The sequence below is a fragment of the Choloepus didactylus genome, chromosome 4, assembly GCF_015220235.1.
Source record: "Choloepus didactylus isolate mChoDid1 chromosome 4, mChoDid1.pri, whole genome shotgun sequence".
Taxonomy (NCBI): domain Eukaryota; kingdom Metazoa; phylum Chordata; class Mammalia; order Pilosa; family Megalonychidae; genus Choloepus; species Choloepus didactylus.
Genome location: NC_051310.1, coordinates 87,803,424 through 87,875,512, shown reverse-complemented (window position 1 = coordinate 87,875,512; position 72,089 = coordinate 87,803,424). Strand labels below are relative to the sequence as shown.

General features: G+C 39.3%; 1 protein-coding gene and 1 pseudogene across 1 annotated transcript; both read left to right on the top strand.

Moving 5' to 3' along the window:
* The first annotated feature begins 38,358 nt into the window (after positions 1-38,358).
* Positions 38,359-38,583, top strand: LOC119530895 (annotated as a pseudogene).
* Positions 38,584-43,037: 4,454 nt separating this feature from the next.
* On the top strand, positions 43,038-46,381 carry LOC119532727 (retinol dehydrogenase 14-like). The gene is made up of 2 exons (XM_037835066.1): positions 43,038-43,047; positions 45,183-46,381. The coding sequence occupies exons 1-2, from the start codon at positions 43,038-43,040 to the stop codon at positions 45,980-45,982; spliced, it is 810 nt and encodes a 269-aa protein (XP_037690994.1). The 3' UTR covers positions 45,983-46,381.
* Positions 46,382-72,089: the final 25,708 nt, after the last annotated feature.

Sequence of the window (72,089 nt, the reverse complement as noted above, 5' to 3'; positions counted from 1 at the left end):
CTGGTGTACCAGGTTGCAAAGCAATTCTGCTATACTCAATATCTGAAACAGCAGTCTCAAATCAAAAGCAGTCTTTTCATGGGAAGGGTCAAAAGGTATGGATGATAATCAATATCATTTTTAAGAGCATGAAGCAGAATTAACAAACATCACTTATGTTGCTATACCATTGACCAAATCCTAATCATATAGCCACACCTAGTCACACCCAGGCTCAAGAGAAGCTGGGAAATGTTGTTCCTAGAAGAGTAGTTATAGGTGCATACAAAATATATTGCTGGAGTATCGTAGTGTAGTATTATTAAAAGGAAGAAGGGAAATGGATGCAGGGAGATAATAATCCATCATTTGTTTTACAATAACTTGCTGAAAGCAACAAGGAGCAGCCAATACATGCTAACATTTTGACTTTTACCAAGTACTCCTTTGGATCCGAAAACTTCAAAGGCACGTGGCCTGTCTTCCAGGTTAATGCAGCAAAAGTTTTACCAAATATTTTGCCAAAATAGACAAGAGTCTTCAGGCTTCTTGTCTTCAACATGTTTCCTATTGCACGGCTGTTAAATCAATGTCAGATATTTTAATTTGTGCTATGACAGCACCTCGATTCTATTATTTTTCAATTCTGTATCAAAGAGACTCAATTATAGTGACTTAAATGAGATAAGAGTTTTCTCTCTTGTGGAAGTCCAGGTGAAGGCAGGGTCTGCTCTATAAGATCATCCAGTGATAAAGATGTCATCACCGGGTCTAAGACAGCTGCTCTAGTTTTCCTGATTCACAGAGTTGAATTCACCTATGCCATGTCTGCATTTCAGCCAGTGAGAACAGGGAAAACATGAAGATCAAGCAACTTCATGTTTAAGGATGCAAAAGTTAAGTTGCAAATATCAGTTCTTTGCATATCTTATTGGCCAAAACCTAGACACACAGCCATAATTAGCTGGGACAGAAACAGAGAAATGTTACCTATAAAGGCATGCCATAGGACTACCAGAAATATGTAGGAGATCAAATAAAAAGAATAAAGAGATCATGGATCCTGGAAGATAGAAGTAGTCTTTAACATAGTACGTGTGAAATTTCTTGGAAAACAATGAAAAAAATAGAAATAAAGTTTATAGTTTCCAACTAGGAGAATGAAAACATGGAGTGAGAAAATTTTTCCTTCAGTTTAGTAGAAATCAAGAAAGGAAAGAAGAAGAAACATGAAAGCTGGGACTAATGAAAAGCATAAAAGGAGATGTAAAAATAAATCCAAATGTGTCAATAATTACAATTGGCATAACTGTAACAAAGCAGAGTTAAAGGCAAAGATTGACAAACTGAGTAAGAAAAAAATTGATCCAGTTAAAAGCTGTTTAAAAGACACTTGGGACACAAAGATAAAGAAATGTTGAAGTTAAAGGATGAAAACCAACAGAGCAGGTAAGTACTAAACAATAGAGAGCTTCCTATATTAATAATCAGCCCAATGAGACTCAAAGACAAGTGGAATTGATTGAAATAAAACTATAAAGGCTACAAAATATCAAAGGTTTAATTCAGAAAGGAACATAGTTAAATTTTAAACTCTTATGAAGAATCTAGTAATATAGCTTCAAAATATATATAAAAGCAGACATTGTCAAAACTTACAAGAAGAATTGCTGAAGCTATCATCATGTTGGGGTATTTGGCTACCCTCTCAGTTACTGACAGATCAAGGATGCAAAAAACAGTGAAGACTCAAAAGTTTTGAACAACACAATTAACACACTTAATCTAACGGATTTAAGGAAAATGTCATTATTCAGTGAAAAAGCCAAGTCACTGAAGAATAAACAGAGTATCATTTGCACACATCTAATTATGAGAAGTTTGAAAACTCACACATCCCAAAATAATTTGACTTAGGAATTCAAGCTTACGTAGTTAACCATAAAGAAATGCAAAGAAATAAAAAACACAAATTTTACACTTTAGGTTATATCTTCACATTCCCTGTAATGAACGATGGGGTGATTGTAACTTATTCCCATATCTTTTTTTTTTTAATTTTCAAGGTTCCAAACATTAATGCTCTATTCTGTTAGTATGTGTGTGTAGTGCCTTCTACGCTCTGTGCAATGAAGCAGAAGAGAAAAGTCTTTTCTCTAAAAGATGAATAATGTAAAATGAGAAATTTGGATAAGATCAGCTATTATAGCATGCATATGATGCAAATTTACTAATTTGAATAATGGTGCTAATGTATGCAGAGCATCACTTACATCATAGTGGGCCCCAACCCCAAATGGGAGCCATAAACCCCATGGCACTTGAGGTCTATGATGACTGCTTTCCCAAGACAGGGTTCCACTCACAAGTTTCCCACCTGACAGAAAAAGATTTCTTTCTGTGTCCTTTTAAAAAAAACACTGAAACTGCTTTTATATTCTTTGCCAATAGACTCTGCATTAAGATCTAATATGAAAATCTCTCTTTCATGTAGGATCTCATTTTAACAAAATCCATGTCATTTTTAAAAGTCTGATAAATTTTACTACATAAAATACATGTTTTCATAAAAAAACCATAAACCAAGTCAAAAGATAAATGGCAAACTGGAGGAAATTCTTGCAATTCATGTCAAAGACAAAAGGCTGTTCTTTCTAACATATATAAATTTCCTGGAAATGGAGAGGACAAAGACCCACTGTCTACTAGAAAAAAATGGCAAAGAATATGAACAGATAATTTACAAAGAAGTAAATACAAGTGATCCTTAAACACTCAAAAAGATGTGCAACATGACTGATAATAAGAAAAATGCAAATTTAAAAAATGTGGAGTTACCATTTTTATCTATCAGACTGACAAAATCTGAAAGTTTGATAACACACTCTGCTGGCAAGGCTGTTGGAAATCAGAGCCCATTGTGCATTGCTGGACGGAGCACAAAATGTTATTACCTCTATGGAGAATTTGACATTTTCTATGAAAATTATCAAATACATGTAACTTTTTACCCAGAAATTGCACTTTTGGGAATTTGTCCTACTGATATATCTGTACAAACATAAAATGTGATTTATTCCATACTCATATTTTAGCATACCAAAGGATTTGAAAGAGCCCAAATTACATTAAACAAAGTCAGTGCTGCCCAACAAATATAAAGTGTGAGTTACATGGCAATTTTTAGTTTTCTAGTAGCTGCATTTTTAAAAAAGCAAATAAAAATGAGCAAATATAAATTATTTTCATACATTTCATTTAACCTAACATAAGCAAAGAATTTTTATCTCAATGTGTAATCAGGATGTATTTTTTTCCTACTTGGTTCTCAAAATCCAGGGGGTAGTTTACACTTAAAGCACAGCACAGTTCAGAATGATCACATTTCGAGCATTCAACAGCCACATGTGACCAGTGGCAGCATGGTTTTAGTTAATATACTATTTGTCTTTGGCTGGGTTACCCAAAGAGCAAAACCTGAGGCAAAAACGTAAGTTGCTACTATCATACAGGAGTGCAATCCCAGGTAAGCAAGAGTGAGTGGAAAAGGAAATGAGGTAAGGAAGAAGGAAAAGCCAAAATGAGAGTGCTTGATGAAGTCAGCACAATTTCTTTTGAGGATGTCTATCTGCTGGATACTGAATCTTGTGGGACTGTTTAGATATAATGAATGCATCTCGGGACACAACCAGGGGCAAGTGGTAGGAGGTGAAAGAAGAATCTACCCATAGTCTCCTGCCTCCCAATGGTCAGAGGTTTGCACCACAGGGCTTTAAGTCCAGGCACTTCCAAGTTGTGCTTGCATAGGCACCTACCCCTCCTGTAATACCCCAGACCTCAGCTAACAGGGAGTCTCTGGGATAGGAAGCTCAGGTGAGGGGTTAGGCAAGGTGCCTCTGGGTTGTGCCCTCATGAATCTGGGGAGAGCACAGCTGTCAAGCAACAGTGGGACTGGAATGGAAAAAAAATCAGAGAAGTGAGACCAAGAGGATCTCAAGTGATCTCAAGAGGATCTCAAGGATCTCATTAGGTGGCTGATCTCCATTCAGTTACCTAATGGAATGATTGGCAGCTGTAAAGTAGGAATATGGACATTCCATATACACTGAAATGGAAACACCTCTAACATAATACTGTTATGTGAAAAAACCGAGACACAAAATGTGTGGACTTTTTGTGTGTGTGTGGATGAAAGAGAGAAAATAAAAATAATCTTTATATTAACTTATAAACTAACAAAAGTGGTTCCCTAAATGAGAATGGAGAAAGTGTCAGAGCAAAACTTGTTAACAGATACCTTTTTAAAATAATTTCAATTTTTAACACTTGTCACTATATTCCCTATTTAAATAAAATAAAATTATAAGTAAAAATATAATAAGCTAATCTAAGCAGATAAGATTAGTCATTCTCAAAGCAGCCTCTTTTGTTTTTTTTAGTTTTCTATATTAACATACTCAAGATTTCAATTAGTTCTTATACCCTTTCCTCTACTTTTCTGAGATTTTATTTTCCATCCATGCTTTGATTAATCTCAGAGTTGCCTAGATTCAGCAGGATCTAGGCTCAGAGATCCAGTAAACAGTGAGTTCTTACTCACTTGAGAATGTCTGTTTTTGTTATTGTTAATTTTGTTTTAACTGAAGGATAATTGGGTGTGTTAAACATTCCTCCACTGTCATCTGCCAACTGGCAGTTTTGGTGAAGAAATATGAGGTCAAGCCGAATGTTTTTCTCCTTGATGTGACAGGATTTTTCTACCTGGTTGGCTGTGAGATTTATTTTTCTATCCTTGAAGTTCAGTAATTTCAAGAGGCTAAGTCTTGGTATTTATCTTTCTGTATCAATTGTTTTTGGGAAACTGTATGTTTCATACTTTGCCATTTGTGAGTGTACTTATTTCCTTGTTTTATCGATGTCAAAATTATTTCCCTTCTTTTTTTATCATTGTTCTTTATTGTTTTGGGTGGGTTTTTCCCCCCCAATATTTAAAATTTTCACACATGAAGAAAAGCTGAAATAATTTTATAGTGAAGAATTATATATCTACCACTTGGATTCAACAACTAACATTTTATAATATTTGCTTTATTGTATATCTGTCCATTTAGCCATCCTTCTACCCATCTTCAATATACCTTATTTTATTGATGCATTTCAAAGTAATTTGCATACATCAGTACACTTCCTAGTATATAAATCAGCATGCATTTCACTAACTAGAATCCAATAGTTGTTTATAGTTATTCTTTTTTGAGATAAGAATAACACAACAAAGTACGCAACTCTTAAGTTGACCATTCCATGAATTGTAACAACTGCATAAACCTGTGTAACAAAATCCCTATCAAGATGCAAAATATTACAATTACTCCCAGAAACATACAGTTTCCCAAGAACATCTCAGTCACTGCTCATTCCCATTCCTCCTGCCACCCCTAAAGGCAACCACTGATCTGATTTTTTCCACTGCAGATTACTTTTGCCTGTTCTAGGCAAATGGAATAAATAGAACCACATGGTATCTGTTTTTTGTATGTATAAAGTTTCTTTCCTTCAGTATGTTTTAAAGGCTCGTTCATGATATTGCATGTATCAATAGTTCGTTCCTTTTTTATTGCTAAGTAGTAGTTATCCATTCTCCTGTTGATGGGCATCTGGGCTCATTCCGGTTTTGGGCTGTTATGAAGAAAACTGCAACAACAATCTTGCACATGCCTTTTTGTAGATACATGTTTCCAATTCTTTTGGGTAAATACCATGTAGAATGCTTGGGTTGAATGAAGATAGATGTTTAGTTGTATAAGGTACTGTCAAAACTTTTTCCAAAGTGATTGATTGCATCATTTTATATCACCAACAACACTGTTTGAAAGTTCCAGTTCCTCCACATACTTGTTGCTGTCAGTTGTTTTAATTTTAGCCACTCTGGTGGTGTGGAGTGGAAGCTCATTGTTGTTTTAATTTGCATTTTCCTGATGAGTAAAAATGATGAAAATTGTTTCAGGTGCTGATTGGTTATTCATATATATCTTCCCTTGTGAAGTGTTTGTTAACATCTTGTGCCCATTTTCAGTGAATTGTTTGTCTTTTTATTATTATGGGTTACAATCTTTTTCAACTATATGTTTTGCTAATGTTTTCTCCCAGTTGACGGCTTTCCCATTAATTTTCTTAATGAATTATTTTGATGAGCAGAAATTTTTAATTTTGATGAAGTTTAATTCATCAGTTTTTTCTTTTAGCTTTATTGCTTTCCATCTCCTAAGAAGGCTTTGCCTACTCATTAGTAGTAAAGGTATTTCACTATATTTTCTTCTACAAGCTTTACAATTTTAGCTTTACATTTAGGTCTCTGATGTATTTTAAATTAATTTTGGTATGAATTAGGGGCTGAGATTCTTTTTTTTTTTTTTAACATATGGGTATCAGTTGTTCCACCATCGTTTGTTGAAAACACTTTCATTTCCCCATTGTATTGCTTTGGCATGTTTGTCAAAAATCAAATGACCATATCAGTGCCTTTCTATTTCTGGGTTATATATTTTGTTCCATTGATCTATTTGTCAAGTTTCATACAATCTCTGTCTTAATTACTGTACCTGTATAATAAGTCTTAATACCAGGTAGTCTATGTCTTCTAAAACTGTTCTTCAAATAGACCCTTAACCATATTGAGTCTTCCAATTCAGGAGCATAGTACATTCCTCCATGTGTAACTGACTCTGATCCATTTTTCATACCAAATCCCCCACCACCCAATCTCCCCTGCAGCTCCCTCCCTGACTGGGTTGCAAAAGTTTCCATTTCTTTTTCCTCTCACCTCTGAAATCCCCACCTACACACCCCATAGATAAGTTCTTGTTTTTAACAGCTCCAGCTAGACCAGCCTTAATTAGCTTTAACCACCAAGACATGCACAATTAAAAAGAAAGTTAACCTAGGAAAAGACTTGGCCTAATTATAATAGCAAAAATCATACTCACTGACCTGTGACCCAGATGCCTTGTTTTGCTGATGCTATGTTTTGAAACCGCACCCTGTAACTGGACAACAAGACAACTTGTGACTTGTATCTCCTTATCTTGTTTTGCAACCCTGTAGTTGGGTGCCCTTGCTAGTAGACCACTGATGTTTGTTGTCCTTGCACGCAGCCCCTTAATGATTATTAACAAAGTAACATGAGTCAACCCAGAATTGACTACCTTGCTAGTTATCCTAAACCCACCTGCCTTTGTTTGAATGCTATAAAACACCGCAAGTTTCCCCAGTTCAGGAAGACAGATTTAAGACTCCTGACTTTGTGAGGCTAGCCTTTGCTAATGAATTTTTTTTCCTCTCAAAATCCCAGTGTTTACCACTTAACTTTGTGCACCTTGGGCAAGGACTCACTTTTGAGCCACAATACATATTTGCGTGGTTTTTATTTTTTAATTTTTGGTCTTCTTGAATTTCTCTCAGCAATATTATCCAGTGTAGAGTTTAGAGGTCTCATTAATCTTTTGATACATTTTTTCCTAATACTTTGTTTTTGACAGTGTTATAAGTGGATTTTTAAAAATTTCATTTTCCAATTGTTTGCTACTAGTATAGAGATATACTACTGGGTTTGATGTATTAATCTTATATCCTTGTATGCTTATTACTTATAAAGTCTTTTATTCATGTAACCAAATCTGTACATCTTTTTCTTGATGGCTTCTCGGGGTTAGGTATTGATAAAGCCCTTCATCATTCCAAGATTAGGCAAATATATTCCTATTTGGCTACTAACTTTATAATTTTGATTTTGTATTTAGATTTTCATCCTATCTGGTATTTGGTTGAATGCATAGTAAAGTAAGAATCTAACCTTATGCCAACCTAATAATAGTCAATTGTTTTAACACTTTTTGAATAAGTTGCCCATCTTTAAATTGAATTTGAACTGCCATATTTATCTTATACTAAGCTTCAAAGTAGACATGAGTCTGTTTCTGGAATTTGAAGCCTGATATAGTGATTTGTTTGCCTACATTTTTGCCAGTAATTAGTTTTATTAATTATGGTAAGTTCTAAGATTTTTTTTTTCTTGGCTAATTCTGTGCATTGACTTATCCAGGTAAATACAGAATTAATTTCTCAAGTTTTATGAAGGAATTGCACCGAATTTACAGATTAGTTTGAGTTCAATGTTTCTCTTTGATTGTCGAGTATTCCTATCTGGGAATATAATTTGAATCTTCCTTTTGTTTTTTTCAGATGTTGATTCATGACCACAATATGGCTTTGTAATTTTCTTCACATATGTCTGGGTTATTTTGGTCAATATTTTCATATGTATTTTATAGTCTATTATTCTAATGAGATCTTTTACATTGCATTTTCTAACTGGTTATAGGAAAACAATTGATTTTTCACAATTTCTGTCTTTGTTGAGTATACAATGCAAACTGAAGATAATTTAATTCATACAATATAATGCAATAACTTTCTTAGATAGGCTACTCAGATAATTGTCACTTTCTTCGAGAAGGTAAGAGAGGCTGAAAGCTGCCAACAAATTTCCTTATACTTCAAAAACCTTCACCAAGAAAACCTTGTGGATCACACTCCCTTTATCTAGTGTATGGATGGATGAGTAGAAGAATGGGGACAAAGACTGAATGAAAAATAGGGTGGGATTGGGGGGCTGATTTGGGTGTTCTTTTTTGCTTTTATTTTTTATTCTTATTCTGATTCTTTCTGGTGTAAGGAAAGTGGTCAAAAATAGATTGGGGTAATGAAGGCATAACTATGTGATGGTCTGTGAACAGTTGATTTTACACTATAGAAGATTGTATGGTATGTGAATATACCTCATTAAAACTGAATTTAATTAAAAAAAGGTAAATCAACAATGGGGGGAGATGGGGAATGGAATGTTTTGGATGTTCTTTTAAATTTTTATTTTTATTTTATCTTTTGGAATAATGAAAGTGTTCAAAAATTGATTGTGGTGATGAATGCACAACTATATGATGATACTGTGAACAACTAATTGTACACTTTGAAGGATTGTATGTTCTGTGAAAAAAAGAAAAAAAAAAAAAAAACCTTCACAAAGCAGCCTAAGATCCCCTGCATTTTGTATCTGGAGCTCAATAACATTATAATAAATACTAATAGTTGTGAATTTAAAGGATTCCCTTCCCATTAAAAGCCCAAGGAACCCCCAAATGAACAACTGTGTTTTCCCTATTAACTGTATTTTTCCATCAAGGAGAAATGTGCAAAAGTATGAACCACACAATTGGTCCGTATTCTAAACTGCACTCTTATGCTTACATTACTTTTGCAAATCTGGCCTGAAGACAGTAACTTGAGTCCAACAATTCATCGGACCCGAGAGATAACACGCCTTCCCCAAATTGCTCCACCCAATTTCTAGAAGTAGCAACTTCAGATGAGGGACTGAGCAACAAAAGAGTTTAGAAAAATCCACAGAAGTATGCTTTTGAATCCCTTCTTTGGCACAGGGCAATAATGATTTTTAAATGTTTACTTCTCCCAATTTTAGTTAAATATCTCCATATCTTAGTTTTATAACACTTTAGCCAAATACATTTTTCCAGTGTTATCAAAGGGATGAGAAGGCAAGGAGCTGTTCCTACTTCTGCTCCTTAAACAAAAAAATTGAATACAGAAATGTCACCCTAGTTTCTAAATCATCTCACCAGCCTTTCATCTTCATAAAAGTCAGTAGGATGAAAGTAAATGCAATGCGATGACAGGGGAAATGCTCTACCCACTTCCTGTCAGCCATACAAGTATAAACGAGCCCTTTCCCCAAACCTTCCTATGACTTCCAGCATTCTCTCCGTGGGAAGTATTTGAATCTGACAGTCCAAGTGTTTTGTTTTATTTTTAGTATGTCATGAAGATTTTCTGCAGTAGAAAAAGTAGCTCATGTTGTTCACATTACAACCACTCTTCATTTTCCTTATTCTGGGAGTAGAGCTTGTTTTATACCAAATATCATGGTCAAATCGGACAAAGGCTGCAATTTTCTCTTGAAGTGATGTCCCATAAAAATTCTAAGTTCACCATTCAGTCTCTCCCTTCCATGTGCTCATCAAGCTTTACTGATATTATCAACTATTATCTTAGCCTCTTTGTTTCTTTCAAGATTTTTAATTTCATGTTTTAGTACATTTCCTTACATTCCTACTCAGATTCACTTCACCATGTACCTATGGACCTGCAGCCCAAGGGTCATATGTATCGTGCACTGTGGGGGACTTCCTTTCAATATTTAACCAGATGAAGCCTAAGGAAATTCATTCAATATACATGTATTTATCTCCTCTTTTGTAGGAGGCTCCAAGTATGAGGGATACAGAGATGAAAGGCAGTGTCCCTGCCTTCATAGAGCTAAACTGACTGCAGGGTGAATTGTAGTACAGAGTGATAAATGCTAAGGTGGAAGAGGAAGCATCTTGGAAGTGCATTGAGGCTTCCTAGAGGAAGTCATCACCTGGCTGAGATTTGAGGATGAGTATTAGAAATTAAAGGGGTAGGGCTTGCAAACTGAAGGGATAGGGGCTGAGAGAAGCAGAGAGAATGGAGTGTGAACAGACCTGGAGGCAAGAGATAGCCTGGTTCTCATAAGGGTCATCATGAAGGCTCCAGAGTGGAGCCATTGGACATGACACTGGAGAAATGTGTATGAACTAGATCGCCAAGGACCGCCAAGCCATATGTGAAGGACTTTTATATTGAGGACCATGGGAAGGAACTAAAAGGTTTTATGCAGAGGACCAAATTGGGTTTTCAGATCATTCTGGCCACAGCATGGAGAATGGGTAGGCTAAGGGTTGGTTGGAAGCTGTGTTGCAGTACTCCAGGCAAGAAGTGATGGCAATCAAAGCTGCTGCCCATGGGGACAGAGAGCAGGGGCTGATTTGGAAAATTTGAAGAGGTAAAATTGACAGAACTTGAGGAAGATTGGCTGTGGGAAGGAGGAGAGAGAAATCAAGGGTGGTATCTGCTTTTCTAGCTTTGCAAGGTCATGTTTTATTTGAGTCCCAGACAAATTTCTTGGAAGAAAGGCAGTCTTTGTGATTAGACCCAGATATCCTCTCAGCACAGCCTTTTGCTAACACTGTGCATCCTTGTATAACTTCCTTGATCTTTCAGAGCATCATTTTCTTTTCATCTGTAAAATGATGATAACCTTGTAAGGATTAACTGTACATATAACAACGTTGAAAAAACTCAACAGTATCTGTCATATATTTGACCATAAAGAATGACAACAGCTAACATAATTGACATCTTTGTGCTGTTACACCTTCCTATACACAAAGATGGTGTATCTCTTTACTTATTCCAGTCTTCTTTAATGGTTTTCAGAAAAATTTTATTCTCCTCCTTATACCATTCTTGAGTAACTTTGGTTAATTTTATTCCCAGAACTTTATAGTTTTTGTTACTCTTTTCGGTGGTGGTTTTAAATTACATTTTCTAATTATTCCTTGGTGGTGGAATAGAAATTCACCTCTGTGTTGTGTTTTTCTATCAGTCTGACTTGATTAACTCTCCTATTATTTCTAATAATTTGTCTATAGATTGTGGGAGAGATTATGTAGACAAGTCTATGATCAATGAACAAAAAGTTTTATTTCTTCTTTCGATTCTTATGCCTTTAATTTCTTATTGCAGTGCCTAGAGCCTTTATACCAGGGCTGTCCAATAGAAATAAAATGTAAATTCCATGTGTAATTTTTAATACAGCTTTACTGAGATATAATTCATATGTCAACTTGCCTCTTTAAAGTGTAAAGTTCAATGGTTTTCAGTATATTCATACAATTCAGTATATTCAGAAATGTGTAAGCTGTACCTCAATACATTTTAGAACATTTTCATTGCCTCTAAAAGAAGCCCTTGCCCATTAGCGGTCATTTCCCATTTTTTCCCCAACCTTCAGCTCTAGGCAACCACCAATCCATTTTCTGTCTCAATGGATTTCCTATTTTGGACATTTCATGTAAATAAAATCCATACAACATGTGGTCCTTTGTGACTGTCCTCTTTCATTAGCATATCCATATATAATTTAAAATGGTCTCATAGTAGTCTTTAAAAGGTAAAAAGAAACAGGCATATAATTTTAATGTAAATTATTCAATCCATTGTATTCAAAATATTTTCATTTCATCGTGTACTCAATATACATGAGATAGTTTGCATTCTTTTCTTTTCTATTTTTTTGCACTAGTTCTCTTAGATCCAGTGTGCATTTGACACTTTTATTTCATTGTGACTGGCCACCTTTCAAATGCTCAATAGCCACGTGTGTAGAGGCTACTACACTAGATAAGGAAATCCTATACAATGTTGAATGTTAAGGACATTGATTGATATCTTGTTTTTGTTCCTTATTCCAAAGGAAATACATCTAAAGTTCCCTATTTAGGATGGAGTTCCTTGTCAGACTTTTGTAAATATTCTTTATCAGGTTCAGGAAATTATCTTGTCTTCCATTCAATGGTTTTGAATGCTGTCAAATGCTTTTTCTGCGTCTATTGAGATAATTCCACTGTTTCCCTCTCCTTTAAACAGTAAATGCAGTGAATGATATTTATACATTTCCTAACACTAACCCTTCTTGCATTCCTGAGATAAATTCAACCTTTTTTGCACTGTTAGATGTGGCTTGCTATTAATTTTGTTTAGGATTTTTACATCTATGCTCCTGAAATTAGCTTGTCATTTTTTCATTCTAATATCGTCCATTCTGCTTTTACTAAGAAGGTTATATTAGCTTTGTAGAATTCATTTGAAAGTACTTTCACATTTTCCATTCACTGGAAGATTTTGTATTGTCCCGGCCCGCGGGACGTTCAACTGAGGCTCTAAATCCTGTGAGGGAGGAATGACAGCAAGACAAAGATTCTGATCAAGCTGCAAAATTTTATTGAGGAGGCTGGGTATATATACTCTAGGGAAGAGTGGGGGTGGCTAGTAAGGACGGGTGGCGATCTAGGATTGGCTGCTGCTGTTGCTAGGGTGGAAGGCAGATGTAAGGCTAGCACTAGGATTGGCGGCCGCTGTTGCTAGGCAGATGTAAGGTTAGCACTAGGAGCGAACCACTACTTTTGGCGCGAACCACTTCCGTTAAAGAAGGCTGAGGGCAACCCAAGTTGTTGTTTCAGTCCTGGCGGCCATGTTTCCGCATTGCTGACAAGTGCACTTCATGCATGCTACCTTAATCATCCCCAACATTGTATAGATTGGTAAAAGCTGTTAATTGAAAGTATTGTAGAATACACCTCAAAATACGTCTAATCAAGAATGTTCCTTGTGTGTGTGCTTTATCTTCTTTCATTGGTTCTAGGTTGCTCAGGCTTTATATTTCTTTTGGGGTAGTTTTGATAAATTATTTTTTCTAGGAATTTATTTCTTCAAAGTCCTCATGTTTTCCACCCAAAGTTGTTCATAATTTTATCTACCTTTTAAATGTCTGATGTCTCTCAAGACATTTCCTCTTTTACATTCTCAGCATTATTTGTGCCCTTTCTTTTTCTCCTCAACAGTCTTTTCAGAGGTTTATCTGTTTTGTTCCTGTCTTTAAAGAACCAGCTTTCAGCTTGCTGATCCTTTTGTTTGATCCTTTGTTTCCTATTATTGAGCTTGGTTCTTATCTTTATTATTGCTTGCTTTCTACTGTCAGTATATTCTGTTACTTTCTTTCTCTTAACTTCTTAAATTAGACACAGCTAATTAATTTTCAGGGTTTCTTCCTTCTATTATGAGCACTTAAATCTATACATTTCCCTTGAAATATGACTCATGAATTTTTATGTATAATGTTTTTAATATTATCCACCTCTGAATATTACTGAACTTTCATTATGATCCTTCTTTGTCTTATGCATTAGGTAGAAATACATTCTTTAATTTGTAAATATATGAGGATTTAAAAAGTTACTTTTTTTTATTATTGATTTCTAACTTGATTTCATAACACATTTGATATGTAATCTATCTTTTGACACATGTTGAGACTTGCTTTATGGTCTGGTATATAAATGGGTTTTTGTAAATGTTCTTTGTGTGCTTGAGAAAAATGCATTTTCTAAGTTGTTGGGCCAAATTCCACTTATGTCCATTAGGCCAAACTTATTGATTGTGTTGTTTAAGTTTTTGTATTTTTGCTGATTTTTATTGTCTATTTTATCTATCAATTTATGTTGAAATGTCCCACTGTAATGGTACATCTATCAATTTCGTTCTGTAATTCTATTAGTTTTTGCTATGTTTTGAAGCTCTATTATTGGTGCATACATATATATTTTCTTGGGGAACTGACCATATTTTGAAATAAACATCTATAGTGTCCCTAAAGATGCTTTTCAAAATTTGCCATTTTTTTTTTTTCTCATTTTTATATAATTTGGCCAAGGTCACATAGCTAGCATATGACAGAGCAGGATTCATACCCAAGAAGTCTGCTTCTGGAGTCTATGTTCCTGTGTTACTCAACCCCTCCACCTCTAGGCATTGTCAGCTGAGCAGTCCTTTTATCTTGCTTTCTGCCTTCCAGATGCAGCATCTCTGCCAATACCTGTCAGGTGAAATGGGAAAAGGGATGTATGCCTCAGGTTCCAGGAGTGATCTTTGACCTTAGAAGAGGCGCTTCCAAAAATCTATGGGTCCCTCTCTACCAAAGGCCAAGTCTGCAGGTTCCCCGTAAAAGCCGTCAGTGGTTTTTTTCCTTCAGTTCAGAGATTACTTCAAGCTCCGCCTCCATGCTCCATGCACACACTACAAGCTATTTCACTCTAGTCACCTCTTTTGTTTCCTTCCCATTGCCTCAGTCTGCTCCTTTCCCCTTCCTCTACCAACTTCCTTTAGATGGATGGTTGGTTGAATAGTTTGCAAGGATGTCGTTGCTTTATCTCCCCTGGATGAGACATGGCTGATCACTCTATGGGCAAGTCTCCTCCCTGTTTCATCTGAGCTCAGAGAACATAGAACCTAAGTCAGGATCCAGCCCTTTAAGTTCCCTCTTTACTGGATGGAGAGATGGGCAAGATTCTGCCTTTAGAATAGTTCTCTGTGCTTGATTTGAAGGGCCCTTTTCCCATCTCTCCTATACACTAATTGTTGCGGTCAACCTTAACAAAACAGGATGGGCCCCCACCCCAAATTTTGTTTCGATGTCAAGATTGATGACACCACAGCCAACCAAGAGGATATGAAAAGGTTTATCACTTACATAATGAGGTTTTCTGGGGAGAGCTGGGCAGGCATCTCAAGCTGGTCAAAAAATGCCTGGAGAGCAGAGAAAGGAGACTGTCTTGGGGTTCCTATTTTGGGTAGGAGGTGGGATTACAGGGAGGGTTCCCACAGGCAGGAGGGTGCTTGCATGGTTTGAAACTCCCACCAATGACAAAAGAGAGAGAATCCAGGCTTTCTTATCATCTAACCAAGAGATGGAGCAGAAGGGGGAAAAGGAGACTGAAGCTTATAATTTGTCAGCAAACATCAAAAAATGGAATCAGATTTGTTGTTACACAACTTATACTCCTGAGCTGTAACATCTCTCTTAATTGCCTATTGCAGTAGTTTCATTTTAGTGAAAAGGCTCTCAATATGCAAGAAATGGTCTCATTTCCAAAGAACAAAGTTAAAGGGAAGATCAGAGTAGTACAACTCCATGGCGCCTGATTGTTGTGTTCCCAAGTCTACCTGAGACTTCAACAAAGATTACAAAAACAACAACCAGTCCTAGACATGGTGCTGGACTTAAGCACCTATAGGTGAATCTAGTATCCTCTCCTGACTCTTGGTAAGAGAGAGGCAGATCAATCAGGAAATAAATGTCAGCCTCGCAGCTTTTCAAAAAGTGATTCATACAAAGAAATTACTAGAGCCTCCATGTCAGGGACTAAGTTCATACGTCAACTCACCATTAGGTGCCTAATCTCACATCTCCTTCCATAACTACACCTAGAGGGCAAATGCTGGGCCAAGATGGAAGACAGCGCCACAGTGATTGGAAGAAGGAATGCTAAGAGCAAGTGTCTAGTGCCAAAAGATGGAAAGAACCCAAGTGTCCATCAACCGATGAAGGAAAAAGAAATGTGGTATGCATATGTGTGTGTGTGTGTGTGTGTGTGTGTGTGTGTGTGTATGTATATGATGGAATATTATTCAGCAGTAAGAAAGAATGAAGTCCTGAAGCATGCAACAACAGGGATGAAACTTCAGTACGTTACGGTGAGTGAAATAAGTCAGACACAAAAAGACAAATATCATATAATCTCACTTTTATAACAAGCTAATTATAATAAGTAAACTCATAGGGTTAAACTCTAGAATATAGTCTGCCAGGAAATAGAATGTGGGTAGATAATGGGGAGCGGATCTTAAGTGTGTGCAGAGTTTTTAACTGGGTTGAATTTAAATGTTTGGAAACAGAAGTGATGGTAGCACAATATGGTGAGTGTAATTAACAACACTGAATTTTGTGTGTAATTGTGGTAGAAAGGGGAGGTTTAGAGTAGAGTACATCACTAGAAGGAAAGCTAGAGGATAGAACAGGGGACTATAACATAGTGAACCCTGTGGTGGATGATGACTGTGATTAATAGCACAAATATAAAAATGTTCTTTCGTGAACTAGAACAAAATGTATGTCACGATTACAAGGTGTTAATAATACAGTGGTATATGGGAAAAATGTACCTACTGCAAACTATGGACTATAGCTAACAGTAATGTTTTAATATTCTTTCTTCAACAGTAACAAATGTACCATACCAATGCTAAGGGTCAATAATAGGGGGGATAAGGGGTGTGGGATGTGTTCTCTTCATTGCTTTCTTGTTTGTGTTTTAGCAATGAAAATGTTCTAAAATTGATTGTGATGAGGAATGCACCACACTGTGTGATGCTACTGTGAACCACTGATTGCACATTCTAGATGATATGTGATATGTAAGTATGATGATATGTATGATATGTGAATATATCTCAATAAAACTGCTGGAAAAAGAGTGTGTGTATGGGTGGGGGAGGTAAGCAAGAGAGCATCATCCATTAACCAAGCAAGTACAGCATCATGGGCAGACTTGCTCCTGGCTGACACGTACAATATCCCAATTGTAACAAGTATCCTTGGGGCCAGATGTAATCAGTCCGCTCTTGTTTAAGTGGCAGGTGGTTAGGGTTGTTGTTTTTGCTTTTGGCAAATCAATAAGGAGGAAAATTCCCTCTCATGGAGGAGGGAATCTGTCAAATTCTAGGACTGGGACTTGATTCCTTAGCAGCTGGGCAGCAATTAGGAAAGAAGGCAGTTGCTTTTAAAAGAGATTTTGCTGTGCCCCCTCCCTGAACTCAGTTCATGAACTGCAAGGACAGAAGGGGGAGGGAGGGCAAGAGGCAAGGAAGACAGCCCTCTGGATGCGGTTACTCTTCATGGGTTACTGGCAAGGCTCTTGACCTAAGTGGGACTGCAGATAATGGGTAAAGACAGACAGAGCGGAACAAAGGCAGCTGGATGGCTACTTCACAGGTGATTTCTCTCAGGGCAGGAGAAATTCTTTTCAAAAGGAAAAGGTTGGGAAACTGTTACCATAGTAACTCTCCAAGTTGTGAAGTGATAGAATCAGAAAAAGCTCTGGAGAGTAGAGAGAAGATGGTGAGTGTAGCACACATGAACAGTTAATGCTATGAGTTGGGCTTTCTCTTTCTTTTTTAATGCATAGTCTGAATATTAAAAAAGAAATGAGAGAGAAAGCTACACACACACACAGAGAGAGAGAGAGAGAGAGAGAGAGAGAGAGAGAGAGAGAGAGAGAGAGAGGCAAAAAAGGAGGGAGAGAAGAAGGGAAGGAGGATGGAGGGAGGGAATGCAAACATAATTTTTTTTTAAATAATTTTCTTCCTTTGTGGCAAGTAAGAGCTACCTGTGGAGCTGGAGCGGTGGCTGAGAGAGGGAGGTTTGTTCTCTATGATTTTGACCTTTATACTTTATGAAGGTGGATAGAAGGGTTTATGAAGTTACTCTGGATTTTTACTCTCTATTAGCATGTCTGTAATGTTTATTTTTATAAGACATACTTACCTTGGATAATTGGGTTATTATCAGTTTAACAGAAGATTTATACCATTTTGTTTACAATGGTATGCTATTAATGTCATATTGGAATGATGAAATATAATGACTATACATGGGCTTGATGTTAATAATGAAATTAATCATAGGCTCGTTCTACTTTTAAGACAATACAGCTTTATTCTGAATAGTAAAACATTCTCAGAAGCAGAATTTATAAAATTCTTAGGGTAGATGTATTAATTGTTCCACATCATGAGCCTGTCAAGTGGGTTATTAACTCCCTTGCCCCTCTCCCTTTGTCGTACTAGCCTGGTAAACCCCACCTTAGTTCAATCCAACTCCCAACCTACCAAGTACAGGTTGAGTGTGGTATGGGAAAAGCACACAGCCAGGCTGACTGGTCCCACTGTAGTTCATGACCTTACTGAGCTCCCATCACTGCCAAGGGGCGCTACGAGCAATCCTTGTCATGTCAATCTTCCATCCTCCCAGATAACTATCCCTCTTTTCTCCTCAAACCTCCAATATCTTCTCCTCATCCTCAGTTTCAATTGATGACTCAATTTCATTTTGCTAAGAAAATAGAAGCCATGGGAAGAGTATTTTCTCATTCTCCAACACCTCATCTTCCAGCCCACTCTCATCTGTAATGATATCCCCTGCCTCCTGGCCATTGCCTTGAATGGTACCCCTACCCCTGCCCTGCACCAGCCTTCCATCTATGACTGAATTCCATTCCCTGAGAACACTCACAGCCATATCAATTCTGTTCTCTCAGCTACATCAACCTTTCTTTCTCTCCTGTATCATTTTCATCAGCATAAAAATATGCTGTTTTATCGCCTATGTTTAAGACAAAAAGCAAACACAGACTTTTCTTGACTCCCACCCCCACCCTGCTCTGCCCCCTTTATAGCAAAATTCTTCAGAGCTCCCTATGCTTGACCCACTCTTTTCCATAATTCCACTCTCTCTTGGACCAACTCTGTTAATGCTTCTGCCCATACCACTCCAGAGAAATGGCTCTAACTGAGGTCATCCATGAAATGCACAAAGCTAGATCCAACAACCAATTTTCAACCCTCCTCTTACTTGACCAAGTAGCAACATTTCATGAGGTTGATTATGCCCTTCTTCTTGAAACACTTTCTTCACTTGGCCTCTGAGACACCCACCTCCTGCCTTTCCTTCAACCTCATTCGGTCTCTTCTCAATCTACTCTGTTGACTCCTTCTCATATTTTCAACCTCTAAATGCTGACACGATCTTATTTGTTCCCCTGGACTGATACTCTGATGGCTCCCACATTTCTGTCTCTAGCCAACATCTCCCCGCTGAACTCCAGACTTGTGCATTCAAGTGTCTCCATAACGTTTCCACTTGGATGTCTAATAGGCATCTCAAAATAGAACCCTTCATTACTCCTCTGCCCACACCAACCCTTACTTCTCCCAGTATTACCCATCCAGTAAACAGCACTTGGAGTTGTCTTTGACTTCCATCCTTCTCACATATTTCAGAATCAATCTCCTATGAAACTCTGTGTTCTAACTTCAAAATATATCCAAAACCCAACAGCTTCTCAATTCTTGCACTGCTATCACCCTCCTTCTAACCACTATATAATCTGCCTGTATCCTCACAATACTTTTTATCTGGTCTGGTCCCCTGACTTCTGTTCTTACTACATCATGGTCTCTTCACACAGTAGTCGGAAGGTTTCTTTAAAAACAAAGTCAGATTGTGTCACCCCCTGCTCGAAACCCTCTACTGGCATGATTTAACCAAGAATAAAATCCAAATTCCAACCATGTCCTTCCAGGCCTGCATGCTCTGGCTCCTGTCTGCCTCCCAGAGTCCGTCTTCTCCCACTGCTCCTCTTACTCACCGGTGACTGGGCTGTTCTTTGAACACATCAGGCTCACTCACAGATCTAGGCTGTTAAACTGCTGGATGTTCTTCCCTTAGATACTCACAGAGTTTATACCCTCATTTTATCGAGGTCTTTACTGAAATGGCTGTTTCTAAGAGAGACTTCATCTGGCCACCCTATGTAAATTATTCCAAGCTATCTTCTTCTTTGCACTAATTAACATTACATCCACTTATTTCTTTCTTATCTGTCACTCACATATAAGATCCACAAGGTAGGGACTTTGTTTTTCTTGTCAATTATTATATACCTGGAAAAAGGACAATGTTTGTCACACTTACATAGTAAATATTTGCCAAATGAATTAATGAATTAATGAGGAGGCTATTTCCTCATTCTTCCACATATAATCTTCTAGACTCTTCTCATCTGTCAGATATTATGTTGTGATCCTCCACCCACAGGGTCTTCTATCTCAGTTATTTTTGTGATTCCAATCCCATCATGGATTACTGCATTCCCAGCCTCGTGGTGCCAGAAAATGAAGGATTGGGTCCTTGGTGGTTAATATTTGTCTGCACCTTTGGGTACATGATGCTCTTGGTTTTCATTGGTTCCAACCCCCATCGATCTGCCTGCTGAGCAGCTGTCAATAAAATTCCCTCATTGAGGCTGAGGAGCCGAGGTAGCCCTTTCCTCATAGCCTCACTGATACCAAAGTTCGGAAGCGGGGAGAATAGTTCAGGGAAAAAAGAAATAGGAGGATACAGCCAGAGTTTGAGCAAAGGGTTTCCCTCCCTTTTATAAGAAATTAAGATTTTCAGGACTTGATAATGGGGACACACTGAGCTGCTTTTGAAGCCCTTGGGCAAACACTCATAAAGACAAAAGAACTCTGAAGGAGCCAATTCTAATAGAATTGCCCTCTGCTGAAAACAAGAGCACCTGGTTGCTTTGCTCTCATCAGCTTCAAAGCTGGGAATATTTCATATGGTAATAATCTCCCTGACTCCAGATAGCTCAAAAGATGGCACTGAAGAGCAAAGCAGTGATATCCCTCATTTTTGTCATGGCCAGAAACTTGGATCTTCTAGGCTTGGGGGAACTTCGCTATGGAAGTTAACTGAGAAATTACTGATCCACCTCCCTCAGAGAACCCCTATTCAATTGCTCCTTGCTGTGAACTTCTAAAAGCTGAATCAGTCCAGTTCTTGGCAAAAGCTGAAATGCAAACCTTAACAACTCATCTATGAAAACAACTGGGAATGAAATACAGGAGTGGAGTGGCAGTTGTTTGGTTCCATGCCCACAATGCAACCCTTCCTAATAAGTACCAAACATCTTATGGCTTTAATGTTTCCCATTTCAGGTCAAAAATTAGAAGAATGCATAGTTTGGGTATAGCAAAAATGTTGGAATCAGAAAGAATTTGATTCAAATCAGGTTCCAGCTACTTATTACCGTATCTCCTTGGGTGAGCTAAGGAACTTCAACCTCCTCTGAAGCTCCATGTCCTCATCTTGAATATTTGTCATTTATCCCCATGGTGCTGTTGTCAGATGGCAATGAGGTCATTAAAGTGCTGAGCACAGAGTCTGTCACATAGCTCATTCCAAAGGTTAGTTATATGTGCTAGCAACGGTTGCCACAATGATGCTGAGTAACAAACCACACTCAAACTCAGGGACTCACGGTTATTCGCATTTATTCTCTTGCACAATAGTCTGCAGGTTGATTGCATTACTGTGGGCTTGAGGGGACAACTCTGCTTCAGGTTGTGCTTCCGCTGGACTTGGATCCAGGCTGCCACTTGAGTTTGGGTCTGTTCCATGCATGTCCATTCCAGGGCCCAGGCTAAGAGGCAACAGCTACCTGGGCCATGCTTTTGTCATTGTGGTCATCGAGCATCAGAGCCAAGCCAAAAGGCACAAGTGCATTTGAGGCCTCCACTTGCATCACATCTGCTAAGATTCCATTGATCAAAGAAAGTCAGATGGCAACCCCAACATCAATGCAATAGGATAAATTCTACACACAGGAGGGGAAAGGAAGTGAATATTCACTGAACATTAATTGCAACTACCACACTACAATAATAATGTTACATATAATATATTGTCATTATTATTTTTTATTTGGTTGCCGGTTATGTGCTAGAAACTGCCGTAGCCACTCCACCAAACAATGTTAAGTTTTTCCTAGTCATCAATCAACTCTGACTTCAGAGACAATGACCTGAGTTGTGCAAGTCCTTTCCATCAGCCTAGGAGTAGACAGAACAGGCAATAAATAAATGGCCAAAGGCAGCACATGCTTTGCTATACATTGACTGACTCCTTTTATGGTTTCAGTTCCTCTTTGAGCATTTATGGGCCTTGGTTTTCCTAATTTGAAAAAGAAAAAGATATTCTCTTAAATTCCTCTTATCTTAGATGTTTTCTAAAGCATTTTCCATAAAAGAACATTTTCCGTAAATCAATGGACTTTTGTTTCAAGCATTTTAAGTAAAAACTGAGAAGCACTAAATGCAGTCCACTGACATTCTTTTGAGTGGGAGCTGGGATCAAATGTCAAGTTCAGTTCAACTACAAAAAGAGCTCGTGGATAAACAGAAGTGGCCCATTTCCTTGGCCCTTGCTGCGGTGGGATAGACATTGTCAACTTAAAACCAGGCCTCCTGTCTCATGCTTTCCCTCCAAGAATTATAAAAGTGGAGGACACCATGAGTAGGTAGGGGAGCTGGATATGAGAAATGAGGGAAAAAAAGAAAATTGTCAGATGTTATTTGGCAATAGGATCTACTCCCTCTCTCTCATTTGTTTTTAAGGGATAAGTGGAGGAGGAGAAGGCCCTGAAACATCTCAGATGGCAGCTATCAAGTCTATGGAAGCATTAAATGAAAGATTATCTTACCAAGTTTGGTCACTTGCTTTTCTGCAACTTCACTGACAAATAAACGAGAATAAATGAGCTAAAGTTACGACGAGAAGAATTTAAGTTGGACATGCAGAGAATTTTCCCATTTTAGAGGATTGATAAATGTTGAAATATCTTGAGCTTGTCTCCCCATATCTCTTAGTGGGAGAGGTGTGAAGGAGGGAGAGAAACAAGACTTATATTTGTTGTTAACAAGGATCAGGCAGTCCCATAGATGTCATCTCATTAAACATCACAAGAACCAAGCCAGATAAGTAATAATATCCTTATATATTCAGATGAGAATCCAGGATTATTTGGATTAAATACACTATTACCCAAGGAAATGCTACTAGGAAATGTTGGCGTTGACCTCAAACCTAACCTCTGACTTTTCCACTGTACACATTTTCATCTTTAAATTTAATATATGTAACCAGATTTGGAAAGTTTTATTGCTTATTCTATTTTATTGCTAAAAGCAGGGAGACAGACTAAATTAATTCTCACAAAGTCCCTTTCAGTCCCAGACATCTGTGAGTCTACGATATGCAACAAATTTTTTCCTCTGCAACTGCAAACCTTAGGCCACATTGTATATATGTTTTCTTTGTTTTCAACTCCTCAACTGCCCCTCACCGCCACTTTACAAGTCTTGATTGTCAAGCAATTACTTTCTTTTTACCAGTTTGTCTGGAAGATGGAAAGCCTCGGAAAGGGAATGCTGGGTTTTTGATACAAGACACATGAAATATCTGTAATTATGGAATATATTTTTGTATCCAATAAATGGCTGAAAGGAGTCCTGAGATAGAAACTTTTAGAAGATAATTGAATGTGTCAACTGAATCAAAAAATTATGTACTTGCTCCACCTCAGCAAACTGTGATAAATAGTCTATTGTCTGGAGACTTTGCCAAGCATTTTCTTTTGCACTGTAAAATTATGTTAGTCCTTGTCATTGAAGTTTTGGTTAGCAACTCAAAAAAAAAAAAAAAAAAAAAAAGAAAAAAACCTTTTGGACTAGAATTCAGCTTGTAGATGCCAGGAACTGTGCATAGTTACCTGGAAAACAACAAATTGTAATAATTTGACGCTTTGGTTCATTTCTGCCATTATCTCAGGAAAAAGAAATGTTTAATTTTTTACCAAATATATTTGGTTATAAATGTGTCCCATTTCTGAGAAATAATTAGCATTTCTCTGCTGAATAATGAAATGAGAGAAAAAAGCATTTATTCTTCATTATTGATGTTTTCAGTTATATCCTTTGCATAATTGCTTTGGAACAGAAGCACCTTATTAAAATGGACAATCAATAGCAGAAATAGACTTTCTAAGCAGACAAACAAAACAAAATATAAATTAAAGCTTCCTATTAAACCTCAGCCTTAGCTAGTGTGGCTTGACCCAGAAAAATTAAGCTTTTTTAAAAAATGCATCATAAAAAAAAAGAGAGAAAATGGAAACAAATAGTGATCAAGTCCATACCTAGAGCTGGGATGAGAATTTCCTGAGCTCAAAAGCAGTGAAAGAAATAACAGAGGAAAATATTAGTAGATTTTTCCATATAAAAATTAAAATTTCTCCCCAAATTGCTTAAAAAGCAAATAAGCTGGGCCTCAAACAGGGCAAAAGGTGCTATCTTTAATACAAAAAGAGCTCATGTCAACGAGCAATAAAAGCATGAAGTTCCCAATAAATAAAGGGAGAAAGGAACAAAGACAATTTATAATAGAGGCATATCAATGGCTAATAAACATTTGGACATTTTTCAACCTCACTCATTATCAACTAAATGGAAAATAAAATAACAATGAGATGCTATTTTTTAACCTACCAGATTAATGGAACTATAAAAAATGAGAATATTCAAAACTGGAGATTGAGTGCAGTGACAGAGACACACTCACCCAGCTGGAAGGAATAGAAAATGGTTCTAGCCTTCTGGAAAGAAAAGTGGTGTACAAGTCAGAAACCTTGAAAATATTCATAACCCTTACCTCCAAAACTCTTGGATTTAATGGAAATTACCTGAAAGAAAGAAAGAGTTTTAGGCCTAAAGAAGTTCATTGCAATGCTGTTTATAATACTAAATTTTGTAAATAATGTAAGTTTCCAAATAAGGGTACTATTAAGCAAATGAGAATAAAATATAATGTAGCCATTCAAATACCTGTGAAATATTTTGAACAATATTGTAAAATGCCTAAGTTTTAGTGTTAGAGTATAAAATTTTATATGGAGAATGAGATCACAGATGTAAAATATGCGTACAAAATGACTGAGTGGGTTGTAATAAAATGTTAATAATGCTTTTCTCTGGTAGGTATGATTATGGGTAGGGTGAGTCTATAATTTATCTTCCAAGTGGAGACACTTGGAAAATTAAAGGAGGGGCTGGATCAATAGTTATAAACTGGATTGTTCCTAGCAAGCCAGTATATGTGATCACAATAATTATGGGTGATTTTTCCTTCATATCATTCTCTGTTTTCTAAATTTCCTACATGGAACAAGGGTCATTTTAATAATGTGAGAATCCTTTTTGTAAAAGAAAAGAAGACTTGCTGAAAAATACGTATGGACTTTCATGTAAAGGTAATTTTCCGATTTATCTTTGCCCTTGGGAGAATGTTCTCTGGTAAGTCCTTTGCAATAGACATTTGGGTTGTGTTCAGTACACTACGGTTGAAAGGATCCTCAGCAGAAATTTTGGGGAATTATACTGATATAAATTATGATTAAGTGGAAGAGCTCAGCAAAAATTCATTTGAAAGAAGACTGTGAGAAGAAGGGTGGTTGGGAAACTGTTTGGTATGAGAAACAGATGTTGGAGAGGCACATACTAGGCCAGAAGAAGGAACAAGGAAGTATGATAACTTTAGCCATCAGTAATGAATTGGTTAAATAAAAGGCTATACAATGGAACACTAAGCTATGCAGCCGTTAAAAGGAATTAGGGATTTACATATACATGTACATATACATAATATACATTTACATATATGTAGATAGATGGATGGATGGATAGATAGATAGATAGACTGATCTGGAAGGATAGCTATAATATTGTTTAACATGAGTCCAATCTGGCAGCCTGTTGGCTACAGAAGGCCTGAAGAAACATTCCGTTTCTCCTGCATAGTTCTTAAGAAATTTGATTTTGTTGCCAATATTTAAAAACCAGAAGTTATATATAAATCTGTATTTTTGGCTTCTCTTGGAAAATCAGAACACTTGATAACCCTGGGTCTGTATGCCTTTGGGCAACAATCCCCAGGAGTGGGGGAAACTGCTGTACCCCTCAGGCACAGCCAGCCACTCCAGTTTCCCCAGTCCCACAATTCTGTACTGTCTTACTTCCCACTTGGCGTCTTCGATTCACATCACCTTCCTCCCTGCTGTACTCCTTTGGGTTTGCTACCATTGATGGAGTGCCTGATTTCATTTTCCTTAAATAGCAAATAAGGCGTCTGTGTATTTTATAGTTATCTCTGCAAAGGTATAAGGAAAAATCAATTTGCAAAGAGTAAGATTAAACTGTTCATAGTGCTTGCTTCTAGAGGGTAGGACTAGAAGGGAGAGGAGTGGGAAAACAACTTTTGACTCTTACTTTATATACGTGTTATAAAGCATTGGGTTCAAAAATGAAGCTTACTTATTTTGGTTTTTAAACTGAACAAAAAATTTAAATTAAATTAAATATGATCTGTCCAAAATATTAAAAGAGGACCACATGGGAAGATTTGGTAAATGGAAATGGGTATACATTAGAGAGAAATGATTGCATTATTTATTATATATATTTCATCTTAGAAAGGTAATTGCTAAGATTAGTCAACTATTGTTTTATGAATTGTATATCAAAATAATAGAATCAAAGAAAAATGCTTTTTAAATGAAAAAGTATGCATTTGAAGAGAGCAAGGAAAAAGGTATAGGCTCTTCTAACGTGGATCCAGGGCCAAGGGGTGGGAGCTGCAGGAGGGCAGGTTTTGACAGACACAACCACTAGGGCTCTCCAATAATGAAACAGCCAGTTTTGTAAGGTAGTGAGTTCCCTGTCACTGGAGTCATTTGAGCAAGAACTGGGTGACCCCAGCAGGGGTGTTCTTAAAGAGAACTGAAAGCTGCCTAATGGAAACCGACTCTGAGATTAGGTTTCTTTGGAAACGTGATTCATGCACAGACCCCAGCCCCTGGCTTTTACCCAGACCAGCGCTGAGGTCTGATCAACAGAGAGCAAAGGTGCACAGGCAGATTGCTGTTGGCAGAAGCCACAATCGAGCAGTGCATGGGAGGGCAGGGAGTGCGGAGCTGAGAGCATGCTCAAAACACTACATTCTATTTCAGCACGTGATTTTCAAAGTGGTTTCACAGACCCATGTAAATTTAAACCTTTAAAATTGTTTTTGTTGACAACAGAACATTCCCAGAGCCCCAGAAGCCTCTCTATCTTCCATCCCAATCATAACTCCCTCAAGAAACCATTATCCTTATTTTTAATTCATTCTGCCTGTTTTTAAATCCTTCTAAATGGAACCATGAGGTATGTACTGTCTTACATCTGGCTTCTTTCACCCAACATAATGTTTGCGAGATTCATCCATACTATTACTTTATAGCATTTCATTCTCACAGAAACAACAAAAGTTAGGTCAAAAAAGTGATCAGCAATTTGCCACCGAGATAAGGAAATAAACTCAAAGAGATTAAGTGTCTTGCTTAAGGGCATAGACCCAGTAAGTGGCCAAGCAGAGCCTCTAGCTCTCCTAGCTTCAGGTCAGGCTTTCCTTCCACTCCACCACGCTAGCACCCCCAGGGGAGCATGGCTTTCGGGGAACAGTGGGACAACAAGGTTTATTCATATCCTGGCTTCCCTGAAACTTGAGTACCACCCCTTTGTAAAATGATGCATTGTCATTGACACCTTGTCAGTTAGTATTTGTTAAGTGGATGAACGAATGATTCATTCTGGTTGTTGTTAGGGGAAAATGAGATCATGCAAGTAAAGTTTCTAGTATAGTGCATTGTGTTTTGCTGTATTCCATAAGGAGCATCTCTAGCTGATACTGAAAAGCAAGCCTCCTGCAGGAAAGGTTAGGTTTCGGCATGTCATTTAGAATGCATCAAGTTAGGATGCACTGAACTATCTGATACCAGTCCACTGGAAGGGAAGTTTTTAAAAAAATCAATCACCTGGACATTTCCAAAGTATGAATACTTGCTGTTATATAGATGTCCTAGATGGCCCATTGTCCTCCCCAGTGTGACCTGGGAGCTCAGGCCTGGTGATAGCTCCTCTCATTGGCTTTCCTAAGTTCTTCTCAGACCATTTGCTCCAGGCTTTGGTGATATGCATAAAAGTGTCAGCTGACATGCATAGGAGCAGTGGTGAATTTGCAACCATCTCTGGGACAGCAAAGCTTTGCTCAAGCAGAATGTAAAAGTCATCCAGGTGGCAGACAAGGCTGAGAAATCCATGTTCATCTATGCTGGTTTGTGCCTAAATGCTTTCTGGGGTTTTACTTCCGTTTCATCATGTTCTCACTGTGAAAGTTTCATCTTCTAAATGTTAGGTTGCTGAGCCATAAAAAGATGCAATGTGACCACAACCAGCAGACAGGGTCAGTTGTTTTGTTACAGTGTGTATGTGCAGATCTAGATGTTGGGAATTCTGGAATGAATTTCTAAATATTGTAGCATCCTTATCCTTTAACATGTAATAGTTACAACTACTTTATTGAGCACTTAGTATGTGTCAAGCTTTGGGTTAGGTACTCTTGGTATTTCATGTAATCTTTACAAAAAACCCTGTAAGGTAGAAGTTATCACCTTCATTTTGCAGATAAAGAAACTGAGACATGGAAAGTTTAAATATATTCCTCCAAGTCAAATAATATCTAGAGTTGGTATTGGAGACTGGAGCTGCCTGATTTCATAGGCAGTGATTTTTCCTTTATTCTGTGAGTGGTTCTAGAAGTAAAGAGACTTTACTGTTGAAAGTCTAGAGGGGGCCCAGAGGGGAGATGGAGTTTGACCTAACTAGGTGGGCACTATTGTTTCCCAGAAGTCTTGATGAATTTCTTCTTTATCAGTGCCCCTCATAGCTGTTACCACACCTGCCAAGAAAGGGGTCAAGTACCCTCGTGCTGACCCCAACCTTGGTCTTTTCAGATCCGCTCAGGGGCACTTTTCAGACTTTCCTTCCACTACCATATTGAGCAGGTATCTGCCGGTACATCACAGCTCTTTATTTAGCATACTAGTTCTGTTCTGCTAAAACACTCATTCCACATATGAATATTTAAAAAACTAATATAAACAAAAGCACACACACACCTCTGATAGTGAGTCCCAGACATTTGGAAAAGCGTGGGAGGAAACATAAGCATGTTGGTTGCCCTCGCGGGTCAGATCCCTGCTGTACTTCTGAAGGCGCTCGCTCTTCGTCATCTTTGGGACCACTTATGCCTTTGAAGTAACATGTGTCCAAATCAGGCACTTAATACCTGGATTCATTCTCTGCTTTTAATATCTGTTCTTCCCACCATAGTCAAAGTCATCATCATCCCTCCCCAAGCCTGCTTGAGGCACCGTTCCAGGCTCTGTTTTCACCCTTGCTTCCTGCGATGGGTTGGATAGTGTCCTCCAAAACTCGTGCCCACCTGGAATCTTAAACGTGACCTAATTTGGAAATAAACTTTTTGTAGATGAAATTAGTTAGGTTAAGATGAGGTCCTACTGGATTAGGAAGGGCCCTGAATTCAAATGACAGATGTCCTTGTAGGAAGAGAGGAGGACATATAGAGATACACAGAGAAGAAGAGCTTGTGAAGATGGAGGCAGAGACCGGAGTGATGTAGCTACCAGCCAAGGAATGCGAAGGATTGCTGGGAGCCCCAAAAGCTAGGAAGTGGAAAGGAAGAGTCTTCCGTACAGCCTCCAGAGGGAGCATGGCCCTGCCAATACCTTGATGTTGGACAATTAGCCTCCAGAATTTTGAAAGAATACATTTCTGTTGTTCTAAGCCACCAAATTTGTGGTAATTGGTTACAGCAGCTCCAGGAAACTAATATGTTCTCTATCATTTATTCTCCTCAAAGAAACCGAAGTGTCTTTTTAAACATGTAAATCACTTTCTGTCTGTGGCAGATGGTATTTTCCAAAATCGACTGCACCAGTATATCCCATTCCACACGTTTGTCTTACAAGATGATTTTGAGACTCCTGCATTGACAAGCAGGGTCTGTGTCACCTCGCCTTGACAGTGGGCAGGCTTTTGTGATGGCCTCCATGAGCAGAACACAGTAGACTTTCAAGGCTAAGTTAGAAAATGCAAATAAGTGACCACCTGTCTCTCTCTGTCTCTCTCAGGGCATTCACCTTTGTAATCCAGTCACCATGTTGTGAGGAAGCCAAGCAGCCACACGGAAAGGCCATGTGCAGTCAGCTGAGGTCTCAGTCAAAGCCTACATCAACCACCAGACATGTGAGTGGGTGAGCCTTCAGGTTCTTTCTGCCCCAGCTGCCCCAGATGACACCAAGGGGAGCAGAGACAAGGTGACTCCGCCAAGCCCTGCCAACTTAGGAGGTTTGTGAGAAAAACAGATATTGTCATTATATTAAGCCACTTTGTTTAGGGTTGGTTTGTTATACAGCAGTGGGAAACTGGATCTCCATAGCTCTGTTGCTTCCCATTTCCATGTGAAGAAAGTCCAACATCCTTACTTTTGCCTACAAAATTTTCCATTATCTAGCCCCTAGCCAACCCTCTCATCTCACAGTGTTCCCTGAGCCCTTTGCTCACTGCACTGCAGCTGCAGGCTCCTTTCTTCTCTGTGGAATTTGCTTCCTACTTGCTATTCCATCTGCCTGGATGCTTTTTCTTGCCTCTTGGCATAACTGGATTCTTCTCATCATTCAGGGTTCATTTGAAATGTAACCACCTTCACCAGCATCTAAGACTAGCCTCTGTGTCTCTTTCAGATTAGTAGTCACACTTACAGATTTAGATGTGTCAGCATAGCACTTTTTTTTCCAAGCCATGGTAGCTGCAGAGGTGCAGGCATGAAACCGGTACAGAGTTGATTTGAACAGAACTGGAACTTTGTCAGGTGAGTATGGAGAAGAGAAAGAGGGGCAGTGACAGTGCCTCCCTTATACCCATATTCCAGATGTCGTGGGTACCATCTTCTCCAACTGACTTAGTATTTTCTGGTTAAGCTGTGGTAACAAACCACCCAGATGTTTGTTGTCTTACAACATTTCTCACTTCTGCCACACCTGCCACTTGTTGGCCACAATTCTGCTCCAAGTCTTCTTCACTCTGGGACCTGGCTGAAAGATTTGTATGTCTGGGAGATACTTCTTATGGGAGAGGTGAAACTGGCAACGGCAAAACCAAATGTTGGCTCCAGAAACTTCTCATGGATGTTGCATTTGTCACTTCCACTGCCACCCCATTGGTCAGAGCTGGTAGAGGGTCCAGTCATGTGTCAATAGCCTAGAACTGTTCTTCTCCAAAGGGTCTGGAGTCAGGCACAGAATATTTTGAGTAAATAATAAAATGAAGTACACCAGTTTAGTATGCCTTACTCTAATGCTTATTGCTCTTGAGCCTTTTAAGTTAACGCTGCGTCAATAATCACTATTCCTCACAGAGTCTCCAAGAATGATTTTCACCAAGACAATAAGGTAAAGTTGAAATATTCAGTCTCAAAGGGAAAAAAAGTTGCATTTATCAGGTTATGCTTGATTATTCTTTGACTCATCTGCAGTCAATGAGAGAAAGAGGGAGAGCCTTGGATTGCAAATTATATGGTTTGCTTCAATCCTTTCAATTTTTTATTCTTCAGTATGTGTACGTTTAGTGCCCATTGCTTTCATGGAGGTTATATTCTAGCTGGGGAGACAGAACTAAACAAATGACCAGCAAATAAAACAAACACAGAGCATGTCAGAGAGTGTTAATATAGGATGGAGGGAGAGGCCTGAATGAAGTGTGTCAGTTAGTCACGCAGCTATCCTTGGAAGAGTGCTCCAGAAAGAAGGAACAGCCAGTGCAAAGCCCCTGGCTTGCAAGCATGTTTGGCATGTCCAAGAATTGCAAAACAGTCAATATGACCGGGTGACATGAGCAAGGGAAGAAAAGAAGCAGTCAAGGTCTGAGAGACACCGTGGTCGGCTCCTACACGGTCTGAGAGGACACGCCAAGGACTTTAGCTTGTGCCCTGAGTGGGATGGGAAATGCTGTTTGGTTTCAAACAGACAAGTAACATGGTGTGACTTGCACTGAAAAGGTTCACTCTGGCTTCTGCGCTGAGAAGAGGCAGTGGAAGGACAGAGAAGAAGCAAGAAGACCAGTTAGAAGGTTTTCAATGATCCAGAAATAACACAATGGAGTCTTGGATAAAGGTGTTAATGTCTGGGGTAGTGATAAGTATTCAGATTCTAAAGATAAGCCAAGATTTGCAGATGGATTAAACGTCTGGTGTGAGAAAAATGGTGTCAACTATGACTCCAAATTTTTAACCTGAGCATCTGCAAAGATGGCGTTCCCAAATACTGAGATGGATGAGGTGGTGGAGAAAGAGGTTTGAGGAGGATAATCAGGACTGTCAGAAATTCTGTTTCATACATATTATGGTTGAAATATGCCTTGATGTCAATTAGGTAGAGATTTTATGCAGGCTGCTGAATATATGAGTCTAGATTTCAGGAGAGAAGATCTGGGCTAGAGATTTTACTTTGATAGTCATCAAGGCATAAACTTAAAATTCTGAGACTGGAAGATGTCACCAGGAAATTTTCGTAAATAGAGAAGAGAAGTCCAAGTTGACCAGGAAATCCCCAACATTTAGAGATAGGAGAAACGAGGTGGAACAAGCAAGATGGCTAAATGAGGACTGGCCAGTGAATTGGGAGATCAGAGAGTAGTAACTGGAAAACTGAGTATAAGAATGTGTTTGGAGAAGGAAAGGGTGATGAACCACTTAAAACTGCTAATAAATGGAGCAATATGTGCACTGAGAATTGCTTGCTGGATTTGGAGAACAAGAGGTAATTGGTATTCTTGACAAAAGCTGTTGTCAATGGTGAGGAGAGGATGAAACTCAAATGGCAATGGATTCAGGAGAGGAGGAATGAAAATGGAGAAAGTGACTTTATTCCAGGGTTTGTTTGTTTTTTTTTCCAGAAAAGGAGATTTAAAAAATGGATGCAGTGCTGAAGATAGATATGGGGCAGGAGAGGATTTTTTTTTTCAATTTGAGAAACTATTAAATGCACATTGAGAGGCAAGATTGAAGATTCAGAAAAATTTGCTGTTGATTGCCCTGAATTCCAGAAGGCATGGTGGAAGGGGGTTAGGAGTAGGGGACAGGTGGGAAATGGGGGTCAGATTAGAACACAGTATTATGGGCATTAGAGTCTGGGTGATATTTGGGAACAATATGAGAGTCTCAGACTTCTTATGACAATGGTAAGGGGGCATTATGGAATTAGTTGCCAGGTGCTGACTTTTGTGTTTGACTCTGCTCCCAGATCCGTCTCTTCCTTTCTCTGTGTCCTGGGAGAATAGCTTCCCTTCAGGTAGCACCATCTAGGTTAGTTTTCCCTCTGGCATGTAGTTGACTTTGGCCAATGAGAGGCTCTGGCAAGAGGTCAGAAGGCAGGAGGAGAAAAGGGGTAAGTATTTTTCCCTTGCTTCTTCCCTGCCTCATAGTAATTCTGGCAATGGCTGTGAGTCTGTAAGTCCCAGCTTGGTGGCCAGTGCCTCTTCTCTGCTTCAGATTTAACTGGTTGAGGGCTGGCAATCCCTTCTGCCTTTGCTTGTCCCTTAGTAAGCACAGGTGATAGCCCCTTTATTAACTTCCTCCATTTGAGAGACACCCTGATGGTCTAACAGGGTTACTGTATTAAAATCAGTGTTCTTCAGGGAAACAGAATCAACAGGATATATATGATTTATTATTAGATATTGGCTCTTGCAACCATAGAGGCTGGCAAGTCCAAACTCCATAGGGCAGGGCATAAGCTGAAAACTCCAATAAAGATGATGCTGTAGTGGAGTCCAAATTCCACAGGGAAAGCTAGCTGGCTGACTGAAGCTGAGGCAGAAATTCTTCTTCCTGATTTCTGAAATCCTGTTCTGGCTTGTAAGACCTCCAACTGTTTGGTTGAGGAGACGTCCTCGCATTGCTGAGGGCAATCTCCTTTGTTGATTGATGCAATTGGCTGTAAATGCAATCAAATGATCAGAGATGCAGATCCATCTATAAAGTACAGTGAGAGTAACAAACAGGCCATGCTTGCTTGATCAAACAACTGGTGTCCATAACCTGGCCAAGTTGACACATGATATTAACCATTGCAGTTACCACATGTCCTGGTGTGCCCAGAACAGTTCTGGTTTACATGATTTGTTCCAATTTAGTAACCAATAGCATCCCCTTTCACTCTCAAAAATATTCTAGTTTTGATGAATTATATGATCATTGCATCCTGAGTCCCCTGGTGCCATTTGCTGTGGTCCTAAATGCCTATGCACCTGTATCTCCAGGTGCGCTCCCCTCCAGCAGGGGTCTCCTGTATCTCACAGTCTTTCCTGAGAAGCTGGGCATCCTGAGAGGGACTGACTCACTGACCTGGGAAAGGGAGGAGGGAAAGAACCCAGAATTTTTGTTTTTCCAACACCCTAGGTTAAAAGCAAATGAGATAACATAACTCATCATGCTTATGATTTACATTTCCCCATGCTTAATCATGAATAATGAAGCCCCACTTCCCTGGGATCACTGGCTCTTTAGCCTCTTACCTTCCATTATTTAGATACACATGAAGTCAACTCCAATAGCGACACACAGGTGAACAGAGGAATGTCAAGAGGCTTTATGACCTTGGTCAAGTTAAACTAAGCTCTTGTGGCCTTCATTTCCTCATTTATAAATGAGGATCTTAATAATACCTCTCTAAAAGGGTGGTTAGGATTAAGTGAGTTAATATAGAAAAACACCAAATAGTGCTGGGCCCATAGTGAGCACAATGTAATTATAACCCCACCACACACACACACACACACATACCCCACACACAAAAGTGATGAGGAAAAGGTGCATGGGGTCTAACACTTGTAGCAGAGAGGACAAGTGGCTGTAATTTACTAAGAAACACAGAACTGGGACACTGATGCATTATTATGTTTTGGATCATCTAGCTTGCTGAAACAAGCTGCTATGTCTTGCCGGAGAGTGTGTGCATTTCTTAGAAGGGAGAAAAGGAAATGTGTGCTTGCTTTAATTTGATTCTTTTCAGAGCCTTTGATCTCCCGGAGACAAGTCACCCTGGGAAAGCTGGAACAACTCTAGCAGCCTGTGTACAAGTTTAGCTGTTGTCTGTACCAACAAAACAAATGAAATCAGTGTAAATTCTCGGGGAAGGGGGAGAGTGCAGGAAGAAGGGTGCATCAGTCTGGGACCAATCAGAAGGCAGATACCCGATAAGTCAAATGGGAAGTTTATTATGAATAATTATTGAGCTATGATACGGAAGTAACTATGAAGATGAAAAGAGAACTCTGAGGGCACCCAGAGGCTGAGGAAGATTACCCAAGAAAGACAACCTGGGAAGAGGCTCAGACCTCTTTGGAGAAGGTGTGGCGTGGCCCATTGCATGGCAGAGAAGCTTGCAGGCTTGCGGGAGCTGTGCAAGTATTAGAAGACAGGTCTAATATTACTATTAGATAATACTCTCTATCAGATAAGATATCCCAGTTTCTGACAACGGTTCTTTCTGCAGCATTCAACCCTGGTCACATTGACTGAAAACTCTCCTTAGCCGTCATCTGGTGCAATATTTCAAATGCAATCATACCGGTAAAGAACATGCCAAAAAAATGCTTCCTGTGCCTGGCACACCAAGGGAAAGTTTCATGAGATTTTTCAGCTTTTTCAGCAACCACACAAGGGTTCTATTTATGCTAATGCATTGTGCCCCAAAGAATAACCCCATTATATGCAGTATGTGATTGGTCTTACCTATAGTTATTATAGTGGATATTCTTTCAATTTATCAGAAGGTATACTTTGCATTTTTTATAATCACAATATTAAGGACTTGGAAATGTTTTCCAAGGTAGCATTTCTGTGAGCGACATCCATTTTCTGTCTTATTACCAGGAGGGGTCATTAGAAAATCTTCTAATGGCATTGGGTAAATCTATTTCTTGAAACTGTTCTCTTGGGATAAACAGATAAAGTCATCATTTTGTTCTCTGTGGTGTCTCTAACTCTCAAAATGACTGATGGGCCATAATGATATTCCGTGGGGATGGAGTGCTTCTGCAGTGGGGCTGGCTTTTGGTTTCCTTAGCAACTCTCTCCTGGGGACACCATAGCAGCCACATTTATTCAAAGTTAGGATTCTCAAAAAAAAAAAAATAATAATAACAGTATTTCAATTGAGATTTTGCACACCTATATTAACTTTGCTCAAGAGAGATGCATTTTGCATTGCTATCATTTTTTAGTTTGTGTGCTGATTTCTCATTAGAATAGCAAATTCTGCCCTCAGAGGAGAGTTGGTGCGGAAGGGGGAGAGTGCTGGGGTAGAAGAGATTAGAAAGGCTTAATAATCAGAGTTCCAAAGAGGAAGCGGGTTTCTCTTGGCTCCATTTTCCAGTATAGCCCTAACGGGAACTAATTTAGAATCTAAGTAAACACATGGTCTCCTTAGGACCATGTTATTCCATCCAAGTAGAAATAACTTACTCTTTCCCATTGTTTTTACAGAAAAGCTGGTCTCTGTGTGAGATTTATTGCCATCTCCTAGCCAGGGTTTCTCAGCTTCAGCATGTTGGCATTTTGGGCAGGATAATTCCTCATTGTAGAGCCTGCCTTGTGTGTTGTTGGATGTTTAGCAGCATCCTCAACCTCTCCCCAATAATGCCAGTAGCACCTGCTCCCAGTGGGACAATTAAAAATGTCTCTAGGCATGGCCAGATGTGCTCTGGGGGACAAAATCATCCCCAGATGAGCTCCACAGTCCAAAGAAAAGTGTCATGTGACTCCCTAATAATTTCCTGCCATTCTTTCTTTATCAGTCCTCATTACCAGCTTCCTATATAGAGAACTCTTGCCCTGTATGCCCCACTAGAAAGGGCTACATTATAGTTACATGAAAGGTTACCAGTAGTCCTCATTATAACGTCCATGTCCTGTGTAGCAACGAGAAGGGATGATTTGATTCATCTTCTGACCTCAACCATTTCTCATCTCTGTCATAGCCATCCAATGACACACCTCGTATATTAATAGTACACACGTCAAAGAGAGGGGCTAACTCTCCCTTCCTCTCCAAAAAGAAAAAGCCTAAAAGAATAAAAAAATGAAATAAAATGCAATGAGAGGAGGCACCGTGGTAAAGTCTACCATGAATTTCAAAGGTTGAAATTTTGTAGAATATTAATTCTACTTGCCTCTACATTGAGTCACAAAATAGATTCATCTTGGAGGGGGCGGAGAGTGGGAATGTATGTAACTTTTAACATTTTTAAGTGCTAAAAGATAACGTTTGATCCAACAAAATTTACCATAACAAAAATTTGAAATTGGAAAAAAGAAAAATATATATATATACACACACACAGCTCCTTGCACTTCTATGTGGCTGATACTATGCTTCTAGAATGACAGTGGTACTCTATAAATCCCTATATACGGGGACGCTTTTTTGTCTGATCTCAAAAACAATAGGATTAGCGAAGTTTCGTCTAGAACTCCATAATGCAGTTAGATTAGCGAAGTTTTATCCAGAACTCCATAACACAGTTAGAATTGATTAATGCTGGAATCAAGGCCATGTTTTAAAATGTTGATGTGAACTAACATCAGTGACAGCAGTTAACTGTATACTGGTTTTGTTGGAACTGGTTTTGATTTTAGGATGAAGCTGATGTAACAGGGCAGAGGGGAAGACTATGGATTTTTGCAGTACATGGATTTTAGTTTTAAACCCAACACTAACACACAGGTTGTGTGATTTCAGGCATCTAACTCCTCTGAGCATCAATTTCTTCATCTGCAGGGTCAGAATATAGCACAGCCATTGCAGGGTCATTGTGGGCAATTAGAAACAATGCACTTGAAGCATCCGGGAGAGTGTCTGGCCTCAGGATGAGTTGCTTCTCCTGTGGGATAGATCCTCCCTACTGGTGAGCTTTCTGGTGCCCGGCCTCAGGCTAATGCAGCTAACCCAGCCCCTGCTCCACTTAGATGATCAGAACCTTCATGTTTATTTGAACAACAAACAGCTGTTTGCCTCAGGGGTTTCCAAAGGACAACATCAACTTGGCTGCATTGGATACACCTGGGAGCCTTTTAAAACCAAGGAACCCTGCTTATACTTTAGAAATTCCTGTATTGTGGGTGGGGCATCTTGGGGTGAGATGTGCCATCCTCTGCGGTGCCTGAAGCCAGGTTCAGACCAAGTTCTCTGGATGTTGGTGGCCTTTGTACTGGACTGGCTGCGGGGCAAAGCGGAAGTCAATCAAGCGGCTCTCCTGGAGGAGAATGACTAGCTGATTTGCTGTATCGTGGAGTATCAGAACAAGAGCCGAGCAAACGAAAGCGTCCAGTACCAGCACGTGTTACACAGAAGTCTCATTTATTTGGCTACCATTGCAGATGCCACCTCAACCAGCACTTCAGAAACAGCGGATTAATCTTCTAGTCTGCTGCTTTGAGGTATAATTGAATATAATCTATCTCCTACGAAGTGGAGACAGGATCTTTACCAACTCAACTGCTTAAGACGTGAATGAAACCTCTATGATGCTTTTAAAATGTGAAAATGTGAAGAAAGCTATAAATTAACTATATTCTCAATGTAAATATTTCTTTTATTGATTTAGCAGATCTGTCAATACTGTCCTCTCTCCTGAAAATGGAATGTGTTTAAATAACAAAGACATTATAGGTACCATCAGGCCTACCTTTTTACTTTTCACCTGAAAAGGAAACTGAGTAAGTGTTTGAACAATCGTTCCTACTGATTGGTGAGATGCCCAACTGATATCTTGACAATTAGACATGTAACTTGGTGCTCCCTTCTACCAGTTTGTAGCTGTGGTCCATCTGACTGCTCTTTTCAGGTTGCTTTGAAATGAAGCTTGACTTTCCATGAAAAAAAAGAAAAGAAAAGAAAAGAAATTCTGATTCAGTAGGTCCAGGTAAGACTTGGGAATCTGTGCTTTAGAAAGCTCCCCGAAGAGGGCAATGCTGCAGTTCTTGCTCTAACTAGTTATAGGGGTGTGCTTACTCTGTGAAGATTTATCAACTGGCAAACTTTTGTCCATGCATGTTATATTTTATTTCAGTAAAAGTTTAATTAAAATATCAAGTATCTCCCCAGGTGATTCTGATGCATCTTATCTCAACCACATGTGAAAGTAAAGTATTATAATAATTTTTTCAACATCAGTGAAATAATTGTTGGTCACATATACTTGGCCAACTGGACCAGTCACTTCCTAGAGATCTGGAAGAATAGATATTGAATAGACCTAGGGAGCATCTAGAGCAAGTCTTTCATTTTATGGTGGAAGAAAATGAGAGTCAGAAAAGGAAGTGGATTTCTTTAGCTGATCCAGCTAGGAACTGGCAAAGCAGACAGGTCTTCTTGATGACTCTACCTGTCTTACATCTATAAAATCTACGTCACTTGTTAAAATGTATCCATATTTAGAACACAGCCCTAGATGCACAATGATGGAGGCCTCGGCTACCTGGCATCTCACTCCTGATTGGAGGGCAGAGTTTTGGCCAGGGCCAAATGTCTGAAAATGAAGTGATGAATTATGCCTTTCACCACCTCATGCTCCAACCTACACCTTGCACTTCCCTTAAAACCTCAAGGAATGAAAAATCTCGAGAATAAAGCACTTCCAAGCTTCTACTAAGGTGTTTTCCTTTCTGGTTTATTTCCAAATTCAGAGTTGCACATCTCCATTGCTCCGGTTTACCCTGAACCTCAAACCCTCAGAACATGAAAAATGGATCACTAATCCCTCATGCTTCCATTGCTGCTCAACTAGGAGTTAAAACCATTAATGCTGTGGGGCCAAATATTGCAGACTGGGTACAACATGGTGCACTCTATTTTTCTTCTTTTCAAGAGTGGCCAATTTTCTCCTGAGGAACGCTGGCTGCTCACTGTTTTATCCAGCATTGAATAACTGAAAGAAATTGCATATCTTAGGCTGGGTAAGTGGTACTTTATTTGTAATTTCACTTAAGAGATGAACCAGTTAAGACTTATACAATACATCAATAAGTCTAAACACAGGGTGTCCAGAGGCAATTGTTGTGATTTTGACTAGTGGTTTAGTTCCAAATTTACTGCTTTATTTATTTCAGTTCTGGGTAAATAGGGTAAGCAAAATTCACAACACTGCTGAGAATGTTTCCCTATGATGATGAATAAAAAAGCTTTTAGAGACACACTGTTAATGTCTGAATCAGACATTAAACAGATGCAATATTGGTTTTAACCAGATGAAATCCTGGGATTTTTTTTTCAATCCAATGAAATGCTGGGAAAACTAATTACATCACTCAGGAAGAACATATTAAGAAACATGTACATTCTATGGATAGATGAGTTAAAGTGTTAAGGTTGAAATTACTACATATTGGGTTTGAAGTAAGTGACATAGTAAATTGATTCTTTCAGTTTGAGCCTCACAATGACCCATCAGGGTTGGAATAATATGCCCTGTTTTTCAGGTGAGGAAACTAAAGTGCCGAAAGGTTATAGAGCTGGGATTCTGTGCAGGTCTGCTTGAAGGACCATATCCTGTCCCCCTTTATGCTCCACTAGTGATGTTTATGGGACAACATTCATACAATAAAAATAGTGGTAGAGGATCCCAGGTTGTAGTAATCACCAAAAGAAGATGAAAGCCCTGGAATCAGGGAGCTCACAGTCGGACAAGGGAGTCAGGCACCATGAGAAATGACTGGAAACTGAGAGGGATCCCAGGGCAGTGGAGGACCTGAAGGGGTGCTCCTCTTTCTTCACTCAGTTCCCTTAGTTGGCTGGTTCAGGCCGAGTGCCCTGGACACCCCTCACTGGCTTTCCCTCTCTCCTCCTGGGCTCACGTGCTCAGGCACTTTTGCCTCGCCCGTATTCTGCACAGCAAGGCCTACTGTGGAGGATCATAAAATCCCTACTTGTTGATTTGGGCTGAGGAAGAGAGAAGGGGCCCTTTCCCATTGGCTTCAGCCCTCCATTCTGGTCCAGATAACCAGAGAGCTAAACAGTGTTGTCTGGGCCACAACCCCAGCTAACAATTGTGATAAAAGGGTACTTTGGTTCTCTGTTTACTACTGTCCCTGTGCGACTTGCTACCTCAGAGGCCTCACTGGAAGGAGGGCTGGGGCCACTGAAGGAGGGTTTGGTCCATAATACAATGTGGGAACACCACAAATCTCCCTCAAACCACTCACACCAGCCTTTGAACAATCATTTAGTAAATTAAACAAAAGCTGCATATCCTCCACTCATGTGCATGTCTTTATAAAGCTCCAATACCATAGTCTCAGGGCTGAGGCTTAGGGCAGGCCAGGCTTTTACACTGAAGCCAACCCTGAAGCTGCCTAAAGAGAAAGGACAGGGAGTATCACAGGCCTGGGCTTGGAAAAGGGGCTCTGTGCCCAAGAGCCATGAAGGAGGAGGACAGCTGAGCTTGGTCATCTTCCCAATCTTTCATTTCCATAGTGCCACAATGATTTTAATTAAACACTAACTGTACTGACTCAGCAGCGGCCGACAAGGCCACATGCAGAGCCGGGGGCCTGACAAATAGAGTGCAGCTGGTGGTAGTGAAACCTCCAGGCCGCAGCTGGAGCCCGCCAGCCCTGCCTTCTCTCCTGCCAGACCCCCCGCGCCAACAGCCCAGGTCCTCCCTCCCCTTGCCAGGAATCCCTTGGGCTGGGTGGAGGCCAGCAGGCTGCATGCTGGCAATGCCTCTTGGAAGAGACACTTTTCTGGACTCCAATGGTCTGGTTGAAAGTTCATTTACCAATCTCCTATTGTGAGGGTGGCTTAATTCACCTGATAAAGCGTTCCTCCTGGTTTTTGCATAGCTGTGACAGAAAGCAGACTTCTGGGAGCTCTGGGGAGTCCCCAGAGGAGGATGGAGGAGCGAATTCTGCAACAGTGGAGCTCTGGGTTCACGTAGCACAGCGCAGAAGAGTGGAGAGCCATAGGTTTCAAAATCAGATGCATGTGGATTCTGATACCAGCTCTACCTTCTGCCATCAGTGTTCCTGGGCTAATTATGCAACCTCCTTATCTACAAAATGGAAATAATGTCTACTTTATAGGACAATTAGGAGGATTAATTGAGACAATAAATAGCACATAGCAAACATTCAATAAATGGTGACTATTCTGTCCAATGTGTCTTGCCCAAGTAGACACTAGATAAAACCACAGTCTATGGCAGAGCTGCCAGGACAGTGCAATATTTATGAGCAGGTACAATAGCTCAGAGACTGTTTCATGGTTTTCACACCATTCTAGGCAACAGAGGAAAAAAATTTTCTACTCCCTCTATTCAGGGGTAGGATTCAAGTTCTCAAAGAGACTACCTTAGGCCCTTCTGTTTAACACCCTGTGTGGCTGTCTCAGTGTTTACTGTAGTGGTAGTTCAATTATTCAGTGAATTTTCATTGCTTTCCCTGTCCACCTCCATAGGAGGAGTTATCTCCTTGCCCCATTGATGTTAAACTTGGCCTGGTGCTTGTTTTGCCCACACTGCATGGACAGAAGTGACAGGATCTGAGTGTGAGTTAGCCCTGAAGAGGCTTTGCATGTTTCTGCTCACCGTTCTAGGAGTTTCCCACTTCCCCCATGAGTCACTGCTCCTCCAACCTGAGACACATGGAGCAGATGCAAACACTGACCCAGAGCCACCACAGGCAGCCTACAAACGCGTAAGCAAAAACAAATGCTTAGCGCTATATGCCAAAAGGTTCCATGGTTATTTTGTTATGCAGCAACAGCTGATTAGTACAGGCACCCATGGGGCCAGGCAGAAAGTAAGACAGCAGACCTCTCTTTTCTTGGATCTTCTAATCTGTATGGCAATTCTACTGTAGCTCTGTACCTAGTATGCAGCCAGGTAGGAAATAACCACCATCATTTTAGGAACAACTCTCTGACTCTCTCTCTTTCCCTTTGCCTGTGTCTAGGCAAGACAAAAGAAAACACTGTTTTAGAGGCAATTCTTCCCAATCTTCCCATTTTACACCTGAGCTCCTACATTCTTATATTTTATGTTCTTTGACTCTGCTGGGATAACTTCACCTTAGGGCAAGTGTGGCCATCGCTAGCAGCCAGAGGGAGAAGGTCTCGGTACTTCTTAATATTATACAGCAATGGAAAAGTTTAGTGAGAAGAAAATGGTCTTGCACAAGAGTAAACGCTAAGTAAATCTGATTATTCTTTTATTTATTTATTCATTTATGCAAATTGTACTTATTGAGAACTGACTTTCAGGGTTGACAGATAAAATACAGGACACCCAGTTAAATTTGTATCTCAGATAAACAACATTTTTTTAATATAAATATGTTCCAGATTTTGAGTACAGACACATAAAACATGTATTCAAAACCTGTGTCATATTAAATCCTCTAATATGGGAAGCCCAGGGCATTGTGGAGCTGCACAGGAGAACATTGTATCTGCACACTAGTTGCTCCTCCCTCAACCCATGCCTGTGACCGCACAGATTGTTCCTCATGCCAGTTGACTAAGGTGGAAAAAACTCAAGCCTGTTTTTTGGATGGCTTTGCAAGATATTCTGGCAATTGCCAAAATGAATTGCTGAAATGCAACAATTTACTCAGGGATGGCTTTGAAAAGGAGCAGATAACCTGAGTGAACAAAATTCAGCAGCCCATCTCCTAGGCCATTTTATTTGGAAGGAGAGATGATCTGAATTGAATATTTACATTGATTCATGGGCAGTGGCTAATGGTTTGGACAGATGTTCAGGGTCTTGGAAGAAGCAGTTTTGGAGAACTGGTGACAGATGTTTGGAAAATAGATATGTGGATCTTTATGTTTTGGAAGGCCCCAGAATGTAAAAATAATTGTTATCATATGTGAGAATCCACCAAAACACCTCCACCACAGAGTAAGTTCTTGGTAATCAGGAGGCAATGGTGGCCCAGTCTGGGAATAGCATTCCCCTCCTTCCCCAAGCCAACACCCCTGCCCTCCAGTGCCTGCCCAATGGGCAGGGAGTTGGTAGCAAGACAATGCATGTGCCCAAGAGGCTGGGTTTCTCTTTGCCAAGACTTATGTGGCTACCATTGCTGAGTGGCCAACTTTCCTTTGGGCAGTAGCAACTGAAGATGGGACCAACTAAGTTCCTAGAGGCTGGTTGATTTCATAAACTCCCATCATGGAGGGGCAACAATCCTTCTCCGTGAAAGAGATATACTCTGAATTTGAATTTGTTTTCCCTGCCAGTCACATGTCTGCTAGTTACTTGGACGTTTCATAATACATTATATATTATACATTATATATGTACAGATGTTCAGGTATGTATGTATTGAAAACAGAATCCCCTGCTCCAAATGGGGAATACCACCTTCCTTGGAAGGGATGTAGCCTTTCAGGATAAATGATCTGCTCAGAATCAGTCTCTGGTATCTAATTTAGTGACTCTGATAGTCATAATATGAGTCCATTACAAGGGCTAGAATTGGGGGGCATGTCCCATAATTAAATCTAATGACTCACTAGAAAATTTTTTTCTTCCTCTCCTGAAACATGGGCTTTTTATTTTAGAAGTTTTAGTATCCAATTACTGAATGTTTCTAACCATCCATGGAATTGGAAACTAAGAATACCATCTGGCCACTTTGAGCTCCTCATGCCATTCACTCAACTAGCAAAAAAAGGGTGGTAACTTGTTGTCTGGGGCACTTAATCCCATGGGAGTACAGTGTTGTATTAAACAGTGGGGTGGGGAGAATTAGAAATGAAACACAGGTTTCCCCTGGGCATCTTTTAGTTCAGCCTTTCCTGCAATGCTAATGGGCAAGACCATCAAGGGAAGGAAGGTTTGGGTCACTTACTAGACAAACATCCCTGACCACCTGGTGCTGGCTGAAGGCCTAGTGTTCCAGTTTGCTAGGGCTGCCAGAAATGTAATATACCAGAAATGGATTGGCTTATACAATGGGGTTTTATTAGTTCACAGATTTACAGTTCTAAGGCCATGAAAATGTCCAAATTAAGACATCAAGAGAGGGGACCGCGGGCGCGCCCAGGAGGCGGCCGCACAGCTGCGCCGCGAGCTCCGCCAGGACGGGGACCCCGGGCCGAGCCCCGACGCCGGCGCGCTGGGGGAGCTGGTCGTCAAGGAGGTGGACCTCGCCTCCCTGCGCTCCGTGCGCGCCTTCTGCCAGGAGGTGCTCCAGGAAGAACCCAGGCTGGATGTCTTGATCAACAACGCAGGGATCTTCCAGTGTCCTTACATGAAGACTGAAGATGGATTTGAGATGCAATTTGGGGTGAACCATCTGGGCCACTTCCTACTCACCAATCTTCTCCTTGGGCTCCTCAAAAGTTCAGCTCCTAGCAGGATTGTGGTAGTGTCTTCCAAACTTTATAAATATGGAGATATCAACTTTGAAGACTTGAATAGTGAACAAAGCTATAATAAAAGCTTTTGTTATAGTCGCAGCAAACTGGCTAACATTCTTTTCACCAGAGAACTTGCCCACCGCTTAGAAGGCACAAACGTTACTGTAAATGTATTACATCCTGGTATTGTACGAACGAATCTTGGGAGGCACATAAGCATTCCACTGTTGGTCAAACCGCTTTTCAATTTGGTTTCATGGGCTTTTTTCAAAACTCCTCTAGAAGGTGCCCAGACTTCTATTTATTTAGCCTCTTCACCCGAGGTAGAAGGTGTGTCAGGAAAATACTTCGGGGATTGTAAAGAGGAAGAACTATTGCCCAAAGCTATGAATGAGTCTGTTGCAAGAAAACTCTGGGATATCAGTGAAGTGATGGTTGGCATATTAAAATAGGGGCAAGTGGTAAAAGAGAGCTATTTATAAAGCTGAATGTCAGTTGTATCTGCGACCAGGAGTAGTGTGGCTTGATCACTTTGTCTTTGAGAAAGCAAAAAAGCAATTTTGTTTTTACAGTTGTACTGCAAAAAGATTTATGAGGATATCGTGAAATTACTGAAAAGTTATTTTTCCAGTAATATAAAATTTCAGAAAATGTGTTTTAAACATGAACAATACACAATATAATTTAAAAATTAGAAATAAACTAGCATGGATTACAAGTATTTTTCACATGTCTTTGAGTTTCATGGCAAAAATGTTAAATATTGTTACTGTAATGCTGGTTTCTGTGTGGAAATAATATGCCTGGAGTGCAAGCACAATTCTTGCTTGGAATAAATTTACTGATGCAAATTCAAAAAAAAAAAAAAAAAAAAAAAAGACATCAAGAGATAGATACCTTCTCCGAGGAAAAGCCGATGGTGTCCGGAAAACCTCTGTCAGCTGGGAAGGCATGTGCCTGGCATCTGCTGGTCGTTTGATCATGGGTTGCATTGCTTTTAACTTCTGATTCCAGTGACTTTCTCATTAAGCATCTGTGGATTCCAGCTTAGCTTTTCAGGGGCAAACTCTGGGCTTCATCTTCTAGCTTAGCATCTCCAAACATCTGGATCTGTATTGGTTCTGATTCTCCCTCCCTGAGCTCTCTTAAGGACTCCAGTAAATTAATTAAGACCCTGCCCCTCCTTGAATGGGTTGGATCACATCTCCATGGGAATAATCTAATAAAAAAGTCCAACCCAACAATAGGTTTGCAAACACAAAATTGAATTAAAAGAACATGGCTTTTGTGGGGTGCATAATAGATTCAACCAGCACACCTAGGAAACAAAGAAAGTAGAGGGGGATGAGGGAGAGTCCTAGTATCAGCTACAGCCTTGAGAACAGTTGCAGCACTAGGGTCATAGCTTCCCCAAATATTTCATTTATTGTTCTTTCAAATTTATATATATATATATATATTTGTGTTTTTTTGTTTCTGATATATTTTTTTTAATTGAGATTGTTCACATACCATACAATTATTGAAATATCCAAAGTGTACAATCAATTGCCCATGGTATCATGATACAGCTGTGCATCCATCACCACAATTATTTTTTTTTTAATCTTTAGAACATTTTCATTACTCCAGAAAAGAAATAAAGACAAAAAAAGGAAACTCAAATCCTCCCATACCCCTAACCACCCCCTCCGTTATTGATTCATAGTTTTGCTATAGTACCTTTGTTACTGTTGATGAAAAAATGTTAAAATACTACTAACTGTAGTATATAGTTTGCAATAGGTATATATTTTTTCCTATATGCCTCTCTATTATTAACTTCTAGTTATAGTGTCATACATTCGTTCTAGCTCATGAGAGAAATTTCTGATATTTGTACAGTTAATCATGGACATTGTCCACCAGAAGATTCACTGTTTTATCCATTCCCATCTTTTAACCTCCAACTTTCCTTCTGATGACTTACGTGACTCTGAGCTTACCCTTTCCACTGCCTTCACACACCTTTCAGCCCTGTTAGTTATTCTCACAATATGCTACCATCACCTCTGTCCATTTCCAAATGTTTAAGTTCACAGTAGTTGAACATTCTGCTCATAATAAGCAAACGTTCTCCAATCTTTAGCCTCATTCTATATCCTGGTAACTTAGATTTCATGTCTATGAGTTTACATATTATAATTAGTTCATAGCAATGAGACCTTGCAATATTTGTCTTTATGTGTCTGTCTTATTTCACTCAATATAGTGCCCTCAAGGTTTCTTCATCAACCCATATTTTTTAAGACTGTTTTGTTCACCCACCATATATTCCATCCTAAGTAAACAATTGTTGGTTCCCTGTATAGTAACTTATTTATGTATTCAGCACCATAACCACTATCCATATAAGGACATCTCCATTTCTTCCACAAAGAAGGAGGAAGAGTCAAAGAAGGCAGAGAGACAAAAGAAAAAGGAAAGAGAAAGAGACAGAGAGAGAGAAAAAACATGACAGCTAGGAAGCAACAAAAGGAAAGATAGCATTAAACTAAAGTAGAATAAAGAGTCAGACAACATCACCAATGCCAGGAGTCCCATACCCTTCACCTATCTCCCCCCCTCCACCTATATGCATTTAGCTTTGGTGTATTGCCTTTGTTATATTAAAGGAAGCGTAATACCACGTTTCCGTTAATTATAGTCTCTAGTTTGCATTGGTTGTATTTTTCCCCAATCCCACCCTATTTTTAACACCTTGCAATGTTGACATTCATTTGTTCTACCTCATGTAAAAACATGTTTGTACCTTTTATTACAATCATTGAGCACCCTAGGTTTCACTGAGTTGTACAGTCCCAGTCTTTATCTTTCGTCTTTTGTTCTGGTGTCCCACATGTTCCTAACCTTCCTCTTTCAGCCATACTCAAAGTCATCTTTGTTCAATGTACCCACATTGCTATGCTACTATCTCCCAAAGTTGTTTTCCAAACCTCTCACTCCTGTCTTTTCCTTTCTGTCTGCAGTGTTTCCTTTAGTGTTTCCTGTAGAGCAGGTACCTTGTTCACAAACTCTGTCATTGCCTGTTTGTCTGGGAATATTTTAAGCTCTCCCTCATATTTGAAGGACAATTTTGCTGGATATAGGATTCTTGGTTGGTGGCTTTTCTCTTTCAGTACCTTAAATATATCACTCCACTTCCTTCTTGCCTCCATGGTTTCTATTGAGAAATATGCACATAGTCTTATCAAGCTTCCTTTGCATGTGATGGATTGCTTTTCTCTTGCTGCTTTCAGGATTCTCTCTTTATCTCTGATGTTTGATAATCTGCTTATTAAGTGTCTTGGTGGAGGACTATTCAGATCTATTCTGTTTGGTGTATGCTGTGCTTCTTGGATCCATAATTTTATGTCTTTCATAAGAGATGGGAAATTTTCATTGATTATTTCCTCTATTACTGCTTCTGCCCCTTTTCCCTTCTCTTCTCCTTCTGGGACACCAATGACATGTACATTCCTGCTTATCATTTTGTCCTTAAGTTCCCAGAGATGTTGCTCCTGTTTTTCCATTCTTTTCTCTGTCTGTTCTTTTGTGTGTAGGCTTTCAGTTGCCTTGTTCTCCAGCTCCTGAGTGTTTTCTTCTGCCTCTTGAGATCTGCTGTTGTATGTTTCCATTGTGTCTTTCATCTCTTGTGTTGTGCTTTTCATTTCCATAGGTTCTGCCAGTTGGTTTTTTGAACTTTCAATTTCTACTTTACGTACGCCCAGTGTTTTCATTATACACTTCATCTCTTTTGTCGTATCTTCCCTAAACTTTTCGAATCAATTTAGTATTAGTTGTTTAAATTCCTTAATCTCAGTTGAAGTGTAAGTTTGCTCCTTTGACTGGGCCATAACTTCATTTTTCTTAGTGTAGGTTGTAGTTTTATGTTATCTAGGCATGGTTTCCTTGGTTACCCCAATCAGGTTTTTCCAGACCAAAAAAGGCTCTGGTGCCAGAAGGAAGAAATATTCAGTATCCAGTTTCCTTGAGGTTCTGTCTTAGAAAATTGGTATATCCTGTGAGGCCTCAGGTCACTATGCTTTTCTGACCAGCAGGTGATGCCTGTCAGCCTGTAACTCCAGACTGGTGTAAGGAGGTTTGGCCCGTGGCTGTTTTCCCTCAGGCTCTGGTGTCTGGTTCTGGATGGAAGGCAGGTACTAGAGCTGGGCCCCACCTCTTTCCTTTTAGGGAAGATAGAGCCCCTAGGGAGAGGTCATTAACATTTGAATGGTCTCTCTCTGCCTGTACTATCTCCATCCTTGTCTGGGTCAGAGCACTGGGAACTTAAAATGGCTGAGGCTTTCTCCACCGAGCTGAAGCAGGGACAGAAAGCCCCCTTCAGGAACAGTCTGCGGCTACCCTCTGGCTCTCCAAGGTTAGTTGTCACTCAAAGCCTCTGTCTGCTTGTTGGGGATTTGTAGTTTTTATCGAGCAGTCCACGTTTTTTTAGTTAAAACCCCAGCTGGAGCTCAGCTGAGCTGTATTCACTTGCTCAGAGAGAGCTGCTCTTTAGCACCATGAGGCTTTGCAGCTCAGGCCATGGGGGGAGGGGGCTCCTGGCTTGGATATGCAGTTTTTACTTACAGATATTATGCTGTGACCTTGGGCATTCCTCCCAATTCAGGTTGGTGTATGGTGAGTGGACAGTCACGTTTGTCTCCCCACAGTTATTCCAAATTATTTACTAGTTGTTCCTGGTTGTTTATTAGTTGTTCTAGGGGGACTAACTAGCTTCCAGTCCTCTCTATGCCTCCATCTTAGTTGCTTCATTTATATATTTTTAGCAAATTTTCTTTTTAATTCACCCATTTCTCTCCAACTATTGTTTATTATGTCAATTCAAAAGTTGCAGATTATTGAGGCAGGATCCAGAGAGAACTAGGGGAGGAATAGATTTTATCTAGAAAACCCGGACCCAGCGCTGCATGCATTAGCTGAGATATTTGTGACATCTCCTTGGTCGTGGGGGTGGAGGTGGAAGTGGGAGTGTGTCAGTGAGTTTTCAGTCATGCAAAGGTGAGTTGCAGTAGCTAGGTGTGAACATTATTTAGAAAGTTGATTTTGGAAAGAAGCATATATGGGGATGTGAGGTTGCCAAGGAGGTATACTATATAGGAGTTTGTCAATTTTGGCTTCCCAGCATCCAACATCCTTCCTATCTAAGGCAATCCCAGAAGAAGTGAGAAGCATGGCCCCTCTCCCACTGGGAATGAGGACATATTCCTCTTCCCAGCTTCTTGTAGATTAGAAGTACACATGGTTGCACAATCATTTACTCCCACCCAAGTGCCTTCCTTATCTTAAAAGAGTGTGGCCAAGAAGAGTGGACCATTGGTGATCACTCCCAGTCAACTCCACGGTGGAGCCCAGCGGTGTGGTGGTAGGAGTCAAGGGCCAGCAGTGCCAGCCACATTGGCAGTGGTCCAAGATTCAGCCATTTTCAACTGAGAGTCAGCTGTCTAGACTCTCTTGGTTCCTCATTACTTTCTGATGTGCCTATCCAGTTTTCTATGTCGTTTTGTAAACTAGCAGGTATCCTGTCAATGAATCCTTGGTGTACTTGAGTAGGCCATATTTGATTTCTGTTGATTACAACCAATAGCTCTGACTGAAACAGGCAGTTCTGCATGGTGAGAAGGTCTGGGAACACAGCTGTGGAGTGAGTGAGAAAATGCAGTGGAGATGCACTGTCTTTAGAGAAAGATGGTCAAGGAAGCGTCCAGAGCATTGAATGTGCCATGCATAGGAAGTTAATGGTGGAATTTGGCAGCAGAGGAATATAATAAACCAGGAGGCCAACTCTTCAGAAAATGAGGAGAAGGGACACAAGATTGTTTGAAGAGAATGAGGAGTGGGTGTAAAATGATTCAGCCAAATGGATCAAGTCTGAGTAAAGCAGATACTTTCAGATGAGGTTAAGAGTTAGGATGTGGAGCTGCCACTGGAGAGCAAGGAAATTTCAGACCCAAGTCCTAACACTGGGGTCTCTGGGTGTAGGACAGGTACGGGAAGGCTGGGGAAATCAGGTTTCAGTGAGAGCAATGAGCTAGAAAGAATAGGAGTATAGGAGAAGTATAGAAGTATAGGAAAGTTCATTAACCATGGGGAGGAAGTTCCACAGAGAGCGATGAAAACTTTTCAGAGGACAGTCTTAGGATGTTAAGTTAGTGAGGAGGGAATCCATAAAATAGTGGAGATGATTGATACAGGACAGGACAGATGACAAGAGGCACCTAATCCAGGGCAGATGTGAGGCCCAGTGTGTTTAGCTAGTGCAAGATTGTCCAAAAATTAATCCCACTGTCACATGCACCTAAATCAAATCAGACAGTGGCCGCCTAAATAGAATGATGAGAAGGGCACAGACTTTGCACTATCAAGACTTGGATTCTAGTACTGAATTTGTGAAGTGATTTTAAATATTTCATTTTGGTTAATTCATCCATATAATGGGACTAATAAAGCCTATATTAATTGTTGCTGTGAGGATCAGAAAGCTTATGTTTAAAAGTGCTTTTTTAAAAAAAAATTCATTTGAGAATAATTTCAAACTTACAGAAAGTTTCAAGAATAAAATTAATAAAGAGAACATGCATAACCCCTTTACCTATTGCTTCATCACTTATCACTTAGGCTCTTTTCTTTCTCTCTCTTCATATATATGTGTAAAATATTTTTGAATCACTTGAGGGTACATTACATCATGGACCTTAACATCTAAATACCTCAGTCTGTATATCTTAAGAATAGGGAATTCTCTTACATAACCACAGTACAGTCGCCAACTTCATAAATTTAACAGTATACAGTAGTTTTATCTAATGTACTCTTCGTATTCCAATTTTGTCAGTCGACCCAATTATAGCCTTCATAGCATTCTGCCCCCTCCAATATTAGATCCAGCCTAGGGTTAGTTTTCCATTTAGTTGTCATATCTCTAAACTCTTTTGATCCAGAACATTTCTACAGCCTGTGTCTTAAAAAAAATCTTTAATATCTATATACCACAGTAACCCATGCAGAAAAACTAGAAAATAGAGATAAGTAAAAAAGAAAAAGATTAATAAACCCTGTCTTTGGACTAGTTAAATGAACTATGTGTCATCCTTGTTATTCTCTTGAGGACCCAAAATGTAAAACCTACCTCTCTTTTGCCTCTATTCTATTCTGTGCTTCTTTGCTGTTAAAGACCACCTGGCACAGCTCCTTTAGACAATATGTGCCTGAGAACATCTGTGAATGTGCTTTGGAATCTAAAAGTCCTATTCAAGTCTAAAGTGCTCTTAGCTAAGCCCTAGAGCTGGAAAGGGGGATTGTGACCAATACCTTTTTCTGCTGCCTCTTTGCCCATTTTTCTTCCTTCTAACAGAGTCGGGGCTCCCTTTCTCTGGTTCCCAGCTCACTGCAATTGTATCTGATTGAATCACACTCCCATTATATGTTTATAGATCTGAATCTCTCGCCAGGCTGAGGGGCTATGGATTCTAGGACTACATCTTATAGCTCTTTCTCCTCTTAGCACCCAGTAAGTCCCTGGTGCATAGTAGGAAGTTAATAAATAGATACATAAGGAGTAAGCATGTGAAGGAATTTTAATCTATTTGAAGATGTTTCTGGCGGAATGCAATATTATATTGGAAATTACTCAGTCTTGGCATACAGGTGACACACTGAGTCTTAGCATCTGTGTAACTAGGAAGCGCATTGGCTTATTGAATACCTCACACCTGTCCTATTATCTACAGATTATTAGATCCACTTAGGATCACGGTCAACAACAGGCACCTAAGTGAAAACAGAGTAATTAATGAAAAAAATCACACGTAGGAGGAAAAGTCAATCTTGTTTAAATTAAGACAGATGAAAAAAACTGGTGTAAAATTGGAACGCCAGATGGTATCAATACATTACACTAATTGTCTATTCACATATTCAATTATAGTTTAAATAAAAACAAATATGGGTAGTTTATCTCATGGAGTTTGTATGCACCACTAGATTATAAATTCCCACAACATCCAATTTACCCACTAATCTCACACTGCACAATTATTGAGCAGACAGGGCATGATCCACAGGGCATTCTAGAAGGGGGTTCTAGCCCCCAGGGGCAGTAGAAAGGAGGTGTCACAGGGCAGGAAGTTAATACTGACTTCCATTTTCCAAGAGTACAGAAGCCAGATAAAATACGGGATTCCCTGTTAAATTTGAATTTCAGATAAAATATAATATTTGGTACAAGTATGTCCCAAATATTGCATGAGACACAGAACAAAAATTACTCAGAAAGTTTACAAAGTGCTTTCCTGCCTATTCTTTTACTCTTTGCAAGGAATCTGTGCACCAGGATCTTGGGTTCAGTGGACGAACTGATGGAGCAGAGGCACCAGGAGGATGGTGTGTCCTGGTAAAGCGCCTCCATTTCCAGCAACACCCAAGGACAGATCTTCCCAGGGGAGCCAAGAGGGGCTGGATGGAGAGGTGAGACCCTCTGACCCTTCCCTGACACCAAAATGGAACAGAGCCTTTTGTTCCCAGCTAGGCCTGGAGATAAGTCCACATCAGAGATGGGGAGAAGCCCCTATCCCCCACCAACCTGAGACGCTAACCAAAATATGTCTCTGCACCTGCTTTGTGGTCAGAAATCACTTTAAAATGGGGGTGGGGGAGTGGCGGAGTGAAAATCTTCAAATTCTTAGGAGATAGCTTAGTTTTAAAATTCAAATAAATCCAAATAAAACTGGAGTTGTTTAAAAGAATAAGATTCAGTACAAGTGTAAGTGACCTACATGAGATCTTTTCCTGTTGTGATAGGTGTCCATGGTGGTGATGGAATCAGAAGGCAGAAGAAGCAGGGCTACTCAAGATAAGGGCAAGATGCCACTGGAGATAAAAATGGGCACAGACCAAAAAGACAGGAGCTCTGACAACCTTATTCACCTTATAAAATGCAACATATTATTAAAAGAGGCAGCAGGATTAAGAAGGAAGAGCCCAAGCCTGGGAGTTAAGCAAATCCCAATTCACATTTTGGCCCCTCTGTTTAAAATCTGTGTGTGCTTGAACAAGACTGTACTGTGGCTGAGCCACTGTGTCTTCTTTGGTGAAATGAGGATATAGGTCCTGTTCCGGTTTGCTAATGCTGCCATCATGCAAAATACCAGAAATGGATTGGGTTTTATGAAGGGGGTTTATTTGGTTACAAAATTACAGTCTTAAGGCCACTAAGTATCCAAGGCAAGGCAACAACAATAGGGGACCTTCACTGGAGAAAGGCCATTGGTATCCAGAAAACCTCTGTTAGCTGGGAAGGCATGTGGCTGGTGTCTGCTTGCTCGTAGGCTGTGTTTCAAAATGAAGGTCTCCAAACTGTCTGCATCAGCTTTCAATGGCCATCTTCAAGCTGTCTCTAAGCTGCAGCTTCTCAGGGCAAACTCTGGGCTAGTACCTCCAAAGCATCAGCAAAACTCTGCTTTCAACGGCCGTCTCCAAAATGTCTCTGTAAGTTGCAGCAGCAAACTCCTTCTGTCTGAGCTCTTATATAGTGCTCTAGTAAACTAATCAAGGCCCATGCTGAATGGGTGGGGCCACACCTCCATAGATATTATCTAATCAGAGTTATCACCTATGGTTGGGTGGGTCACATCTCCATGGAAACAACCTAATCCAAAGGCTCCGACTTAATCAATGCTAATGCATCTGACCCCACAAGATTGCATCAAAGAACATGGCTTTTTCTGGGGGACATAATATGTACAAACCAGTACAGTACCCTTCTTGAAGTGGACTGATGTCTGCAATTTTCTCTGACATACACCCCTCCAAAAGGATGGACTGATGCATGGATACCTGGATAGAAAGATGGATCAATATGTGAAGTAGGTATAGTAGGATGTCAACAGCAAAAGCTAAATGATGGGGGTATATGCATGTTGACTGTAAAATTCATCCACTTTTTTCCATACATTTGAAAATTTTCAAAATAAAGTATTGGTGGTCAGAATAATCACTCACCTGAGAGTTGACATGAGAATTAAATGTGACGGTGAACAGTTGCTCAAACCTATGACCCCAGCCTCCTGTTTCCCTTCAGCAGTCTGCAGAGGCATCTCACATCACTCATGGCAAGCATTTGCCCAACCTTGCAGGAATGATGGGGCCAGGCCCCCTGACCCCACCTACTTCCAGATCCTTCCATTTTTCCTACACCACAGGAAAAAAGTAGTCTATGTTTAGAGCAACTCACAAGATAGCAAGATATAAGCCAACTGTTAAATCTTGAGGAGTTTATCTCAATTTGAGTAAACATTTCTCAACTTGAAAAAAGTGATACCTTGGAAGAAGCACTAGAAGCATCACAGACTGCTGACAGTGATAATCCAAAAGTAAGGGTATTTAGATAAAATTCCATTGGGGAAAAAAAATCACATCCAACTAGCTCGGGTCTCTGCTTGCGCTCCACCCCATTTATCTTTCTTCAGCAAATTTTGGCAAGTAAGAATTTCCTACATCTGTTCGACACTCTGGAGAATATGAAAGGCCTGAAAACACAATGAATTGATTTGTTTCAATAAAATACCAATTTTTTCCTAGTCTCAAAATTTCCCCTGATTCCTGAAAAACAATGTATTCTACAACATGCCTAATTCCTTAAAGTCTAACAGCTTGTAGATAGAAAGAGGCAGAAGGAACGCAAAGCACACAAGTGTTAAAAGGTTAACATTTAAGAGTCTGGGTGAAGTTTACACAGGAATTCTTTGTACCAGTTTTATAGCTTTTCTATAAGTCTGAAATTATTCCAAAACTTTAAAATATAAACACTCTGATATTATAAAGAAATGTATATGTTTGCATGTTTCTGAATTACACAGTCTTTAAAGATTACTTTAAAAGCATATTGTATATGCTTTACATTTCCCCAAATTTCTTTTCTTTTTTTTTTTTTTTTTGCCCCCAAACTGATAAAAGAATGACATCTCAATTTCTCATTGGTTCTGAGTTTCTGGGAATCTTCCTTCTCTTGTCATTTATTGTCTTCTTCTATGAAATTACTCTGATTGGTGAGCACAGTACAATCAAATTAAAACTGTATGGTCTTCAAGATAAGCCTCTTTGTAACATCATGCAATTCACCTGTCCTTGTCTTGAAAGGATTTTATTACATCTGCCCACCACAGTTCTAGTCTCTCTCAGCATATTTTCATATCCCTCTATGCTCTACTTCCCTATTGCCCCTACCTCTTCTAGTCTCCTTGAGGCCTGGGAACTTGGCTTTGCTGTTTGTCTCCACAGAACCCAGCATGGTCTCTAAAATGAAAGCTATTACGTGGAATGCTAAAAAAATGATATTAATCATTATCTTACATGTCTAGGCCTACATGAACAGAAATATGTGCCCTTCCATCTCCACATGTTTTAGTTGCTCATGGAGCTGTTCTTCAGGCAAAGGGCACGAGCATTTGTTGGATGCCCACCGTGCCAGATACCATACATCCACCACCTCCTTCAATCTTTAGTGCCATATGAGACAGGGACTGTTATGCCCATTTTGCAGATGAGAAAGTAGTCTCAGAGGGTTTCTAAAGTTGCTGAAGTTCACATGTTAAGCGGTAGAGCTAGATTTTGAACTTGGATCATTCTGATGCCAAAGCTTGTATAGTTCCCTTCTATCTTCCTCAGTAACTTTCTATTCTTTCTATTTCAATTGATTCTGCTATTTCATAATTTAAACAAACAACCCCATTGGATAGCCACCCACTTGTACAACTGATGCTTGCAGATGCTCCCTTTCTGGTCCTCTGAAATTGGGTGTGGGAAGTGGGGGAGAGGGATAGAAAATTAAAAAGTGGATATGGAAAAGTAGATTGCAGATAAAATTCACAGCCACTGGGAAAGAAGGATTAAAGCAGTAGCTTACTGACATGTTTTCTATGGTGTCTGCAGTGGAAAATAATTTATAGGGGCATGTGCTCCCCCATCTTCTCTTTAAGGGAAAGCAAGAAGAAAACACCAAGGAATGAAGGGCAGCCACTCCTAGATTCCTATTAGGTCTCATTCGGCAGAACGAATGGTTTGTCCAGAAATAATGATAGCCTGGGCTGTTGCTTTCCCTCAACACCTGCTAGCCCTTTCTCTTTGCTTAGCAGAAAATAGAAGCTGTGATATTAGAAACTGTGTAAGTCGGAACCGATAGCTTGAGTGGCAGGGCTCCAGCTCACTCGGACTCCAGCTTCAAGGTCACTTGCTGCCTCCTCCCCCCTGGCCAGGAACCAAGAAAGGCAAATGCTCTTGGGTCTTCAACAAGGGTTAGGCCATTCATTCACCAGAAAGGAGAGGAGGAATTCATACCAGGAAGTGTGGAATGATTTTCTTAAAAAAAAAAAAAAAACAGCTAACAAATGCTGACCTCCTTTAGAAGAGACAAATAATTTGATGGGAGACCTGGCAAGGTATAGAAATAAATTCAAGAAAAATATCCCTTGATATGTTTTCAACATATCCCCCATGACAGAACCTACATAGCCTGGGTCACTGGCAAACGTCTTTGGGAAGCAGGTTGAGATCCTCTAAATGACACCATTCTTTTGGGGGAGATGTTCTGTGGCTAAATGAGAGGCATGTAGTGTGAAGTTCAGGGGGTGCAAAGGATTCTGCACCAACCTAAATAACACCTAGTGATCACAGAGGAGCAGAAGGATCACCCCGCTGAGCCCTGCCCAGATTCAGGACTCACCAAACTGTGAGGAGTAATAAAACACTGGCTGCTTTAAGCCATTACATTTGGGAGTCGTTTGTCACATATCAATAAATAACTGGAACACTTGGCCTCAGTTTCCCCCTCTGTAAAATGAGAGGATTGGACTCCATGACTTCCAAAAGTCCTTACAATCCTAAAAAAAAATTCCCTTGATATGTACCTTTAGCCTCTCATCTGAATGATAAATAAATTTGTGCCAATATGATATTGTGTTTTCCTTCTAGCATTCAGATAGCAGCAAGAAATGCATTTTTGAAACACCAGTCTAGCCATGAGGGTTAGCTATAGTACTGGCACGTTTAATCAGAGGGGAGCCTCAGATCACAACATGTAAGTCGGGGTACACTCCGGCAGCACGCGGGGCCCCCCTTGTTTATTGTGTTCCTCTCTCATTCAGAATGCTACGTGTGACAACAGTGGACACCAAAAGAGTCCTCTTCTCTCATGAATAAAGCAGTATGAGACAAAGAAGAACCATTCCAGAAAAGATGAAATGAAAAAAAAAATGTACAGATTAGGCAAAATTCCATAAATACGATAGGAATATATTTCACTGCATACTGATTTTCCTCAATCTCATATCAATTCCCTTAATCTTTGAAGGCTGCCATTTGCAAATTTATCTCAGCCGTCTTTGAACCTATTTACATTTTTACTGTCTTGGGGTAACAAGCTCCATGTGTACCATCTTCATATTTATTTGTCCTAAATTTACTTCCTATAAACTGATTTCAGTAATCTACCACCTCCTTCTTTGGATGAGATTAAGTTTAGCAAACCCAAGAATCTAAATCAAGAAAACATACTGAAAAATAGCCATGTCAAATCTTTCGTAAAATAAGCCTAGATATAAACATAGAAATGCATAAAAATTGAGTATAGAGAGTTTTTCCATCAAACAGAGTCCCGTGAAAATCAGGAAAGTACCATACACAAGATGAAAGACCCAAGCTTCATTAAGCTAAGGAATCCTCGATTATGACTTCAGACAGGACAGAGGGTAAGGGCTTGGAGAGAGGCAGGGGTAAATCTGGTTCTGCCTCTTACTCTTTATGTGTCTTTGACAAATTCCCTGACTCCCTGAGGACACAGAATGGCACATCAAGAGGGCAGTTCCCCTGGTGGTTAAAAATGTGGCCCAGAAAGATAAGCTGCTTGGGCTCCATCCTGCTCCACCACATACTGGCTCTGTGGCTTTGCCAAAGCTACTCAGGACTTGTGCCTCAGTTTCTTAATCTGTAAAATAATAATAGCACCTCCTTGGAAATATATAATACCTACTTCATTGTGTTCTCAAGAGCTTTAAATGAGTAATTCTAGGTAAATCTCTTAGCTCAGTACCAGGGAGTTGGCAAGTACTTTAAAAGTATGAGCTGTTATGATGAAAGTAAGGTACTAAATGAATATTCATTCTTTTTCTTTCCCTCTTCTGGAAGTTTCATGGTAAAAATGAGGCTATGTTGTTTTCTGATTCCAAGGAGAGAGATCATAATTTGTAAATAAATACTGTTACATGTCCATATGGGCCTTGCTTAATTGTTGTAAACTGAATAACAAAATGAGCTTAGGAAAGATGTAGATTGGACAAAAGAAGAGCTTCTAGACTGCTAAGTGATGGAGGGATCTGAAGCCTCTTTTCCTGTGGGTCTTTAAGAAGAGAATGGATAATTATGTGTCCTGGTTGCTAGGTAAGAAGGTTACCTGACAAGCACACAATAGTCACTTCACAGGTATTTGGAGGTGTCATGACATTGAATGGCAGATAGACAAGGCATTCTCTGGTTTATCTTTCTAACTCTTGAATTATTAAAATGTAGAGCCCGTGTCATATTTGATTTCTTTGGATGTAAAGCATAACTTCCTTTAGGTTCTCCCTGGTTTCCCTCCGTCCTTGACCCCTCGCTGGAGGGCTGGCACCAGGTAGCGGGCAGCAGGGGCCATGGTCTGAAATAATTGGGCAGACAGAATAGTCTCATCCAGAGCCATTTCCTGGGGTTCGGGCCCAGGCCTGGTTATTAAGGTCAGTGGATTGCACAGCAAGCGTTTGGTGGGCCTGTTTCACTCGCAGATATCAGCAGCTGCCGTCATGACCCGCCATGCCCCTTGGCCCACTTGGACTTCCCGGGTGCTGGTTCCCTAACAGAATCGGCTTCCGTGTGTCTGTGCTCTGGCTGCTGAGCGTGTTCAGCCTGTATGTGGGATGGAAATCACTGTTCTAGCCCCTGTATTCTACATTGTCTCTCAGAGGGTCCCTGGCAGGATTGGGCTTCAGCTGCCCCCTAAGATAACCTGATCATTCACATGGTTGACGGGTTTCCCGCCACCCTCTCACTTCCTCCTCCCCCATCGTGCTTCCTGGGCCGCCTTCCAAATAAACAACCTATACTCAAATCCATGTCCTCAGGCTTTGCTTCCAGAGGGACTCAAATAGAAAATATAGAACCAGGGCAAAGAGACAGCAACGGAAGCCTTGAAAGTTGTAAGTACTAATAAGGGCATCACACACAAGGGCACGTGTGGTTGTGGGAAGGAGAAGGGAAAGTTGCTGGACAGGGCTCCTGGAGTAAGGCCCACTGGTGTGCCTCAGAGGTTCTTTACCATAAACTGGTGATACATCTCCTCCCGCCCATTCTCCGACCTCCTTTGGGGAACCACCTTCCTACCACAGAGAAACCCACACTCCACAGTAATTGCTATGTTCACTGTAGGTCAGGGAAGTGCTCTGGAGGGTTTTTCAAACTCAGTGGTTCTAGGATTTTGTCTCAAGATTGCCCTCCATTCAAATATGATCTCATAACTCCTCAAAGGGAAGAACTAATGTGCTTACTGGTGAGTGGTTTCTGAGGGTCACATTTCCAGTGTGAAGTGGTGGTTGGAGTCCCAGCCCATTAGCACCTATGGCAGTGGATTTGCCAGCCTCCTGTGGGCAGCTTGTCCCAAGGTCTTACTGCTGTGGTTTTGTATTTACTTTTTGGGGCACTCAAATATACCTTTGTAATAAAGTCAATGGGGTTTACATTACTTAACAAAGAGTGTGATGCACCTCTTGTTTGGTTGGGAAATGTGAAATCCTGTAGCAAGTAGATTCCCCAAGAAAATGGGCAATTTTGGTCTCCATCACATAACAAGCCTGGGCCAATTTCCCTGCCAAGCATATTTTTCTGGAGCATTAATTTGTGATAAATCACTTCAGTCAATCTCCAGAACCACTTTGATCCCCATAATTTTCATTTATATAATTCATCAATTAAAAATATTGGAGAAGAAATAAATTCATTACTGTAGAACACATTATCTCGTTTCTCCATCCATAAAATTATATCCTATAAACTTTAGGCTTAACTGGGTTCTGAATGAATTTGCTAGTCCCTTAGATCTGCTGCAAAGAAGAGTTCTCATTTTTCAGGGCTCCCTTTTCTATACATAGTTTGTTATCTGATAGACCTAGGTTTGCATTCTCACTTCAAGTATTTAATCTTAGAAAAGTCATTTAAACTCTCTGAACATTAACTTTCTCATCTCTATATTGGTAATAATGATGATAATAATAATAATTCCTACTGCAAAAAGTTATTGCAAGAACTAATTTAAAAATTCTGTAATTCCCAGCAAAATGCCCATCTCATATTTGAGAACTTTAGTACATATTTTTCAGCCTTTGTCCATTCAGGATCCAAACCCTAAAATTTGAGTAATTTCCCACCTCTTACATCTTGGTGGGAAATAGAAACTGAAAATTCCAGGTACCAGCTCTCCCAGGGGTCTTTGCAGCTAGGCATAGTCACCTGACCCAAGCTGACTCATTAGATGCGTATAATCTAGGCTTGACCAGTAAGTTTAACCTGCCCACATTTTTACCGGGGAGATCATACCCAAAATAAGCAGGATGTTGGAGACTCCTTCCAGAAGGCTGAACTGGTGGCAGGAACACCCAGCTTGTTGGATCAGTAGAGGCAGCAGTGCCAGCAGCAGCCGGCATCAGTGGTCAGCATCAGTATCCATTCCCACTGCAATGGTTCTAAATGACCTCCTGCCCACTTTTCAAACCTGGCTCTCCAATCTTCCTGGGAAGACTCTGAGCAACTCTATGTCCCCTTAATAAATTTCTCTTCTGCTTAAATCAGCCAGGATCAGTTTTACCTGCCTGCAGACAAGAACCCCAAGGGACCCAGAATTCATTAGAAAGTGACCATCACTGTTAGTTTGAACCGCCTAGATAGATCTGTGCAATCCACTTAATTCAAATGGCTTTCTGTAAATATTTCCTGAACATATTATTTTAAACCTGGGGCTTCATAAAGAAAGTCAAAATGTTAGTTGAGGATGATAAAACCCTTACCACGAAAGGGATGTACTTCAAGCAGAAAGCCACATAGAATAAATGACAAACACAAAAATCTGTTGTTAAATATAAATCTCTTTACTGAAGAATTAATAAAGTTATGGTCATAGGGACTAAAAGATGTCTAATCTTGACTTGATCTGTTTTCTTCATTGTTCTCCATCTTTTACCATATTTTCTCCATCTGTTACTAGTCCATGCACCAAGATGACTCATTTCGTGTCACACTGGGCTGAGGTTGGGTGAGAGTTGATCCATTAATTGCAAAGTGTTCTCAGTCACTGTCTACAATTGCTCTAAATCCAGCAACTTTATCAACTGTATTTCAATTGCTCTGACTTTTTATGCATTATTTACCTTTGCTCACATGCATAGTATGTTCAGATACTGAGGATCATTGTCTATGAAATGCAAACACATCCTGATAAAAACAGCTACAAAATGTCAGTGCAAACCTGGCCATCTCAGACAGGTACCATGCTGCAGGTGGTCTATAAAAGTAAGCAAATCTCACTATCATTAGGATTTTAGACAATGATCAAACCCACCCTACAATCCAACTTAACAACAGTTTTTGTTTGCCCAACATTTCCAGCTTTAATGTCTTGGCTCCTTCACTTCAATCTTATATGCATTTTTAGGATGAGGTAATTGTTATATTAAACACATCCTTTGTTGTATATGGTTCATTCAGATTTCCTTGAATCTCCTTCTACTTAAAAAATGATTTGTTATAAACTATTTCAGGTATATAAGGCTGTATAAAGAGTAATACAATGACCATCCACATACCTTAACCTTCCTCCTTTCCTTCTCCTTGTGATTTTGAGTTTAACCTAACTCTCCTTGGCATTTAAACCTGGTATCTCACTTAGGGACTTCAGATTAGCCTGCTCAATTATTTCCAGTAAGATTTTATACTGTAGCTTAGAAGACCCACTGGAATCCATCTAGCCTTGTTTTGGGAGGAATCCATGTTTGAGCTGTTCAGAACATTTAAAACTCAAAGTGAACCTGGAGGTTAATGAACAAACTGGCTACCCACAAACTTTGTGTGTATTTATCTATCCAATAGATGTATTAATGCCTATAGTCTTGTTTGGGTAGCTATTGATGCATTAAAATATGACTGCAAAATGTATTGACATGAAGCAACTGTTTTATTATGGCTAGGCTACTGTGGGGACAGCTTGTCTCTGCTCTATGATATCTGGAGTCTCAACTGGGATGATTCAATGGCAGGAAGGAAGCAAATGTGGACCCCTGGAATCATCTTAAGGTGTATTAACTCACATATCTAGTGGTGGATGCCACCTGGGGATCCTGATCAGCATACCTAGCTGGGGCTTCCTTACAGCATGGTGGCTCCTGACAAACGTCCTGCGTGAGGGCTCAGGATTTCAGTGCTAGTGAGTCAGCAAACAGGGCAGAAATCGTATCACCTACCCTCTCCTAACCCAGCCTCGGAAGTTGTTTCCACCACCTTTTATTTGTCATAAGCTGGTCAAACAATGTCCAGATTAAAGAGGAGGCGTGTCAGGAATTTGAGGTCCTTAAAACAAAACAAAACAAAAGGGCAACAACCCTAAGCACTGCTGAGATACTCACACAGGCACCAACGACAGGGCAAGCAGCCCTGCAGCCAATTATACTTTGCATAGTTCAGTCTGTCTTCCCCTGCCCGGGCCTTCGAATTTCCCCCAGTGCTGCCTTGCTCACAGTCTGCATTACTGCTGGGCCCTTTGGATTCCTGATCCTGAGCCTAGACTACCTCCCTGGCTCTGACCCAACACCCCGGATGGGCCAGCTCTTGAAAACTGCCTTCTGATTGGGGCTTCAGGTAAGAGGTCCCTCCACACTGGGTTCTCTCAATTTCTGGGGCTTTCCAGCCCCAGTGGGTCAGGGCGTAAGTGTGGAGCATTAGGAGTTTGGACACGAAAGAAAGAAAAAAGGTTCAAACCTTCAAGGAACTTCTGAAAGCATTCGTCACATAGATTTAAGGAATATTTCTCTACATTAAAAGCAATGCTGGGGTCTCTAGACTATAATTGGTGAAATTTTTCCATTTTAGTGGCAGAGATTAAGTATGAAATTGATGAAAACCATAGAAGAAGGAAAACTCAGGGGTTGCATGAAGCAACCAACTACATCAAATTTGTAAATTGAAAAACTAATTATTTGTTGAAACTATTATTTTCTGAGTTCACTGGAAACGAAAATCTATAGGGCATCCAATCAGGCCTAAATAGCAGGTTTTGGGATATCATGTGAGTCAAGACATCATATTTATCATTTATCATTTATGGGGTGTTCATTTCTCAGAGGAATAAATCAGCCTGAAATCAAATGTTTAAGTGTATTTTACAGAGAGGCCTTTGATTAACTATCAAAATGTCTCTGTATTAAGGCTTAGAATTAGATTTGTTTTAGAAATCTTGTCTGTTTACACATAGAATTTCCTTTCTTTTCAAGGGACTGATATGAACAAGGGCACTAGCCTTAGGAACGGGAATGAGGATCTACCAAGATCCTACTAGAAAAATTTGCCTTATAATTCTCTAAAGGCACACACAGAACATGCTACATACAATACATGCAACCTAGATTCTTGGAATATAAACATGACTGAATTCAAACAACATACACATGAAATCAGATAACCTGATTACATTATTTTAATGTCCTAACTGTGGCCAGAGGCACCCTATGACCTTAACATAAATTAGGCAAGCTTTTGAGGGAAATTCTTTTTAAAACAGCATGTCCTCATGTATGGATTGACAGCTGAGTGATTTTCCTGCTGGGCTTTAGAAAGAGGTGCCAGCTCAATGAGGTGCTGTCGAAATGACTGAAAACCACCCGCTGCCAATTTGTACTTCACTGTATGAAAACCAGCCTTCTCCTGGATTATTACTGCTGGTAGGAGAGAGGAAAAAAATTGCTTCCACACTTGGTGATGGGAGTTAATTGCTCAGAGGCTTCCCATACTGGGTCTTCAGAAATTCATAGGGGTGCAAAGATGCAAAGTCATGGAAAGAGGCCAGAGCAACCTGTGACAAAATGGAACACAACCCCTTCTTCCGTAATAAGTCAGGGAGAGGAGAGCAAGGTGGCGAGCTTATGCTTGAAATGCCCTTTTAAAAAATAAGGTTTCAGCCAAAAGAATAATGCTCTGACTTTTAAAAGCACCAAATGTTAATTTTATAGGAGCCATTGTTCTGTTTGCTTCTTATATTAGGAAAAAATATATATAATGCTATAAAATTTGAGGCTATTTTTACAAAAGAAAAAGCCCATAACACAAGTACTTTCATTTTTTAATATGTCCATATAAATTTTGTCTCTGTGAATAACTACTGATATAAAAAGTTGCAATCAGAATGACTATAATAGTTTATAATTATTCTTGGTTTAATAATATAGTCCAAACATATGCCCCACTTTTTTCATAATTATCACTGTAATAAATGTGTAATAGCCCATCGATTTAAGGTACATGATATCTAAATGTATGAAATTTATGACAACATTCCTAAATATAATTATTCCTAACTTTTCACCATTGTGTTTAAGAGTTAATGCATTTTTTCTTCTGTAGAATTATTTGCTTGAGATAAAATCCTGAGATTGGGATTACTGAGGCAAAAAGCATGGCCCTGTTTGTAAGCTTGCACATCGTGCACTGCACAAATCCAAGGGTTCTTATCCACAGAGCCCCCCACCCAGAGTTGTATGTCGTGAGTGGCGCCCCCTGCAGATGCACAATGCCTGATCTGTGCCGGGCATCCATGTGTGGCAGCCCTGTAATTTGCATCTCAAAATACCAGCTACTGCGGGGTTACCTTCCCAGGATTAGCCCAAAAGACTCTCAAGGGGGAAAAAAGAGACAATCCCACTGTCCTGTGTAATATGTGGTTAAGGAACTAATTAGGGAGATAAGGACAGAATATTTAATAATAATAATAGTAAAATTACTGCATTCCACTATAAAACTAATGGGTAGGAGACAGGATAGTACTTAAGATAAATTTCTTTGAGAAAATTAACAAATTAACAATTTGAGTATTCAATCAGAATTTTCAAAGAACAGAGGGATAAACAATAGAGGGATATACAGGTCAAGAAAAATTAAAGGAAGTGAATAAAGATAACAGGAGAAACAAATTTAAACAAATATACAGAAACAGTAGAAGTTATAAATAAATATCATGGTTATGTCTTTGGAAATCCTAAAATAGTTAATCCTTGGTAAATCTAATAAAGGTAAAATAGAGAAAAATAACAAATCAATTGTTTTTAAAATGAGAAAGGGTACACAGCCAATATAAAAGAGATTAATTTCATACAAATACCAGGTGAATATATTATATTAACTTTGAAAAAAGGCAATGAATCATGTCCTATTAAAAACCATGAAATGCCAAAATTAATGAACATTAATCCATACATATTAAATCCATTGTTTTAACCTGTGTATTTAAAAATCTAGGTAGAAATAAGATTTAATAAACTTTGATGGTAATAATTTTTGTTTTTTAAATGAACAAAGAAAAAAGCCTAAGTAGGCTTATGACCCTCTGAAAAACTGACAGAAATATTAGAGTTTAACTAGTTTAAGAAACATTAGAATTTCATTCTTAAATTGTTTCAGATGTTTAATGAATAAATAATCCCTTTGCTACATAAACAAGTTGGTGGCAAAAAAAGGATCAGAAGATAAAATTCTTTTTATAAGGCAAAATTCACTCTGATCCCCAAACTTGGAGAAAATAGCATGCAAAAATTTAAATATGTAACATCTGAAAATGTCTCATTTTACAGTATTAATCAATGAAAAGTAGGAACTGAGATTGAATATACAGTATGATTTTACTTATGTAAGAAAAACAAAACTGTACATTAAAAAAAGAAGGAAACCTGGAAGAAAAAAAATTCAAAATATTAGTAGTAGTTTGCTCTGGATTTGAGTGAGTGAAATATCTTCTTTTTATTCTCTAAATGGTTCCTAATTCCCACTATGAGTTGATGGGGGCAAAGGGGAATCTTTATTTATTTATCATTCAATCTATCAGAATAGTCTCATTGGAGGACAGTGAAAAAATTAAAACATGTATTACTTCTACATACATATTTTCATAAAATACTTGTCAATAACTTGATTAATTGATCAGAGAGGTTGATTTGAATTACTGGGGGCTGTATTGGTAAATCTATGATGAGCATTTGGAACTAGCAACTCAGGCTAAGGGAAAGCCACTGGCTAGCTTTAAGATGATTCTGTTTGAGTGGTTTGAGCTTTGTTTATCAGGTGTTAAATTTGTGGAAAATGAGTGGGACCCTTTGTAGTAATAATAGTGCTGGAAGTTATAGAAAAGGAAAGGTCATTGCTTCCACAAATAAGCTCCATTTGATCAAAGCTGCATTGCTCAGGATGTCACATTTTTGTAGCTATTCTTTTACAGCTATAAAAATATCTTTGTTCTTCTTGATATTCCTGAAGGATAAGGTGGTTATCACCAGGTTCAAACTCTAATGCAAACAAGCATCTTTATCCCTGTTGAACAAATTGTCTCTATAATTCAAGTCTTGATAACCCAAACATTTTATAAAATACTATAGTGGAATTAAAATTTGGTTATGCATTGAAAGAGAACTCTGCAGGGATCAAGTAGGCTGTTTATATCCTGTAGCATTTCTAAACCCATTTGAGGAACAGGCAGGTAGCTTTCCTACTAGATGCAGAAGTATAAATTTCACCTCCACAAAGAAATGTGCTCTCTTCTGTCAGTCCTCCAAGTCTGCCTTTTTATTTTCCCACTTCTGATAAGGATATATTTGCAGAGAAATACTTCTCTACCAGAAAGAAAAACACCAGGATGAACAGGTGGTTAAGTGGCCACTGATCCTGATTCTCACTGAGTAGAGGATGGCTGAGACTGCAGAGGTTTGGCGGGCAGGCACTCCATCCAAAGGGGCATGGCTACTCGGGAGAGCTGACCACAGAAACATCCATCAGCTCCTGAGGGAGGTGCAAGTTTTGATGCCTCTGTAAATTCTCCAAGTTTTTTAAATGTTAGCTCAAAAAATTTTAAAAGCACACTTTTTATTGAGTTAATCACTTCTATGATTGGGATGCAGCCTCTGCTAATGGAATAAAAAGAGTTCTACTGTGAAAGTTAGAAGGATGGTATCCTGACTCCACCAATTTGCTACTGTGTGACCTAGGGCACTGTTGCACCCCTCTGTCTCTTGGTTTCAGCATCTGCAAAATTCATCGATTGTTTTCAGGATTAACTATAGCTTCTAGCAAAAGGTCTAATATGTACCACGTCTTCAATAAATGTTTAATGATTGTAAATACTCCTAAGAAGATCCATTATTTCAATATGACGTATCAATCATATTAACTGCCACACAAAAAAGCACTGGATAAAATTTAGTGCCCATTCCAAACAAAGAATTTAATATATCAGAATAGACACTCTGTAATAATAGAATAGGGTTTCTATTCACACCCAAAGTGATATTCAACTCAACATAGAGCAAGAGAATTATTCCCTTTGTCAACTGAGAAATAACAAACTAAGCTGCAGGGCAACAAAGGCATTTATTTGGGGTCCTGGAATTGCAATTCGGGGATCATAGACTCAGGTAGCAACCCAAATTGTGTCCCATCTCAGTATTTCCAGGCAAGGATTTTTAAAAAAGAAGATTAAATAAGTTGTTTGTGGTGGTGGATATTCAGGGTATTCCTGTGGTCCCTCAGATTAGACAGATTAACTGAGTTCTTTATCTTATGGTTTGTTTTACAGTGTCCAGGTATCCTTGGGGTTTTGAGGGACATTGTTTCTTGAGGCTTTGTGTGCTTTGGCAGTTTGTGATCTCTGGCTGATATGTGCCTAAGAGTAATCTCCAGAATGACCTTTCAACTCCATCTGAAATCTCCTAGCCATGGTAACACTATTTTGTTTCTTTCCTTTTGCACATTAAAGTCAGAAAAAGAGGACACCAACTATCTTCATTATTTTCAAAAGCATTTTGATAGTTTTTATCCATGTATTGAAATATAAAAAATAAATTACAGGAATAAATATTGGAAGGAAAGGCAAAGGTATTATTTGTGGATAGCATGATTATATATATGAAAAACCTAAAAGAATATACTAAATTTATGAATAATAGTTTATCAACATCGCCACACAAAAGAAATGCTCAGAAATCAATAGCATTATAAGATATATATATATATATATATACATAAAGAAAATTCAGCTAGAAAACATGACAAAATGGACTCCCATTTACAAAATCACAAAATATAACACTTAAAAGAAACCTGATGAAAGAGGACATGTGCATTTTAAATATAACCAAGCCTTCTTGGGAGAAGTTAATCACATGCCAAAAGTGAAGGTTTATGTTTTCTAGATAAGCAAGCCATATTCATTCATACATTTAAAGCACTTCCAACCAAAATTCCAACCAAACTTTTTTTGTAAGCTGATGGGACAGGAAGCTCAAAAGATAGTCCAAAAGGAATAGAAAATGTGGTAAGGAGCTGGGAAGATGGCAAGGGATGAGTATTAGCCAGTTAGATATTAGAATGTGTATAAAGCAAAACCAATTAAACAATATGGCCCTGATGCCAAAATGAAAATATAAATCTCCAGGAATAAATCTATTCATGAAACATTGCATATGTATTAAAAATGTTCAAACATTTCAGATGAGAAAAGATTAATAATAACAAAAGAGTGAATTTAGATTTATACATTCTGGTATACAGCAAAATAAACTCTGACTATATTAAACAGTTCAGGAGAATTCAAATTTTAGTCTTAAAAACACGCTCAAAATACAATAAAATATTAAGCACAGATTCAGGAAAATGACCAAGAGCTTTGCAACATGAATAAAAAAAAGGCTAAATGAAAGATTGACCAATATAAAGCATAAATTTATATGATATTGAAAAATAAAATTTAAATTCGAAAGTACATAATATGAAAACACTTACATTAAATTTGATAAAGCAAAACAAAAGATTAATATCTGCAGCACCATAAAAGCCCATTAAGTTTTATAAAGTAAGCAGAAAGATTCCATAGATAAATGGGCTCAGATAGACGCACAATAGCAAGTGATGTTGGTAGGGTGTCTTCAGAGAGCCAAGCATTTACTTGTATTAACTCATGTAATCCTCATCACAACTCTATGAGATGAGAGAGAGCAATATCTCCATTTTACAGACATCAATCCCACTTGGTCCCATAGACAGAGAAAGCATATGGGATTAGAACCTCAGCTTGCAGGTTTTAGATATTCTAAAAATTAAACAACATAAATGGTCAAAAATGTTCTAAAATTCATTGAGTAATATTCATTGAGCATCTACTATATATAATGCATTGTCCTGGTGAGCTGGTTTGGATATATTATGTCCCCCAAAAAGCCATGTTCTTTAATGTAATCTTGTCAGGGCAGATTGATTAGTCTGTTAGTTGAATTAGAACCTCTGACTGAATTATTTCCATGGAGGTGTGGACCCTGCGCATTCAGGGTGGGTCTTAATTAGTTCACTGGAGTATTTAAGAGAGGACAAAATACCCTGAGAGAAGCTGAGAGAGACATTTTGGATGAAGCCGCTTTGAAACCAGAACCCAGGAGCAAAGGGCCAGCAGACATCAGCCATGTGCCTTCCCGGCTGACAGAGGTGTTCTGGACACCATCGGCCATTCTTCTGTGAAGGTATCCTCTTGATGTCTTAGTTTGGACACTTTAATGGCTGTAGAACTGTAAATGTGTAACAAATAAATCCCCTTTATAAAAGCCAATTCATTTCTGCTATTTTGCACAATGGCAGCTTTAGCAAACCAGAACAGCTGGTCACCTAGAATTTGAGAAGGGTCAAGGTACTCTCCGGATCTCCCGGAGGGGAAATGGGCAAGTAAAAAAACACTAACAGTATGATGTTATCTAAGTTCCACCTTTAAATTAAAACAACTCTAAGGGCTCCATTCTGATGGCCAAGCCAAAATTTGAAATAATAATGATAGCCCAAGTGTTAAATAATTGGTGTAACTCTTTCAGAAAGCAGTATGCAAGTACATAACAAGAACCTTAAAATATTTTTTTCCCTTTGACCTGAAAATTTATTTTTGAAAATTCATCCTAAAGAAATGGGGGGAAACAAGAGCATCATTCATTAATTAATGTTTCAAATATTTATTTGTGCCTGTTGCCTACTGGATTTTGTGCTAGGATCTGGGGACAGAAGATGAACAAGAAACTCATTCCACAAAAGCCTTCATTTCAGTCATTATTTTAACAGTGAAAACTGGAAACAACCTTAATGTTCCACAATAGAGAGTTATTTCATGTTATGATATATAGACTCGAAGAAAAACGACAAAATATTAAAATTGCATTTTGAAAT